This window comes from Amblyomma americanum, chromosome 6 (assembly GCF_052857255.1).
Source record: "Amblyomma americanum isolate KBUSLIRL-KWMA chromosome 6, ASM5285725v1, whole genome shotgun sequence".
NCBI classification, from domain to species: Eukaryota; Metazoa; Arthropoda; class Arachnida; order Ixodida; family Ixodidae; genus Amblyomma; species Amblyomma americanum.
In genome coordinates this window covers 15,888,095-15,960,016 of record NC_135502.1, presented here as the reverse complement: position 1 = coordinate 15,960,016, position 71,922 = coordinate 15,888,095, and the positions used below count along the sequence as shown (strand labels likewise).

Below are 71,922 nucleotides of genomic sequence, written 5' to 3'. Positions count from 1 at the left end.
GCGCCCTTTTCTTCTTTTTTGGTTGTCTTCGCTGCGGACGCCAGGACCAGCGATGGCTGCAGGATAAGAGGCGCCGGCACAGTGTTTCTTCCGCGCGGTGCGTCTAAAGAGCGTTGTCGCACAGGACGCTCGATGCCGACAGGCCATCCTCGCAGCCTCGTCTAATTTCCCCACGCGGCGCCTTTGAATGGACCTGCGGTGGGAGGCCCCGTCGTTTACAGAAGGAAAATGTGCGCGTCCAAGGGATTCGAGTCGCTGCCTGCCGCCAGCTTGTTCGCGCCTGTGTGTGTGGCCAAGAGCGGTCGAAACGGACTCATCACCGCCTCCTTTTTATTGGCGCAGTGGTTACTTCCACGATGACGATGCATGCGATACCACGTCCACAGAGCCTTGGCGAATTCTTCGGTTGTTCGTGTCGGGACCATATCGCATGCTTGCAGGTGGCTGTGCGACAACCGAGCAGGGCTTTCGATGTTCCATCGAGTTGAGCAGAAAAACATGCGTTATGCACTCGCCGGGCAAGTAGCAGTCGCTCCGTATTCGAATGGAATTGACCATCACATAAAGAAAAAAAAAAGGTTTATATTCGTGCGAATCATTGCTTGCTTTAAGGAGCTAAGGCACCCCTCGTTCTGAGACTGCGCGATGCATCGTGACGCGATTCAAAAGTAGTTTAGTTGCGGCCAGCAATTGCAGCTATAATTGGTGTCGTCGTAATTCCAATATATTTTTGCTCTCATATCGATCTTAGTGGCTAAAATATAAGTCGCTTGGCAAAAATATGCGACATTTCGCTGGGAGCCGATCACTGGCTTTATTTGTGCTTAGCTGACGCCGTAGAGAAAGCATTTTTGGAAGTGGTTAGACTACGGTTGGACGGAATGCCGATTAGTATATAGTTATGGTAAGAAAGTTGACTCTTGGCGCTTCTTGGGAGCCGTGAAGACATAAAAAATTAAAAAAAAACTATATAAAGTACTAGCGCGGAAATAAGTTGCGTCGGTATAAGTAAGAAAGCGCTTGCAGTTTTAAAATGTAGCTAGATAAAATTATGACACTTGTGCCAAAATGGCGTGGCCATCCACCATGGCCCATCAGCGGATGTCAGCGCTTCATAAATCTCGCGGCCTGTTCGCGGGCGGTGCATATATACAGTGGAGCAAATGGAGGCAAACCGGTAAACTCTGCCTTCAATTGCAAGGAGGCGCTGCAAATAGCGCCAACGTCGCGCAAGCAGTGCAGTATGGGCTGCACAGCAGCGCTTTGCACCAAAGTTGCGGCGGTGTTGGCCGTGGTGGCCGCGCGCGCTCTGTAATTACGCCAGTGTGAACCGCGGGCCGCTCAACGTGGATCCCACTTCCTGCGCTTCGCACGCTGAGTGGCCGAGGAGGACGCGACAGCCACGCCGCCCAGGCCGCCGCCGGAAAGTAGCACCGTTCCCTGGAAGCTACTGCCTTTTGTTTGCTTGTTTTCCCCCCGACCAGCTCTTTCCGCGCATCGTTAGAAGGAGTGCGCGGGTTTTCAAAACGCCGACTAGCGGCAGTTCCTTCTGGTCGGTTTGTGAGTCGCTTTGAGAGAATAGGAAACGCAGATCCATCTTCGTTTGATCTGCACCGACAGCAGCGTCTTGTGTGGCCGACCGGCCGATACACATGAGCATCGGTTTCGTGCGGCAAAGGCACATGCTGCAAAGAGCTATGTGGAAGCGTGTATTGGGAGCACGACACTGCCGCCTTCCCCTCGGTTCGCGACTGGAGGACGCGGACCGAATAAGGAGACGTCACTCCACGGCACATTAGTCTGGCGCTCCTTTGCGAGCGTCCGCGAGAGGCCGCTTGCGCAGAAGAGGTTAAAAGAAAGGGACAACGAAATGTGTTGTCGAGAAGAGTGAGCATTAGAGGGAAAAAATGAAAAGGAAGCCTGTAGCCCACAGAAGCCGGCCGCTTTCTTTTTTCTTTTTCCAACAGCTTTGAAATGCTTGGACATGCGTGTCACAACCAAAAATAGAAAGCAGCTGGGAGGAGGGGGCAGAAATTTGCGTAGTTGAGAAAAAGAACAAAGTGAGCCAAAGACAAACACTCGTGGTCGTATACCATTCAAGGAAACCTTATGAAAAAGGGCGAGCTAGGCCTACTTGAGCGGTACGCAAGCATGAGCGTATACGTACATACTTAATGCGCTTGAATCAGGTGCGTTCTGTGCACAACACTTGTCGCCACTTCTGGTCTTGCGTTGTCAGCGATGAACAGATTGGCTCAATTTTCAATTTCCTGCAGTGCTACTTCAGAGCGCGCTAAATGCTGCGTGCGCGTTGTACAAGATTTGCTTGGGGGTTTAAAAAACCACCGGAACATATTCTTGTGAATGTATGTTAATATATTTTTCTTTATTTGGACCATGCAAAATAAAAAGCAGATTATTCTCAAGGTCTCACTTTCAGCATGACATCAGCATCGGCATGCTACATAGAAACCTATATGGGAGCCTTGGACTACAATGAAATAAGAGCCAGGGGCAGAAATAAATAAACAGAAGGCCAGTTAAGCTTCGAAAGCAAATGCACACTTTGATATGCTGCATGGGAACAATCCCTTCCTCTGCATTCTTTCTCGATCTTTCTGCCCTTATTCCTTCACAATTTTCATGACCGGTGAAACGCGTCGTCTGCGCACGTCGCTCGCCACCTCGGCGGATCGTAGCGGGCTCCGGAGGAGCATACTGCGATTTGTTGCTCCGACTCGCGAATTGAGAGCCGTTTCACGACATCGTGCCTCCGTTAGCAATCCCTCAACGGGAGGACCGGCTGGCCGGCAGCTCAGCGTACAGGTGTACTATGTTGCGCAGGACCATCTCATCCATACCCTTCGACTGCGACTGCAGAGACGTGCTTTCATCTGCTGCCTCGAATTCTTTGCGCATTTCGCTACTGCAAGGAATGTCTAAATAGGGGGCAAGGAATCCTTTGTTCCTGGCTGCAATAGCGGCGGCGCGACCTGCCAGAAGCAGGTACTGCTCTTAGCGCCCCCAAAGCCGGAACTCAACTGGAAGCGTTTCGAAAGCCCACTCCGTACCGGTCGCGTTCTTGGGACTATGGCCGCGAAAATAATTTCGACTGTCGTACACGTCAGCCGAAGCAGTTTTCCGAAAACATGCAGCAAAGCCTGACGTGCGCAACCTCACCAGATGGAATTTTTGCCTCGCATTCATGCGCTGAGCACAAAGTGATTTTAAGAGTGCATCTTCTAAATTACTGCGTTACAATGAGGATGCGACAGTTCAGCAAACACACACAAAAAAAATATGTCAGCAGAAAGTCGCACAACCTGAGAAAGCTCGCGAAGCTGACAGCTGAGGCGTCATATGTGAAAGGCAATTTTTGTTCTAACAGCCGACCTTCAAATGATAGAATGAGAGCTCATCTCCCTACGTTTCTACGAGGCTTCAAGTTTCCAGCATCGCGTGGTAACGCGAAACCGAAGAGCTGCGGAGCAGGTTTGGGAAAACATACGTCACCAAGGCCGTGTGCTCGCCGATAGTTGACGCGCCAGGGAGTGCTCTGGTGAAGATTAACTCAGCGGATTATACACTCGTCCCTACGCAAGTGTAGCTTGTACTACCAGGGGCCGAAGTACCCAGGACGCCCCGTCGATTACTCAAATGCATCGCTGCGTCGCCAGAGTTGCCTGGTGGTCCAAGAATGGCGCTCCCATTCCGCGCGTCAAGGGGTGCTCCTCTGGAAGTGTCTGCTCTGCCTTCCGCGCGCTCGGTGCGAGATGCAGCCCACTCGATGAGCCGACAAGCTAGCGCGATGCCGCCACTTTGATAAGGAGCCAGAAAGCTACACTTCTTACTGGATTTTGCCAGCAGCTCTCTGTTTCGGGCTGCCGGAGCGTTGCTTCGCGTATCAAGCTGAAGGCATGCCGAAGGACTGGAACACCGTTACGTGGACATTCTGGGACGATCGCTTCTTGCAGCAGGAATAGACATGGCGATAAAAAATACATCGCCGCCAGCGACACGCTCTCTGCAAGCGCTTGCACTTCCTGGCACATGCGTCTCCGATAGTTCTTCATCCGCGGAAGTGGAATCACTATGCCGCCACGCCACAGAAGTCACATGAGTACTCGCCAAATACGGTAGAGGCGCACGCGATGGCTGCACCACAGCAGAATATTAACGCGACAGCATTAGAGCGGACGTTAGGTGGAAAAGCGGTGCGCGTAGTCACACTAATTCAGGACCGGTCGACAGGGTTTGACGTCACACGTGGAGCTCTGGAATGAAAACGATTAAGACAAGAGTTAAAGTGTGACAACGAAGACGTAGCATGACCCAGGTGTCATTAAAATGTAACTATGTGATACAAATTAATTACGCTCGTCGTGGGATGGGAATCGAACCCATATGACTCTTGGAAGAACACCCGCCCGGTCTCCAGGAATTTTGATGTGCGGGCACAGTGAGAACAGGATGCTGGGGTGACTGTATATGGCGGGTTGCTGATTGTGACCTCGTTAAGTCGGGCTTGAAGCCTGGGCCACTGAGGTACCATCGCCAGCACGCTTAACACGAACGCTCGTGCGCGTGTCTTCCACTGACTTTAGCGCCGCTGGGCGCCGGCCGCTGCGTCTGAGACATTAGAGAGTTATAGCATAGCGCGATCCGCGATCCGTTACCGTGTTTTTCTTCCGCGAGGCGCCACTACGCGTGTGCAGATTACCCTGGGGACGCCAGGTGGCGCCACGTGCCCGTCAGCTGCGTGCGCGCCATCCGCGTCGGGACCAATCGGCGTGTACCCAGCGGTGCCCCGCGGTAGCGGATCACGGTAGCGTATCGCGGACCGCGCTATGCTATAACTCTCTAATAGACACCTTTAGCATGAAGTCGAGAGTTCGACGAAAACTCGTCTGGTCGGGGACAAACATGTTGACGAAGAAGAAGGAGCGCCGACCAAAGAAAACAAAAAAACAAAAACAGACGTTTCTTCTTCTTCGTCAACCTTTAGCATACCGTGTTACCGTTAGCCTTACCGGAGTGCCGGAGTCCCGTCCACTGTCAGTGAGCACGCGCTGATTGATCCCGATGCGGGAGGCGTGCATGCAGCTGTCGGGTACGTGGCGCCATCTGGCGCCGCCGAGGCGATCTGCCTAAGCGGATAGGCGGTTGGCGCGCTCCCGTACTCCGGTAACGCTAACGGTAACACGGTACACGGTATGCTAAAGGTGTCTAATAGACACTTGAGCATACCGTGCATCATGTTACTGTTACCGGTACCGGAGCACCGGGAACCCACACGCAGCCAACGCGCATGCGCAAATCATCTTGACGGCTCCAGATGGGCCAGGTACCCGGAAGCTGCGTGCGCGCCTGCCGCATAGGGGACCAGTCGGAACCACCGGCGGTGGGCGGGATTACGGTACTCCGGTAACGGTAGCAAGGTACGCGGTATGCTAAATGTGTCTAACACCAAGGTGGAAGCAGGGCGCGAGCTTGCTCCAACCGCCGCAAACACACCGTGCGGCATGGTCTTAGACTCAGCGCCCAGCGCTCAGGGGCTGTAATATCAGCCCAGGACGCGCAATCGAGTGTTCGCGTTAAGCCTGCTGACGGCGGTACGTTCGTTCGCGTTGGTCAACGGGAGACTTTGTGTGTCTGACTCTTGTGATGTATCACGTGGTTTAGTATACCTTCTTATGCATGTTAATGAGTGCGTGTAATTAGAAAGAGGTACTGATTAAGGAAGAAAATAGCAAATAACCATTAACGCTGTAACGTCATACCCTTAACTCTTTCGTTAACACGCTAATAGGCCTCGACCATCGGTGACAAAAAAATTCAAACTTCTACGACAGCGCGACCGTGGCCGCTACAGACTTGCTGGGTCATCTGGTTTGTTGTTCACACACGGAACTTTCATTTCCTGTGTAATTTGTATTTTGTGCCGAATTTTTTAAGTGGGCTTGAAGTTAAGGGTGCAGCGTCGAACGCTCCGAGCAAGGCGTCAACATCGTGAACGGCGCGCGCTCGAAACAACCCCGTTTCACGCAATTATGCTGCGTGTGCAGCATAAGTTTTTGACGCAGCCAATAGCGCGGACTCCAACGACGATGATCCATCGTCAGATTTTGTTTACGAAGCTCAAACTCCGCATCCAGAGCACGGAACGTTCGCCTGTTATTTTATTTTATTGTTCCCGGTCGGTTTGTGCGAACCAAAGCGTTCCTTCGCAGCCACTACGGTGACTCCGCGCCATCTAGTTTGTTTTTGAGAAACTACAGTTCCGTTTTCTGCGCAGACAGCAATTTTTTATGCCCTTGAAGCGGAGGGTACGGCGTAGAGCGGTCCCAGCGCGGCGGCGGTGCGCGCTCGCAAAACCCCCGCTACGTGAGTCTACTGCATCGGCAGCAAATGTGTTCGATGCATCTTGCAGCAGGGTCTATCACGGCGATATTGCGCCGTCGGAGTTTGGTTAAGAGGCTCCAAACTGCGGAAACAGAGCTCGGAACTTTGGCCTTTTAGTTTCGTTTTCGGTTTCCGGTACTCTTACGCGAGCGGAGCGCTGCTGTGAAGTCTCTATGATGATGCGGTGCCATCTGGTTTGTTGTTGAGAAATTACTGTTTCATTTTTTTATGTAGATTACAATTTCCTCTCGAGGAGGGAATTTTTGCAACGCCATTAAAGCGGAGGTTACATCGTAGGCCGCTCCAAGCATGACTTCGAGCGCGAGGACAATGTGCGCTCGAACCCCCCCATGCGGCGGCAATTTCTCCTCTTCAAACACGGCCATCAGACACCTCGACCGCGGTCCAAAGCGAAGAATAACCTATTAGGTTATTGAATTAACACGAAGGGATTTATTATTCTTTCAGTCTGCTTGTATTAAGCTCAGGAGGACAGCTTTCTGTGTCTACGCAGTAGAAGCTAGGAGGACGAGGCGCAAAGCTTTCACAAGCGCGCTATTATAACGCACTCACGAGGGAAAGATGGGCGTTAAATTGCGGGCGTACGCTAGCTTCCACTGCATAGCCACCGAAAGCTGCCCCCGAGCATAGCCTCCTATATTTTCCATGCCTGGTCATCAGCTATAAAGCGGCCGTTCAAGCAAAATCAAGGCTACTAGCGCTCCTTTCGGGCGAAAAGTGAGGAGGTCAGGAGAGGGTTCACTACGCGCCAATGAGCGCGTGCTGCTGGTTCGCGCGCACTTCAATATCTGCCGCGAGTGTATGTATGTATGTATGTATGTATGTATGTATGTATGTATGTATGTATGTATGTATGTATGTATGTATGTATGTATGTATGTATGTATGTATGTATGTATGTATGTATGTATGTATGTATGTATGTATGTATGTATGTATGTATGTATAGATGGATGGATGGATGGATGGATGGATGGATGGATGGATGGATGGATGGATGGATGGATGGACGGATGGATGGATGGATGGATGGATGGATGGATGGATAAGGCTGAACCCTTTAAATCGGGCGGTGGCTCAAGCCACCTAGCCATGACTTACGAAATTTTACTTCTGTCTTGATTTTAGCCACCAATCAGATAACCTTCGCTTGGTTACTTCTACCCGCTTAAAATCCACTTTCCCTTCACTGTCCTTAAACCCCAATGCCTTATTGTCAGCGATGCGAGCGCCTCGTCAGGGCCAGTGGCAAAACTAAGCGCACAGCGATAAACCAGGCGATGAACGAAGTTTTATACCTTCTCCGATGCGAGCGCCTCATTCATCGCCGCACGCCTATACTTTTGCCGATCGCTGAGAAGCGGCGTTCGCAGCCTTGACAAAAAGTGCGACGGTCGGCATCCACTGAACTGGGCGCCGTTGACTGGGCATGGAAAATATAGGAGACTATGCTCCGAGTACAGCACGCGCATGCGTGGCGAAACTTGCGCTTCTAAAACAACGTCTCGGTATCACTTAATCTAGTCAGGTCAGAGGCAGACAACAAAAACAAAAAGAGAAAAGTATATCAGTAGATCAGGCGACATATGCAGCGGCATGACGAAAGGCACTGGCACTGTTCTCGGCCTCGGCACCCTGTCGGCGACAGTAGTGCTCGTGCGTAAGCTGGCGACTTTTGCTGGTCGAAAATGCGGGCATGCGCCAGTCAGTCTTTCCTGCTTGGGGCCAGCCACGAGGGCTTATTTTCGCCGAGTTAGCGACAGTGCTTCTGGACGTGATTGCCTGTTGCCCGTGTGTTGCCGTTGTCTTCGTCGTCCCCCGGAAGCGGCTATGGAAGCCGTTACGCTCACGACCGACGACTGCCGTGGAATATACTTTCCTCCGAGCCAGGCCCCCGGCATCGAAGGTGAGTGCGAGGCAAGGCCTCGCGGCGAGGGCGACATACGTCCGTGAAACCTGCAGTAGGATGTTGGAGCAAATCGAAGGTTCACTCGCGCTGCTTCTGCGAGCATTGGATCATAGTCAGCAAGCAACACGCAACATGCAGAGCAGAGGTTTCATGGACTGTTGCCATCGGGTTCCTTGTCCATGACGGAAGCGTGGTGAGCTCATTCGCGGTGCGTACAGCTTTATGGGGTTTAGATATGCGAGCCCGCTGCCGCTTGCGTCATGGAGAGAGACTCGTTCCGAACGGCGTTGCGGCCAAGCTACCATGTGCCACCGAGTGACATGTGGTTTGTGGCCGTAAACGGCGCTCGGAAATTCTCGCCAGCCTCGTCCAGCAACTCCGAAGAACGGACGCTGCCTGCGGTCTGCAGCACATCGCGTTTCCGCTGCAGCCAAGGTCGGTTCGCTTTTCTTACTTGTTTTCAGCCCCGCGGCTTGAGGCTTCGGTCGCGCTCATTCGGCTGCCACGGTGAGTATATGCAACTGCGATATGCGTTCGTGTACCTATCACCTTTTTTTTTCTTTGCAGATGTGCCAACTCCAGCTTGCTCATACTTGATTCAACGGCACTGGCGCATTCGGCCCGCGGTGACATCTGACCCGATGTGGCAGCTGCGGGTCGTGCAATGTTCCTTTCGTGCACCCGCTGTCTCCCGCCACAAACGCTGTACTGTCAGAAGCTTCCACTGTACTGCATCGCAGCGTCGTTTTCTGTGTTTTCGATAAAGAGGACGGGGTCTTATCGAAACGAGAAAACTGACATGGCTGCAGATGAAAGCGGTAGTATACCCCTGAGGTTACATCGACACCAGGCGCCGCTGAAGGGGGCGGAGGATGCAGCTCGGTCGAAAATCGCGTGGTTTACGCCACGCTAATTCCCTGACAGTACAGCCAGTGTACAGCGTTACCCTCGAATGCGTTTGGAAGGCTCACGACATGCATGGTTGCCTTTGGTGAAGGTCCCCTTTTTATCTTTGCAGACGTGCCGGCTTAGGGTCTTCCTTGGACACGGGCAGCAGGGAACCGCCTCAGCAAGTCCGAGCTCGGATCTTTGGTCCCGTTTCGGCGTCCATGCAACTCGCAGATGTTCCCTTCCTGGCTCAAGTATGCTGCTGTCTCCCGCCACAAACGCTGTACTGTCAGAAGCTTCCACTGTACTGCATCGCAGTGCCGTTTTCTGCGTTTTCGATAAAGAGGACGGGGACTTATCGAAACGAGAAAACTGACATGGCTGCAGATGAAAGCGGTAGTATACCCCTGAGGTTACATCGACACCAGGCACCGCTGAAGGGGGCGGAGGATGCAGCTCGGACGAAAATCGCGTGGTTTACGCCACTCTAATTCCCTGACAGTACAGCCAGTGTACAGCGTTACCCTCGGATGCGTTTGGAAGGCTCACGACATGCATGGTTGCCTTTGGTGAAGGTCCCCTTTTTATCTTTGCAGACATGCCGGCTTAGGGTCTCCCTTGGACACCGGCAGCAGGGAACCGCCTCAGCAAGTCCGAGCTCGGATCTTTGGTCCTGGTCCGGCATCCATGTACCTCGCAGATGTTCCCTTCCTGGCTCAATTATGCTGCTGTCTCCCGCCACAAACGCTGTACTGTCAGAAGCTTCCACTGTACTGCATCGCAGCGCCGTTTTCTGCGTTTTCGATAAAGAGGACGGGGACTTATCGAAACGAGAAAACTGACATGGCTGCAGATGAAAGCGGTAGTATACCCCTGAGGTTACATCGACACCAGGCGCCACTGAAGGGGGCGGAGGATGCAGCTCGGTCGAAAATCGCGTGGTTTACGCCACACTAATTCCCTGACAGTACAGCCAGTGTACAGCGTTACCCTTGGATGCGTTTGGAAGGCTCACGACATGCATGGTTGCCTTTGGTGAAGGTCCCCTTTTTATCTTTGCAGACATGCCGGCTTAGGGTCTCCCTTGGACACGAACAGCAGGAAACCGCCTCAGCAAGTCCGAGCTCGGATCTTTGGTCCTGGTCCGGCATCCATGTACCTCGCAGATGTTCCCTTCCTGGCTCAATTATGCTGCTGTCTTCCGCACGAACGGTGAACTACCCGAAGTTTTCTGCGGTTTCTGTAAGGCGGACCGCGACGGACTGAAGCGAAGAAAGTAACATGACTGCCGATAAGTCCCCCCCTCTCTTCCCCTATTTTTAGCATTGTTGGCTCAAGGAATGGAGCGGTAAGCACAATTGAGCCGAAGTTCGCGTGGCATGCGCCCCTTTTGCTCCCGTCAGTACCGGAAGTCCGCAGCGTGTCCGTCGGGCAGCAATATAACATGCGCACGCCATCCATGCTTTCCACTTTTCTTTGCAGATGTGCCGACATGGGTTCTCAGAGCCACCTCATCAAGTGCGAGCTCGGATCGCTGGCCCGGCCCGGCATCCACGCACCGCCCAAGATGTTCCCTTCCTGCCTCACGTATGATGCCTTCCACAAGAGCTTTATCTGCTTACAGTACAAGTCTGTGTTATGAGTTTACAACAGTTGATGGTCCACATAACATTCGGTCTGTTATACTTGTGGCATCAATATAAATTATTTTTCTCGCACATGTATGTCTTGCTTAGCCTTGTTGTTACCAGTCACCCAAGTTACACTAATTTCACCCAATCCAGCTGCAGCAAGTGCAATCCAGAGCTTATTTACACTTCGCCAAATTCGTACATGCCTTACATGCATTGCACCTACATAGATAACTAAAATATGGTCAGATAATTCAGACACTAAGCTTTTCATTTGCGTGTTTAATATTTCGATACCAGCACATAGCAACTTTCCTGAGAGCAAATCCCTCAACACCATTACAGGCTAAAAACGTTCCACTTTTTTATTTTCATACATTCCGCCTTTCAACGTTATTTTTACACATGTCGTCGAATTCCCAGACGTGCGGAATTACTTTGCAAACTGCCCAACAATTTCATCCAAACTGCTTATTCTGTCATTTGAAAATTACGCTTTACCTTTACCTGTGCAATTCAAAACGAAGCAAGCCTTCACATTAGCGGAGTGATTCCTAATCACCAGTATGTGCAAATTAGCGACATTTGCATACTTTCAAGGGGGCCTCTTGACCAGGAAAGGTAGACGCTAGTCTGGCTCCTCTGCGGTGTGCAAGGTTGCTTTATTCTTTAAAATTATCTCGAGTCTGTTTCTTTACTTCGCTTCTCTCCGCGCCTTTCTTGTTTTCTTACGTATTTCACCTGCATGCTTGTATCTGAGCCATTCAGTTTTTCTATTCGTGCATAAAGATGTCCATGTGCTTCATTCTGTTATGTGCACGAAGCTGGATGGAATAAGAGCAACAAAGGAGGCTTGTGGAACGGGCTGGAAAGATAAAGGCAAAGCAAGAATTTTAAAAGTAAAACCACGACGTGGCACAACGACGTGTGGCACATGTGCAGAACTGCATTCTAATCGCCAGCGGTGCAAAGCGGCAAGCGGGCTTCGTGGTCTCCTTCCCGATGCCTATCGACTGAGCATGGATATCAACGCTTTCCATGTTGCTGCTTCCCGTCAACGCCACGAGCGCCACCAGTCAGCACATCTGAAGACGTCGACGCTGTGACCTGCACGGCATACGCGACGAGCGGTTAGGCCTGGCGTAGTATTGCGTTCGCAATAAAAAAAAAATTCATGGGGGCACTTTGTTGACTTAAAGTGCAGTGAGGTGAAAGCCTTTAGCGCGGTGTTGATGCTTGTGTCACTGATGTGTGGTTAGGATGTTGATTAAAGACTACACAATTGTTTGTGAATCTTAAACGCTGGACACACTGAAGGGCGTTTGGGAGGCGTCCGTCTGATTCGACGCCTTTCCACAAACACCCTCCAGCGTCCTAGACAAGAACTACATATGCGTTGGCAGGAAGTAGCGTAGTCGTCAGCAAGCTCGGCTGCGGGACGGAAGGAAGATGGATCGAATCTCATCGTGGACAAAGATTTCTTTTCTTATCGAGCTGAAGAGCGCAACGGACGGACGGACGCGAGCACGAGCCATTAAAGGCTTTCGCCTTAAAATAACCAGTGTCTCCTAGCGCCACCTTTTTCACAAGAACTGCCAATAAACCCTTTGCACAGCATCCTCCTACGAGCTTCGTGTCGCCACTTGAGTGCTCGCCGGCGCCAGCCGGTTTGAGCGCGTAGTGGTTGACGCGACTATCACGTTTATAAATGCTTCCTGGTGCTGCAGCAAAACGAGAAAGATGCCCTCTCATCTTCTTAGCAAATCCATTCCACACTCCGGTTGTCCTGGAGATGGTTGTCCAAAAATAACTTTATTCTGAAAAGTGGACTCAGCCGCTTCCAAGTTCAGTGTTTCGCCCTCAATTGAGTTAAAACGAATGAGTTCCTTTCAGTTCAGTTTTTAATTCTCTATCACGACACTCGTCTTTCCATACAGTCCACATGTAGACCTCACCAAAGTACTTTTCGTTGTTTTTAAGAGGAAAATGTGGCTCGAAAAATAAACAATACCCCCCCCCCAAAAAAAAAAAAAACTACCAAAAAGATTCGCATCACATACAATTTAGTAACTTCTGCAAAAAATCGCATCGTCGTATCGAAACCTGCAATAAGCCTGTTGCATTTCATCCCATGCAGCATGTCAAACTTAGTATTTAGCAAGGAGGACACTCGCGTATTATTAAATGGAGCGTGCGGTGCCGCGATGAGAGAAAAGTTCTGTTCAAAAAACAACTGAGCCCATTCGCACTGCCTACAGCAAGTTCTTTGACCCCGTACGGGGATCAAGCGCTTAACTGTACCCGGCACAACACAGATCTCGCCGTGCAGAACAACCCGTAAGAATGAAATGTAATGGTAGTTCCTTTCTACCTACAAAGAGATAAAATAGGATGACCATCACCTAAATTTTTAGATCTTATCTCACAGCCTTGGGAGAAGTGGTGGCGAATCCATTTGAGGCCTACGCTGGTATAGCTTGGATGGAGTCTGGAAAGCCTCCTGAGGCGAATTAAGATGAGCTCCACTGCAATGCACGAAGGAACGACCGGAAAGCCAGAAGCGTGAACGATCCACTTCCGGGTACAGAGCTACGTTGTTTGCATAGTTTTGGAAAGATTGGGCAAGCGCCCAGCCCGCAGCTTAGTCTTCTCGCGAAAGTTCGCATACATGGAGTTTAAACTCCTGCGGGTTTGAAGTTAGCGCAAGCCGAACGGACTCCGCCAAGCTGTCGTCACACGCGATCAGAGATAGGCGCACGCACCTAGTTTCGACTGGAGAGCACGCCTCGCCACAAAGAAGGCCTCAGCGTTTGTGGAGCGGACTTCGGCACACGACCAAGTATCACAAGTTTCTCATATGTATGCATGGGAGTCAGGGGTGGGCATTTGACCTCAAAAATCTGGACCTCACCTCAACCTCAAAAAGAATTTGCCGACCTCACTCAACTTCAACCCCATCAGTTGAGGTTGAGGTCTCCTTAGACGCCCTCACCTCACTTTCCTGAGGCCACTGCTGACCTCACTCAACCTCATCGCAACCTCAAATTGTGAGGTTGAGGTCGGCTGCTAGACTTCACAAAACAAACTAAAAACAAAACAAAAAGAAGTTTTCAGTTAAAACAATTCTGAGAATCCTGTGAGACAGGAAAACCAAAATGATGATCGTATTATTTAATAAGGTGTGTACACACACTATTGATGTGCACGCAATAGGAGAAGCTTATAATCTGGAATGAACCCTCAGAGTGTATATGGCTTGCGGGCAGGGGTGTCCCATACGCGGTTTCCACAAGTATGTCGGTGAGTACTTTATATGTGTCAATATTTGGCAACCTGCTTCGTGTATAAAAGTTCGTGTTGGAAGCCTCTCGCTCATTCACGCACGAACCGGCAATTGACAAACACAGCCCTTCTACACCATCTACCAGAAATTGGGAGGAGGGGAGAGGTATTCACGATACTCTTTTCAGGCTTGAGAATAGTTACCGAATATAAAAAAACTGGTCGTCGATGTACTTTCCAATGCGACGGTTATGCAGACGCATAACAGAATATTTCGATTTTCTAGCTCTATCCGGCATAGCGAGAATGCTCTTTTCAGACCTCTGCTATGTTGCCTTCGAAAACACTTATCAAGCTGCGACTTTTGTACACCAACAGAGGCACGTTGTATTTTTGTCTGTGTAGGAGCGAGCGGTTTCTTTTATTAATGTGAAAACATTAGATGGCTCACTTTCAAGGTCATATCCGCAAAAATGTGTCCGCAAGAAACGGCGCCATGCGACGTCACGAGCCGACGAGTCACGCGACGAAGATGATGACGCCACGTGGTTAATCAATGCTAATTAATATAACTAGGTAACGCTAATACTAATTAGTATAATTAGTGATGGCATCATGTGAGTGTGACGTCATACCAGGTCACGTGGCAGCGATGTAATGTGCCATCAAACCTAGTCACGTGACGACGCTGTAATATGACATCACACTCACGTGACAACGATGTAATTTCTTGTCATACCAGGCCCCCATCCACCCCCATTTCAAGATACATAAGGATCCCACATTACTACACATGCGCGCATGACGCATTACAAAGAATGCCCACAACCCGGTACACATTAATGACATTCGGATTGTCCAGCAGGTAAACGCGCCAGTTCTCATGTAGGACATACTGAAAATATCCTGCAACGACACATGCCTTTGACTCTCGAGATGACGGCGATGATGAGGATGCTAACAGTGTATCCTTATGAGCCCGAGGAAGTCTGATATGCCGCTACTTAATTAAACGTTGCCAGAATATTGATTAAATATTTTACATTACCCAGCAACCGAAGACAATTATTTTGCGGGAAAATAGGAATGCGTGCAGCTGATAATTAAGCATGATGATGTTGATGTTCCTGGGAGGTCAGGATCCTCCCCCGTTTCCGCCACTTCCCTCCAGGTGGCGATGGTAATGGTTTCGAAATCCTGGGAATTCTCCGATGACTCGGTGAACCCGTGGCATTTTGAAAGAACGGGCTAGATTACGTCTTCGAACACTGTGACAACTATTAAAATCACACGGGTCAAAGCAACTGGCCTAGAGTGGGCAGCGGGAACCGCTCTCTCTATCAAGAGCACCATGGTTCTCCGCTCAAATTTCCCCGCAGCGAAATCTTTTTCCGAGCCCCCAACCCGGGAAAAAAAAAAAAAAAAACCCGCCTAAGAACTCATACGCCTAAACAGAATTCTGGGCGCCATTTCGTCAACCAGCGTGAGACAAGCTGCTTGAGGTCAGTCACTTGTTTTTCTTCAAAACTGAGCTGATCAATGGTACGCCAGCATCCTCGACGTTTTTTATCCACGATCACAGCATTCTGCGAAGCCGTTTAAGGTGAACGATGGGTCTCTGTAAAATAGTTAAAGGAAAGACAACGTGTAGTGCCTCGTCGCCTGCAAGGCATCTCCGCCAACCTAACTGATCCCATACGAGAAAAGAAAAAGAAAGAGAATGCGTAGAAACATACAAATAAAATGGCACACTAAAAACAGAAGCGCAACAGTGTGCTCCATTAAATGTCATATTAGAAGGTTTGAAAAAGCGACTAAGCAGCACAGCGCGAGCATGTAATCAGTTCCATTCCCACATCTTCATTAAAAAAAGGAAAAGGAATCAGCTACCACATCACCATACGTTCATCATAGTTTTGCATTTTTTCGCCGCTGCAACACCGCTATGCTGGTGCGTCCGCTTCGTGTTGCGTAGTTTCGGAATAATAATCGAATTTCTGAAAAGGAACAAGGAACCGGAGACAAACGAGAAGTTATTCGGAAGGATAAAAAAGTGAAATTATATTGCATCTGCTTGCATTAAGATACGGGAATACACAGAAGTAGCGTGAGATTTGAAACGGGAAGACGCCGATCAAAAGCTTCGACGGTGTTATACAGGTTTTTTCTGGCTTCGTTCTCTTTTTATTGAATCAGCATGTGTCCTTCTTAGGAACTACCTGAATCACATTCTCTCGCCTGTGCCGACTGCTTCAATTTCTGTTAAGTCACCGTGTAAAGTACAGCAGGATCCCCTTTATTCGACTGTAAGGCAAGAGCTATGAAGTCAGCGCCGACAACGAGCATGAACACGAAGTTGTCTTGCAAGGGGCCATCAGCGCTGCGACGAATTTATTGCGTGCTTGTTGGACTGAACCTATTTTTTTGCGGCATCAAAAAAAGCTACCGCGGGTCAACGTGAGTTAGGTGCTTTGCGCGCTCCCGGGAGTTTGAGCCGACCGGCAGGCAGCTGCTGGTGCTACGCCAGCGGGGCAAGGGGGAGGGAGAGTGGCGTGCTGTGACAGTAACACTCCTTCCGGGAAGACCAGAGGGGTGCGTCTTCCTGTAGGCTCGGACTGAACGGACATTACGGTGCAGCACCGGAAGCTAAGAGGGAACTGTGGCATCCGGTGGTCCAAACAGGGAAAACCGAACACGAAGCGTCATTGCATGAACACTGCGGTGATGGGCTGCAACTCCGCTTCGGAAGCGGCACTCGTCGGAGTAAGACGTGGCAACTGCAAAAAGTCTCGACCTCAAAATATCGACCTCACTAAATGTCGACCTCACTCAACCTCGAACTCACGCGTGAGGTTGAGGTCTAATATGCTGACCTCACTCACAAAATTTCGAGCCCGCGCCAACTTCACCTCAACCTCACCTCACGACGTCAGGTTGAGGTCATTTTGAGGTTGAGGTCGACCTCATGAAGTCGAAACCTCATGAGGTTGCCCACCTCTAATGGGAGTATACCACGAGTAATTTTGCAGTTCGCACGCTGCAGCCAGAGTTATGTGCGTTTTCAGGCAGCTCGTCCTCTCGTAGCGACTAAAAACACTGACATGCATGAAGAATCCGCGATAATAAATGCCCACGATTATGTTATGACGTAGTAAACACTCGCAGCGCTCTCAAAAATAGCATATAGATCGGCTTTATCACGCCCAGCTGTGCGCTGAGCAGCAGCAACGCCGGAAGCGTGCGTGAACCACTGCTGCTCCGCTGCCTCTCCGTCAAAGTTTGAGGCTTCACACATACCTCCTGTTTTTCAGCGTTGGTAGTACAGCAGTACCTTCGCGCTAAAAAGGTCCCAAGTACTAGTGACGCGCTTTGCGGCCGCGCGGTGCTTAAAAACATTGCCACCTCTATAAGATGCCTGTCGAGTCGGTCATAATCGCATTGCAGCGGCGCTGCCATCGCTTGCAAGGATCCGCAGACAGGTGGCGCTAGGTACTGCCCCAAGAGAGGAGCGAACTAGGCTTCAACCTTTCTTTTTTTCAAGCAACGGGAATGGATTAAACAGTTATTACCGGGACTAATATACGCGGATGATATAGTGCTAATGGCTGACAACAAGGAAGATTTGCAGAAGTTGACAGGCATATGGTACAGAGGGATATTAGGGTTCAAGTTTTGTGAGGAAAAATCTGCAGTCATGATATTTAATGATGAAGGCGGCGAGCATAGAATACAGGAGTTCACGCTATTAGTAGTGGATGATCGAGTACAAGTATCTTGGGGTGTGGATAAATAACGGTGCTGAGTATCTGACAGAGCATGAAAAATATGCAATGAATAGAACTAGTAGGAATGCAGCTGTCATGAAAAAAAGGGCACAGTGAAATTACAGTAGGTATTAAGTGGTAAGAGGGATCTGGAAAAAGGTGATGGTTCCTAGCCTGACTTTCGGTAATGCGGTCCTGTGCATGAGATCAGATATTCAAGCAAGGTTAGAAATCAAACAACGTGGAGTAGGGAGGCTAGCTTTGGGAGCACACGGCAATACACCAAATCAGGGGGTACACAGTGATATGGGATGGGCGTCGTTCGAGAGCAGAGAAGCTAACAGTAATATAGCATTAGCTAGCAGTAAGATAGCATTTGAGGAGCGATTGAGAAAAATGGGGGAAAATCAGTGGGATAGGAAAGTTTTCAGATACCTGTATATAAGGAATGTTGATATGTAATGGAGAAAGCGAACTAGAAAATTGACAAGAAAATATCTGGACAGCAGTAGGGGGCAAATCAGCAATTATCGGTTAAGAAAAAGGTTAAAGAAACAGAGGGATCTCTGTGGAAAACAGGGATGCTGACGAAATCGGCACTGGGAACATACAGGATCTTTAAGCAGTAAATTGCCACTGAAAACATCTATGATATTTGTAGGGCAAGCTCTTTGTAGAGATAACAATGGTGACGTAAATAGATCTGCGGTGGAAGTTACCAAAAAGTCATTTGAAGATTGGCGGCTCAAAAGCATGCAGAGAGGTGACATGAGGTTAGACGTGTAGGACTGAAAACGCATTTAAAACAATGGCGAATTTCAAGACCAATGTACAACAGAGTTAAACAAAAATAAATAAGAGCATGAATGTTGGCGCCATCATGCAACCGTATTCCAAGTATTTTAACTGCGCATATGCTTTAGCACACCAGTTCTGCTACGGCGTGTCGCTTTATTCCCAACTTTAAAATAGACAAATATCGCTTCAGATCAATGCTAATGACGGCTGTGAAATGTCACACATGCTCGCTGATTTAACTCTGGCGTTCCACTACCATGCAGTTCATTTCGCAACTCGTTCGCTCTTTTCGAATTGCCTGTACCCACCCATTCCTTTGAACTTGCATGCTGTAACTCCTATGCCACAGCATCAACCTAAAGGTGTTCAGCGCTGATTTGAAATTATGGTTTATGGTTTATGGGGGTTTAACGTCTCAAAGCGACTTAGGCTATATGAGGGACGCCTTAGTGAAGGGCTCCGGAAATTTCGACCACGTGGGGTTCTAACGTGCACTGACATCGTATAGTACACGGTCCTCTAGAATTTCGCCTCCATCGAAATCCGACCGCCGCGGCCGGAATCGAACCCACGTTTTTTGAAAATTTGGGCAAAGACAAATTTATTTATATTGTTTGAGATGAGCGCACAGAGAAAGCAAGTGCCGCAGTGGTTCAGATACGGCTCTACTTCAAGGGCTTGACCCGTTCACGTCTGCCAGGCCTCTCAGTGTTCACTCCTTTCACAAAAAAGTGAAGCCTGACTACGATGTAAAATTTTAAGATTAACTTGGAAAGAACTTCTGCGTGAAGATGGCAACCAACCTCTTTACACAGCCTTTCCGTGACCACATCCAGCACATCAAAGATGCTCTCTGAATGGAGTTGGCTTTGGCTGCAGCATTCTGTAAAAAGGTTCTCCAGCTTCAGCACAGAATCATAGAGCTGTGCGGAAGGGTAGATGAGTCGTATACCTTGTCGCAGTATTTTGCGTGTCTTGCAAGTTGAAAGCTGTCATCAGCGGCTGGCATAGTTAGGAGGGCAATGCCGCTTTCACACTTTGCTTTTACGACACATTTTCGTGCTACATAGCGTGCGATGTGAAAGTCTAGTCGTGAGTAACTCTTGACTACATGCGAACTATGATCACGACCCGCTTCAGCCTGATCAATCGACAACTTCACTATCATTTCTGCTGGCATGCCACGTTCAGATATCTCAGCAGCGTCGATCTGTATCTTCCGCATCAAGCAAGGAGGCCAAATCTTCACAGCCTCCCTAAAAAATGCATTTCCCCACGCCAAATATGAAAGGCAGTTTACTGGGACTAAAAACTGGTTTATGATTGTCAAACTATAATTGGAAACTCAGCACGCTGAAGAGGGCTACCTGCGGGCCATCTTTCCTGTAGGCATAGCTGGTATCGAAACCTTGCGCACAGCAATGGTTCTGCAGGCGACCCGGCATTTTTTTTTCTTCACGGAACAATATCTCAATATATTCAGGATGCTGCATCCTTGCATTGCCACCACCGCGGTGGCTTAGTGGTTATGGCGCTCGGCTGCTGACCCGAAAGACGCGGGTTCGATCCCGGCTGCGGCGGTCGAATTTCAATGGAGGCGAAGTTCTAGAGGCCCGTGTAGCACGTTGAAGAGCCCCAGGTGGTCAAAATTTCCGGAGCCCTTCTACGGCGTCCCTCATAGCCTGAGTCGCTTTGAGACGTTAAACCCCCATAAACCAAACCAAACCTTGCATCGCAGGTTCGTGAGAGACGAAATAATGTTCTAAGCACGGCACTGAATCCTACAAAGCAAGCACGAAGTGAGCACAACAAACAACAACGACCAAAAAAAAAAACGACTCCCAAGAGCATGACCACACCCACTTGTGCCGCGGCGACTACAAGATAGATGGATGGATGGATAAAGCTGAACCCTTTAAATCGGGCGGTGGCTCAAGCCACCTAGGCATGACTTATGAAATTTTACTCTTGTCTTGATTTTAGCCACCAATCAGATAACCTTCGCTTGGTTACTTCTACCCGCTTAAAATCTACTTTTCCTTCACTGTCCTTAAACCCCAATGCCTAGGATAAATCAGCCCCGCTGCTTTCCACTGGAGGGTGAAGCCCTTTACAGAAAAGTATCAAGTGTTCAGCTGTTTCCTCCTCCTCTCCGCACGCAACGCACAACGTGTCTATCTCGTGGTACCTGACTCCATATGACTTAGTCCGCAAAACTCCCGTCCTGGCCTCAAACAGCAAAGAGCTTCCCCTACAATTATCATAGATATTTTATTTGGCAATTTCCTGCTTAAAGATCTTGTATGTTTCCGGCGCCGATTTCGTCAGCATCGCTGTTTTCCACAGAGCTCTCTGTTTTTTTAACGTTTTTCTTGACCGATAATTGCCGATTTGCCCCCCAATGCTGTCCAGATATTTGCTTGTCAATTTTCTAGTTCGCCTTCTCCATTTCGTGCCAACATTCCTTACGTACAGGTATCTGAAAACTTTCCTAGCCCACTGCTTTTCCCCCATTTTTCTCGATCGCTCCTCAAATGCTATCTTACTGCTAGCTTCTCTGCTCTCGAACGACGCCCATCCCATATCACACTGTACCCCCTGATTTGGTGTATTGCCATGTGCTCCCAAAGCTAGCCTCCCTAAGCCGCGTTGTTTGATTTCTAACCTTGCTTGAACATCTGATCTCATGCACAGGATCACATTACCAAAAGTCAGGCTAGGAACCATCACTCCTTTCCAGATCCCTCTAACCACTTCATACCTATTGTAATTCCACAGTGCCCTATTTTTCATGACAGCTGCATTCCCACTAGCTTTATTCATTACATATTTTTCATGCTCTGTCAGATACTCAGCACCGTTATTTATCCACACCCCAAGATACTTGTACCCATCCACTACTAGCGTGAACTAGTGTTTGGAACGGCGGCGGCACGTAGCGGACAAGCGGGGAACTACATATGGTCGACACTGTCGGCTTCGCCTCGGCTATGGTGCCCATAACTCGGCCTTTGGAGACGCTGCGCAGTGAGCAAATATTCTAGTTCACTGTACCCTGAGGGCGGTTTAGGGTGCCTCGATGCCAGCGCCGCCGTTCAGGGTGGTGCCATCCTTTGACCGCATCCACGTTGCCTTTTCTCGCTGCGACGCCATTTTGAATCACAGCGTGCGGGCGCAGTTGCTCGGTGCAAGCAGCTGTGCTTGCGTTGTTTCAGACACAGTGGCTGCAGATTGCTCGCTGGTGGTTCTACTTGTTTGAGAGTGTTCGACCGCATGACCGACGAGCTTGTCAAGTCCACCGAGCCATCATGAGTTCATGACGGGCTGTTGTGTGCCAATGTGCTCCTGGCCATGGAACCCTTAAAGGCCTGCGTAGTTTTCGTTTCCCCCGGGACTCGGAGCAGTAATGAAGCTTAAGCAGTAATGAAGCTCAGTTTTTAGGTAGCAGTTATTTTTCCAAAAGCCTAACCCATCACCACCAAATATGTTGTGATTAAGGCCTGCAACTGTGCGTATAGGTGCCCAGCGAAGTTGAACTTAGACATGTTTTTCAGGGCTGCAGACCCATTATCCTGGTCGCGATTGGGCTTGAAATAATGTGCTGCTTTCTGTGCCTAGTGGTGTATGATACGCTTAAAGGAGTCTCGTGGCTAAATGACCCAACAACTACTACGACTGCTGACATCTCATGAACCGCTACTATACGTATATCTGTACACAGTCTTCAGACGACTGCTGAATGCAGCTGTCTGCGTGGCACAAGCTGGAGAGAGTTTTGATCGCAGTCGTTTGTTCAATATGGAAAATAGTGAAGCGCGTCAATTGGGCAACTCGGCCATTCGTACTTTTTCATCGCATTCCTTTGATGTCTTACGCTCAAAATGCAGAAATCTATGCACCTCGTCGGGCAGCATAGAGATTTTGTTCTCATCTCTGTCCATAATACCGAGACAAAAATACACGGGCCCTCTTGGGCACAGTGCATTTCCCCCTGTCGATTGTCCGGACAGCGAGTTTCCATATCAACGAGGCGGAAATACATTGAAAAAGTTTGGTCCCCAGAAAAACTGTACATAATTCAAGTCGTCCATATTAACGGAGGTCGTATTAACGAGGCGCGACTGTACTTTCTTTTCGGATTTAAAATTTAAAGGAAAGATTACTGCATATATTTAATGACCTCAAATTCACCCGTTTTGTGTAGTTTTATATGGAAGTTTTATAATGAGTACATATGGTCTTGAATAATATGAATACAATGAAAAAATATATGCAGAAGTGGGTTTTACAAACTGAGGAATCGCAGCAGAGCAACCGGTGCGCATGTTCATGGCGCAAGCGAAGTCTGCATATGAGCGCACGAGCACTAGCTCGGCGTTTGTGCGCCTGTCAGAAAAATGCAACGAGAGAAAAACTTGCAGTAATCCTTTGCCCTACCGCCAACGAGGGGCAATCAGTTTTCGTGGGCCTCGAGAAAGAAAACGCAGGCGAAGTGGCAACGTTAATTGGTAGAGGGTGGCATCGTTTTTATATACCAGCGCCCGCGTGTAAACAAATGTAATTGCACCCCTGAGCAATAAACAGGCGAGCAACTCGCAATTACACTTTGAAAGATTAAAAAGCAGACGTACACAGGCATCAGTCTTTGCGAGCACAACAAACGGAACCAGCCCGCAAGATGAAACTGAAACCAACCGCAGCGCGCGAGCGGCTGATGGCGCGCGGCTGTTATCAAAGTGCAGGACTTGAAAAACCAAAGCCACGTAGAAAAAGAAAGAAAACAATTTCTTCCACTCACACGGAGCGGAAGCACCTGCTGGGAAACGGAACTTTAAAATGATAGGCTGTTTTTCAAACCAACAGACGGCAGACTAATTGTTCAACCTCGACCACTCGGGGCCCGAAAATTAATTCATACAATTATGTCTTCGACCCTCGGATGTTAAAATGGCTATTATGATAAAAAGATGCGCAGTGCGATACTGATGAAAAAGTCTGTTAAAGTCAAAGCACTCTGAAGCGCGCCGAGGGAATGAACGGCATCGTAACGAACGCTAGCGCAGCTGATTCCGTATGGTTCAATATGGCGGCGCCGTTGAAAATGTCCACTCTGAACGGCGGCGCCAGCATTGAGATACCCCCAAGGAGGTTATAAATAGAATTGCAATTCTATTTATAACCTCCTTGGATACCCTAAAGGGCGGTTAGCCATGTGCTGCCATCTGTGGACCGTGGCGCCACTACAGAAAACTACGCCCAGGAGGTAATCACATGGTATTTCAAGCAAAGTCTAGTCGACATATTGTTCGTATCAATAGCGAAAATTATTGGAATCAAAGTCATGAGTGTCATGAGTTTTCCTGATGCCTCGTCTCGTAACAATTAGCGGGAGAGACATCGCAAGACAAAGCCTGAAGCAAGAAGCCAGCACGCAGCCAATACCAAGGCCAGCTGAAGGTGCGTTTGGTAGTCGTAGTTTCGATGTTTGTTGGACGTTGGCGTTCGTAGCGAAGCTCGGGAGATTCGCGGTTTGAGCGGTCTTTATCGCCGAAAGTGTGAGTTGGAGGTGCCTGCTAATACACTTGAATAGGCCAGTGTGTTCCCTTGCGTGGTCGTGCGAGTAGAGGTGATCCTTGGCACATTTTCACCGCCGGCTTCTGTCGTGGGCAACATGTCCGAATGAGACATGCTACCGAGAGCACGTGTGCTATCTGGCACCGAAGACGTCGTGTCAGAAGACGTAAGTGCGACTGGTATATTCCGAAGCTATCCACTTTCTTGCTCGGTCGGCTGAGTGTGTGGCGTTTAATTCTGAGTAGTGTTTAACTGCCCGCGTACAGTGCAGCCATGCGCGATGTCGCGGCTTGCGCCGGTGTTCATGTGTTCCATGGATGCATGACAGTTCCGTACCAAGTCATGGCTTAAATTCTGATACAGGCGGTGTTTCATTATGCTGCTTGCTGCCTGCAGCCATTATCTTTGGCCTCTAAAAGTGCATGGCTGACTTGGTATTACTCACGTCGTCAGCCTTTGCTATATTTGACACGGCGTGGGCCAAAAATACTTTTCTTTTTTTCAAACAGATGCGTTTCTAAACTGCCACTGAGTTGATCTTTGCGTATTGGTTTGGTTTTTCAGGACATATAAGGGTGTGCGGCCTACGTACGCCGAGAAATAGTCGACGCGGCATACTTGAAGAGAGTAGAACATTAACAACGCTTAGGGGCGTTGACATTATGTTGCTTTCGTTATCTTACGCAGCTGCACTTTGGAAAGAAAAAAAAATAGAGGATAGCAGCCATTCAATTGACTTCCCTCTTTCGGTACCAGAGTAAAAAAGGGCTATTGGGGTTGGTGGAAAATTGTGGCGAGGTTTAAATAGTCTAATAAGGCTCACTCCGAACCGGGGAAGGCTCTCATGAATGTCCAACGTTCAAAGCATTGCTGCATATTGTATCCACAATACGGACATGTGGGCATATCTTTGTTCATTGCTGCCGCACGGCGACCTGCTAACGGCCCTGTTTACTGGCGGCCTTATAAGGCAGCAATAGGTTTCAAAGCGTGTGACGTGGGCAAGTGTAATGATATTTTAGTGAAAGCGCTCGTTGGCTTAACTTTTAAAGGCCTTTGGTTTACTGCTGTGTAATACGATAGCTTTTATTCAGCATATATTAATATTTTTCAAGTAATTAATGTACAACCTTTGTCAAAATATAGATCCTAAGGGATTTGCTTCTGATCTGTGCTGTGTGGATCGTTATGCATCACCGGTGTCCTAGTTCTCCTCACCCCTGCAAAAGTTGAGGCTTTCATGGAGGCTACATTAGCCCTCTTGCATGGTTTAGAAGCAAACTGCTTGGTCTCTTTACTTTTGTGAAAGGCTGTATGTCTTTGCTGATCTAAAGAGGAAGAGTGCCCATGCCAATCGACATTTGTAAGATGTAAACAAGAATTTCTCTTCAGGTAGTGTCGTGAGCTTTATGTAATGGAATGCGGGAGCGCATGGCAGATAGTCTGCAACTGTACTTGTGGCGATATGTGGCAGCCATGTTTTGCAACATGATGGAAAGGGTTCTACTTCCTTGCCTGCTTCTGGCAATGGGGGATCACACCTCCATTCCACTTGATTTCTGAAAGCGGTTTCCGTGTATCGCCACAGGTAGGGCTATAGACTGTCTGCCACATGCTTGCGTGTTCCACTTCATAAAGCTGCCGAAAGTGCATAAACCTGTCAAGGCTCATGGATCTCATACTTCTGACCTGCTTTTTCATAAAGCTGCCGAAAGTGCATAAACCTGTCAAGGCTCATGGACCTCATACTTCTGACCTGCTTTTTACTATTGCTAGGGCCGTGGGAAGCTCATTTTCCACCAGTGAATCTCAATACTGTCACGTGAAAAATAGTTGAAAATAAAGAGGAAAGAAAATTCAGTAGTTTTAGGTGCTTAAGTGATGTTTTATACACATAGACTTTTCCATGCAGTTCCAATATTTTGGGTTTATTTTAACAGGTAGAGTGAATGAAAAAGCATGTAACAATTGTACTTGATAATTTTCATGCATTGCCAATTCGTAATGTGTTGGATATGGCCTTTTAACACGATAGCATTAAAGGGCCTCTGAAAAAACCTTTTGAGGAGAGCACATCAAATATCTCAATCACTGCATTGTGTTGTCACGAACACCTTAGCCTTATAATACGCTTCTACATGCAGCAGAACCCACAGTTGTGCACGAAAGTTGGCGAGCCCTTTCTGGTGACTTTTTCATGCTTGCACCCTTCTCCATCTCATGCTCGTGCATATACCAGTTCAGATGTGGCTATTGGTTAGATTCTTGCAGATATCAGGCAGCTACCGTGGCCGCGGCCATTAAGCCGCGTCTCTCCAGCTGGTCAGGAAGCTCTGCCCCCGGGGAACTCCTGAGCACGTCGGTGGCCGTTCGCCGACCTTACAGCGTACAAAAAGTGACAAGAGGAGAGGGAAAGGCGCGGAGACGCTGATGATTTTGACTACAGCTAACTCAGCTTCTACAAAGCGAATTAAAAAAATTCTTGGTGAAGGATATTTGTGCAGCAGCATCTTTTAATGTCTCAGGCATACCGTAACTTTATTAGAGCCCCTTTAAGAGTCTTGTTCAGCGGGCAACCTGACAGCGGTGTAGACGGCAGCATGAGCAAAATATCGCCAGAGAAGCCACCTAGGTGGGCCACCTAGGTCCTGTGACCTAACGACATCATCACAATGATCCCACCAGATTATGAGAAAATTGCCCACCATCTCAAGTGGCAGTAATTTTAAATTCATGATTGGTCGCGAAAGGCGGCTCAGGAAAAGCAACCTGGTTCTCGCATGCCCCTCTTACATCTGCTCTCAATGCTTAGATCTGCTCGATGGTGTAATAAGCCAGTTCGGTTACACTCCACTTGCAGTGCAGAAGCCATAGCTCTAGTTGTAGGACTACCTGGTTAACAAGAGGGTAACACTTTTGTTCAGGGAAAGGAAGGTATCGGTGTCTGGGACATTGGCGCTGATGTCTAGATCTTTCCCGAAGCCTCTTTGGTTTCTGTGGAAAAGAAAGTGAATTTCTTGGCCTAACGGATGAATCAGGTGGCCCACTCCCATTTTGAAGCATTTATTTTTGTTCTCTCGAGTACAGTGACGTGGCGGGATGCTTCAGATTCATTGACTTGTTTCACCATTGAACTGCACTGTGTAGGCACACTGCTGCTCCTTTCCACTTTAGCACTTTTGGTGAAATGAGATGGTTTTGCTGCAAAGGCCTTTGCAGAGCTTCATGTGACGAGGGTGCAAGAGAGGTGTGAGAGTTTTATGTGGTGTACATTTAATGGTAGCATATCACTTCTTGTAAATGTCTATAAAGTGCACGACTTCAGATATAACTGTGCACTGTTACGATGAGCCACTTGTAACTAGTATACAGTCGTTTTCCCTTTTGTGTCTTTACTCTTATTTTCATGCATGGGCCTTTGGCACTATCATAGTTTTTCCTCGCAGTCTTCTATGAGTGGCCAGTGTCTGGAAAGTTTCATGTCCAGAAAATAAATCATGATGTGAGGGATTTTGTGGCCATTCTATGTTTAAAAGAATACCTTGGTGGTTGTCTTGGGTCCAGGAAACAGCTTCCAAAAGAGAATTGCTTTTTCCTTGCATCAGGCAGGTGAGGAAGTTATGCCATTACAGTGAAAAGGACAGCATCCGCACACCATTGTTGTGTGTTGAGCAGGAGGTTGTGGGATCGAATCCCAGGTATGGTGGCCGTTTTTCATTGGAGATAAAATACGAAAGTGCCCATGTGCTGTGTAGTGTCAGTGCATTTTAAGGAATCCCAGGCAGTTGAAATTAATCCAGCACCTTCCCTACACTCCTCCTTTCTTTCCCTTTCCTCGTCACCACCCAACACTGCTCAACACTGAAAACATTGCAGTTTTCACTGGGTTGTGCACTAATGTGCTTGGGTGGCAATGTCTATGTTGAGAGCTCACCTTTCACCCCTGCGTAAAACCAAGTGCTTTTAGTAATATGCAGTGTTGTTACCGAAAAAAAGTAACTAAATACGTTACTCGTTACGCTAACAAAAAAAAGGAACGCGTTACTGCCCTACGTTACCTACAAAAAAGGCAATGCGTTGTCGTTACCATTACCGAAAAAAAGTACCGCAAGTTACTTTGCCGTTACTTCATAGCCATTAATTTTAATTAGTCTTTGAATTAAGAACTTACGATAACAGTTTTATAAAGCTCACATTTCACATAAAATTTCTAGCCCAAAAAACGGTTTTACGCGAAATCCTGATTTAACGAGAATACCTTGAACAAATGTGCAGGAGCTTAGCAATGTTAAAGCGCCATCTACAAACGGCGCCCAAAAAACACGAAAGAGATGTTATAGTGGCCTAAAGGTCCCTGCATAGATACATGTGGCTTCTGATTCTATGGCACATGGTAAGTGAGTGGTTTTTATTAAAATAATAATTAAAAGGAAGGAAAAGATTTTTGCTGGCCCCGGCCTCTGCCATCCATACTGAAGCACCTGAGCTGGAGTAGCGGAAATAAAGGATAGCAGGCAAAATGGAGATATGAAAGCAAAGAGGTGAGGGGACAAGAAGAGAGGATAGGGGGAGAGGTAATATACACAAACTTTTGACACAATAAGAAATGTGTCCAGGTTGTGCGTGTGATTAGTTCATGATGGAGCAAAAAAACGCGCACAGCACAGCACTATGTTGACTACAACTGGAGTGGGGCGTCCAGTTGTTAATCTTCCAAGGTAGAACTCGCGGAGCGTTCGGTCACTGCGTGTAACCACCTGTCGGAGAACAGACGGGACGGGACGTCAAGCCCGTCTGTTCGAGGAACGCGCAGAGGCTCACCAAGGTCCGCTCGCGGGTGCGCGCACTGCACTGTGGCCACAATAGCGTCATGAGGGAGTCTGGTAGTATGCCCAGCGCCCTGTAGGCCGCAAGCATATCGTGACGAGCATTGGCTTACGCGGCACAGTGAAGGAGCAGGTGCTCTAGTGTTTCCAACGCACTATGGCACATGGTGAAGCCATTTTCTGGAAGTGACATTAAACACAACATGACATTTCATCATCAATTCTAACATCACAAAGAAATATTGCGGAACTCTCAACAAATTTAAGGTAATTCTGAAAAATGGGATTTTCCAAAATGCTCCGAATGCTTCCACTCTTTAGAGGGTTGTGTGTATGAGTGGTTTGGGAAGGGGAAGTAGGTGAAGGCAGGTGTGGGAATGCGTGTTCGTGCACGTGTTTCGTGCTTTATGGGTATTCTGTTTTTCTTTTTTTTAGCTGGTTGCGTCGTCAAGGGCAGGTGTTTTCGTCGTCGAGAGCACCTGTACATTTTGTTTATTTACAACATCACTTTGGGCACTTTGCGTTTTTTTTTTCTAGAAAAGGGGGTCAGAGTGGGTTACAATTGGAACAAAAAGTAACTAGTAACGTGACACCTCACGTTACCGAGAACGTTAACAAAAGTGCGTTACCTGTTACAGTTCCGAAATGGTAACGACTACATTACTAACTTACCCAAAAAAGTAACGCCGTTACTTGTAACGCGTTACCGCCAACACTGGTAATATGAAGCCCTCCTTTGGGCTAGTTACAAGATTTGTGCACTCTAGCAAGAGCTGCATAGTGGACTGAATTTTTGTTTATGTGCTTACTCTCATTTCGTGGTGCCATCTACTGCAAGGCAGGTGTGGCGAGCCTTTATGTTGCACTTGTCAGTGGACTGAAGACTGCGTTATTGCAGGATGAGGCGTCCCTGGTGCAAGAGCGTGACCGGACACTGCGTTCTGCTTTGGACCAGATCCAGCAGCGCCGCCGCACACCACCTGTTCGCCAGGCCGCCTCTTCCCCTGCCTTAGAGCCACAGCCCAAGGACACTGACAATGCCCACCCATTGGCAACCCCGCCACCCCCGGTAAGGCAGATGGCCGTATAGTGTCACACAGTACCAGTGGAGGCACATGCAGTAATTGCATTTGATAGTGAGGAATGCAGTGTTGCTGTTGGGTTCATTTTTAATACTTTGTGCAAGGTTAAAAATGGTAAATAAAATGCCCTAGTTATAGCCTATAGCATCAGATGTTTATTGATGCCTGTAATGAGTAGAGTTAAATTGATGTGACATTTGCTGTATCCTTCTTGTAAGGACCCTAGGGGTGGGGGGGGGGGGGGGGGGGATTTGGCTGCATGCAAAAAGAAATGGATGTTTCTTAACAAGGGCATAAACCTTGTCTCCCCTCCGCCCCCCCATGTCACAGCATGCAGCTGGCTCTGAGCTGCTTAGATCATCTGTGACGCTGTCGTGCTGTGCAGGAGGGAGGTTTACCCTTGGCGCTTTCATCCTTGTGCTGTGCGAACGTGGTGCTGCCGCATTGTTGGGCCTGAAACTGGCAGCACTCGGTGTCAATGGATACAGATGTGTCTGAAATTCCAGTGTCATTTGGGACCTTGAGAAGAATGGACAGGAATGTGGCTTGCATTTTCACTGTTGCCTCTGCAACTCCATGTGTCCTAAAAAATGGTGAAGCATAGCAATTTCTGCCTACACCACTAATGCGAGTATCTCTCACTGAGGATTGGGGATTCACAATTGACACACGGGTTTGTTGAACAGAATGGGGATCAGCCCACGTGCGAAAAGTGGGGGTGTCGTCTTTCTTACACATAATAATTTTGTGTCCATCTCCTGATTCAAAACATGACTACATCTAACGAAACAGTGCGTAAAAAAACGGGACAGCACAACTGTTTCATTTTTTTGCGAACTGTCTTGCTATAATCATGCGCCAACTGGCCTGGCTACTTTCCATAATGCAATTACTACTAACAAACAATACATCCCATTTCACCCGCATTTTTAATGAGCCACTTGTTCCGTATGGGCAAGCTTTGAAATTTCTTGAGGATGTTTTTTTAAAATAGTCCAGTTATATTTCGAATAATTTTTTAATGCAGCTTTCTAGCTTATCACAACCCTAAAACTAACGTTTAAGCTTGCAAAGTTTGGTCCTCAACATTTGCCCTTATCTAACTGCAGTAAATACCGTATTTACTTGTGTGTAGACTTTTCCAATAAGCACTCCCTGGTCATTGCCATATTGCTCACGCGTCTGTCTGTGCGTATCTGACGTCAGCATAGTGTAAGCAGCATTGGAACTGATTAGCTACAGCCCAGGAAGGAGGCGGTTCGGCATTCCTCTCGCCTGATGGAAACGTCTATTGGTTGACCCCTTTTTTTACAAAATCGTGCTTTCTGAATTCATGGGTGGACGAATACACAAATTACAGCCAGGGTAAGGTATAAACTCAACTGCAAGTACAGAAATGGAAAGGAGAGAATCTAGCCAATGACATTACTGCAGAAAGCCCTGCATTCTGGCCTCCTCCACGAACTACAGCAGTTGCTGCCCCTGTTTTTATGCAAAGGTTTTATGTGCCCCTTCTTTTTCAAGATTGGCTGTACGAAATGGCTGTCAGATAAGGACAGTATGAAGGTAGGATGCCCCTCTGTGCCAGCACCATGCCAACTGCACACTTTAGGGTCCTAGTCATAAAAGCTAAACTTACTCGCAGCTGCTAAGCTGTGCAGTTTATCATGTCTTTCAAATGGGATGACAGTCTTTGGCAGCATTAAGCAATTGGCATTTAAATGCATGAAAGCAGAAAAAAACAAAGCTGAGCGACAGCACACAAGTTCGATGTCCTGAAAAGTGCATCACATACTGGGGAAACACCCGCCGGGGTAGCTCAGTGGTTAGGGCGCTTGGCTACTGATCCGGAGTTCCCGGGTTCGAACCCGACCATGGCGGCTGCGTTTTTGTAGAGGCAAAACGCTAAGGCGCTCGTGTGCTATGCGAGTTAAAGATCCCCAGGTGGTCGAAATTATTCCGGAGCCCTCCACTACGGCACTTATTTCTTCCTTTCTTCTTTCACTCTCTCCTTATCCCTTCCCTTATGACATGGTTCAGGTGTCCAACGATATATGAGACAGATACTGCATCATTTTCTTTCCCCAAAACCAATTAAAAAAGAAAAAACTGGGGAAAGCACCGGATGAGAGGTTCTGTTGCTCAATCTATCGTCATCATCTGCCTGACTATGCCCACTGCAGGACGAAGGCCTCTCCCACATCTCTCCCATTAACCCTGTCCTGTGCCACCTCCAGCCACCCTGTCCCTGAAAATTTCTTAATCTCATCTGCCCACCTAACTTTCTGTTGCCTCCTGCTATGCTTGCCCTCTCTTGGAATCCGTTCTGTCGCCTATTCTTGATCCTTTCTCGATCTATGTGAGGTTTCAGCTTGTAAAATTTTTTCCATTTCCATTTTCCATTTTTTCCATTTTCCACGGTGTTGGCCAACACGATGTATTATCCGATATGCAAGTAAATGCGATAATTACCTTATGTTTGGCACATGATGAAAAATAGCATGAAGATAAGACGAAAGACTGACAAGACGATGCAGACAAGTGCTGCGATATATATATATATCTTGGCTAGATAGGGCTTGTCTGCGTCGTCCTGTCCATCGTTTGTCTTCCTTTCACTCAGTTTCTTCATCATGACCTTGAACCACCTCCACCAACTTTTGATGCTGTGTTTGGCATATTGTGACCATGGTTTTCACTGCACAATTAAGCCCCAAGGCACTATACTACAACATTTCAATTCCAAACAATAACTTTGGACAAAGGGGCAACATTCTTGCTCCTCCGTACAGTGGAACTGCAAGTGCCTGATATTTCGAGGAATTGAGTGCAGTATGGAATAGTAATGTTTGCATCAAGTTTTCGTTGCGGCTTGCAATGCTGTTAACAAGCAGTGTATGTATGGTGGCCACAATGGGCAACTATGCAGGCACCTTGTGCACAGCAGAATCCGCTGGAGGCGCTGCGGCAACGCGAGTGGCTGCTGAACCTGCAGGAACAGCAGGAGCTGCAGCGCCTGAAGGCTGCCACACCCCCACTTCCTCTGCACAAGGTACCGTTCTATGCTGTAAACCTGTCTCCCCCTACCTTTTGTGATTATCATCATGCAAGGAACTGCTCCCAGTTTAAGGGTGGAAGAGGGTCTTAGAAATAAATTTTTATAAATCAAGTCATAATTATGAAATCTTTAGTGAATGTGTATTTTTGCATGCTGATTCCAAATATGTAATTTAATTTTATGTCCAACAAGTCCTTGTGCACTTGTGCAATATGTTATGTAACATTTTGCCGAGAGTTTGAAAGAAATTCTGCTGCATGCTATTGATTTCTCTTGACATCATGCAATCCAATAAGGTTAAAATTATCACCCTACCTGTTGTAGAAGGTGAGTTATAGGATTTTGAAAGCATAACAAATCCAAGTTTTGCTTCCAGTTTGTGAAGTGGCTAATTCAAAACCCTGCAACTCAGCTTCTATGATAGGCAGGATAATAATTTTGGCCTTATCGCATAGCTTGATGTCAAGACAAGCCAATTTTCAAGCAAGACAAGCAAGTTTTCTGTAGCAAAATTTATTGAAAGCTCTTGGCAAAATGTTGCATAACATTATTCTTTAGTGCACAAGGGCTTGTTTTACATAAAATTGAATCACATATTTGGAATCAGCACGCAAAAATACATGTTTCTTGAAGATTTCGTTATTGTCACTTTATTACGAAACATTTTTTTTTCTAGCTTCCCCTCTTAACTTCACAATTGTTCTAGGCTGTCTAACCTCCTTTGCACTTGTTCACGTTGTTTTAGTCACAGAGGCACTTTGTGTGTCTGCCATGTCACGGAAGTGCCAATTGTACTGTGCAGTGCTGTCACTGGGTGGCCACGGACCACAGGGTTGATGCAGGGGGCATTGCTAGGCTTGCATACTATATTACGTGGACTGTGTAACATTCTTGTACACAGATTCGTTGCCGTCTTTACATCCGTGTTGCTTGAGGACAGATTGTATGCAGCTGTAAAAATAAAGCACCGCGAGTGGCCAGTTTTCTTGGGTAAAAATAGAGGAGGGCAGGTTTGTGCATTTATTACAAGAAAAAAAATGGCAGTGGCTTAGCTCGGCTATGCCAGGATATATGTAGGGAAAGAAAGTGGGAAACTTTCCGGTTGGCCTTGTTCACATATTTCACAACGTAGGAAGCACAGGCATAAACGTCCAGTATGACTTGTAGGTCCATGTTTGATTTCAGCACCGAGGCTTTCCAAGGATTGAAGGGGTCGCGTCACTCTTACGCCTATTCTCTAGGCTAACGGTACGTTGTTCTTCGGTTTCTTGAGCCCGCCGCTGAAGTCTTTTGGCCGCATTCCATCGTTCATCACGGTCCGTCTTCAGTGAAGCAGGACTCGGGTCTCTCCTCCGGCTGCTGTCGCTGCTGCTAGCGATCGAGACACCGCACGTTAAATGTGCCTGTCTCGCGGCGGCATATTCACGGCGGCGTTTAGCCAGTCGTTTGGCGCATTGTTCATCTGTTTCCTGGGCGATTCGTTTCCTCTTCATCTCGTTCCGCTGTCGATTCCAGGCCTCCTCCAGGTTATCAGAATTGTCGCCGTCCATACTGTCGCGTCAACTGTTTTTGCGGTGCACGCCAGCTCTCCTTTTCAATCCTGTGACATCTTATCACGCATGCGACGGAGCTGTCGAAGCGAGCGGAGGCGAGCACAACGATGAGGAATGCGGTGTCATGTCCTACCAAACGGCAGCGGCGGCGAGCGGCGCGGTGTGACGTCATGCCAGATGGCACGGCGAGCGCGCGAAGCACAGTAACCTTCCGTGGCGAGGCCCGCGTTATGACGTCACGTGCCTCGGTAGAGTACCGCCACGGCGAAATCGCGAGTTTGCGGCCAATAAAGCTTTCGCTTTACAAATACAAATGAGTTGTATGACCTGCTGCGGTTGTATTTCCATGGAGGGGAAACCCTAGGGTGCCCACTAAGGAGCCAGTGTGCTGTGCCATGTCAGGGCATGTAAAGATCCCCAGGTGGTGGAAATTATTCGGGAGCCTTCCAGGGCACCTCTCTCTTCATTTCTTCTTTCACTCCCTCCCTTATCGCTTCCCTTACAGGGGGTTTCAGGTGTTCACCCAGATATGTGAGACAGATACTGCACCATTTCCTTTCCTTAAAAACAAACCAACCAACCAACCAACCAACCAACCAAATGAGTTGTATGCTTGTGCAATGTGAGGAGTTCTGTATATTCTGTGACAAAGGATATGTTTCAGCACTCATATATAAGAAAAATTATAATTGCTGCATGGCATCGTGTTATGTGCTGCATATACATATGAGCGCAAACTGGAAAAATGTGCAAAAAGTACCTGGGCTGTTGCGAGCATGCTAAATGTCTTTGGCAACATTTCCCGCTTTAGGCGAATGGTATGTCGCTACATGAAGATATGGTTTGTGAAACACTAAATACACATTGGGGAGATTTGAAAGAAGTTGTATTAGAAAAGATGCGAGGAAATGAAAAGCTGTAAATTTTAACAGAAAAAGTGTTTGTAGTGCATGTCGAAGGATGTAGTGCATGTCGAAGGAGCAGTCATAATGCACTACCTTGAAGCATTTCTAAAGTGTAAAGAACAGTGTAGAAAGAATGAAAAAAGTGTGAAAAAAGTGGAAAAAAAGATTTACAGAGAATGTTTGCTGCATTCGAATCTGTGCGAAAGCACGGATTTGTACTACGTATAAGGCGATGATGAACAGGCAGTGCCAAGGGACGGAGCATTCGCACCGCAGATGGAAGTTGATGAAGGGGATGCACAAACATTGTCAAGAGACGATTTTTCTAGGCTCTGAACATCCAAATTAGTGCTTTGCACTAAAAGTGTTAATCTACTGCATGTGAAAATAAAAAAGGAAAAGAGTGCTTGCATCCCTCTGTATCCTTTAGTGTTTTTAGTGGGAAAGCATTTCTAGAGGCCACACTCCCAGGGTTTCAGCAGTCTGTGTCTGTGTGTGCAAAGCCTCTCAGTAGCAATTGTAACTGGCCCACTGGGTCAGTGGACACCTCAGTCGCGTTGCTAGTAGGTGGTGGTGTCCACCTGCAAATTGAGGCAGTTATGCTCCTTTCCTTTTCCCAAAACCAGGGCAAGGTTTAGGCTGGTTTTGAAGAAAGTAAAGGCGCATAACTGACTCCCTGGGTCAGTGGACACCTCAGTCGCACTTTGAGGTGTGTGGGGAGGGAAAGAACTGTGCTTTTGCACAATATTTTGCGCTTAGCAGTGGTAAGCCACCAGCCTTTTTTTTTGTTCTGCTCTTTTTAAAACCTTTTTAGCCTTTAAAAATCTTTTTTTGGCTGGGAGTAGCTGCTTTTGTTCTTCGAGCCACGCTTTTCTGACTGAGCAGCCAGTGCTGCCTATACTGCGTTTCATACATGGCAGGCAACGCGGAGGCTGCGGATGTAGTCTGTCCGCAACGCCATATTACTCCACCACGTATCACTTCTTCTGGAATCCTCAGTGAGTGTTTGGATGAAAACAAAGAACGGTATAAAACGAAATGCTAGCACAGAAAATCACTGTCACAACTGCGAGGCGCTCGGTGTTCGGGCCCTCTGACTATAATGTTCACCGAGTGTGTACTAGACTTTAGGTGCAGATGAAGTAGGAGCGATTCACCCTACGAGCCACATATCATACCGCCACATGTCATTCTTACTTCTAGAAGTCTTGATGAATCACAGGACGAAAACATGGCAAAAGGTAAAACAAAGTGCATGAGGTTGCCGTTCACGGTACTTGAGATTTGGCGCAACGAAATATGTTAGTGGTCACTGTGGTTTAAGGGTGAACTACTTTTTGGTCGCGGAGTTAGCCTGCGTGAAATGACGCATTTGCTTTGGCAGCGTTGCCTGCTATGTATGAAATGGAGTATAGTAGTGGGCGGCACTTGATCTATGCTAATAATCACGACTGGTAAGGCATTTGTTTGTTTCTTTATGGTGGGATTTATTAATAAGAATCAAAAATAAAGTGCCCCGGCTCTCGTGAGTTTCGTATAGAAGTAATAAAGTAGAATGATAACTGAAAGGAACATTAATGACAAAAGGAGAGTAAGGACAAGAGAGGGCATAGTCAGCAGAAGATTTTGCAGGTTGTCTCGCTACTGTGACATGGGAGTTGGCGGACTGACTGCCGATGCTGTCTTGCGAGTGAGAACCCGCCAACACCGACGGTCAGCCCACTTTTCACGTCGGCACAGTGACATAGACACAAACATAATGACGACATGGTACTGGCAGACCAAATCGGCGTCACGTTGCGCTAGTATGACAGCCCCTTTACATAGAAGACTAGGATGTCCCAATTCGTGTTGCACTCAGACATTTAAGAAGGAAATTTAAACATTGCAAGAATTAAGAAAACTACTTTAAAACTGTTTGCCTATGGCTAGTGACATTAAATTCAACTGCCAATGCAATTGAGTCAGCTTACGATTTCATATGCTGTTCGTTAATTATATCCTGATGTTTGCAGTAAGTACATAGGATTGCGCTTTCATAGGGTGAAATTTTCCAGTGTGCTTTTTACATAGGTAATATGTTTCAGTTACCATTGCTTCTACGGAGTTTTGCCATTGGTCGGCATGTTTGCGCATCGCTGCCCATCTGTGCCTCAGCTAGAAAGCAAAGCAAGCAGCGTGCACATCTCGATTAACATGTCAGTTGTCATCCAAACTTGTGCATTTAGGCCTAGTGCATATCAGTGGTCACTTTTGATTATGGTGCATATGTCTGCCACTTGCGAAATTTATACCTGCAAAAATGGTGTTGATTTCTGGGTCTATGTAAGTTACTTTTTGTTAGGGTACCATATTTGCTGGGCCGTGAGTGCTAGCAACCTTTTAGTGAAGACTTCGCCGACACCGCATGCAGATGCGACAATGGCATTGAGTTTCAAAGCACATTCAATACCGTCCATGCTTAGTTTGGGAAGAACCAAACCTTGGGCAAGATAAACTTAGGAGGTAGCTAACACACCTTAAGAGCGGAATGCAATAGCATTAGAGATCCCCATTGTTGCTACTTTAGTGTTTCTGTGTCGCATTTTAAGCATTTAGGCGTTGCTCCTGAGACACTTGTCAGCACCCAACCGGTCCACTTCTGTCAGCTGAATTAACAGATGATTGGATTGGTCAAGTGCTGACTCACCACATACAGTGTTTTCTCGAAGCATCATATCTCACAACTTGGTGCTTGCTCACAGCCCTGTGGAGGGGGGGGCACATGTTGTCTCTCGCTCTGCTGTGCCAGCTGCCAGCTGCCACAGTGGGCAGGTTGGGATGATATCACAAGGTTACGTGACCTCTCTCAACCAGATCAGTGAATTCATGACACATGCCACCATTTTTGTGGAATGTTGACTCTAATGCTCTCGCCTAAATAATACCCCTGTCACATGGGCAGTTTCATGCCCATTGAGTCGCTGGACATCAAACTCAATGGGGATCGGCCAGTGCCACATGGCGGTTTTCAATGATTGAACTCAATAGTCATCAACTAATTGGCTTGCTCGCGAATGGCCATTGGAATCTCAAGGGCCATTGAGAACAGCCTCACACTCACTATGCGTCAAAGTAACAAGACATAAAATCTAATTACAAATTAAAATATGGTTTTAATCTAATTACAAAATTTTAGGTTATAATAACCAGTTCATAAATTAATTTTTATTTGGCACCCAGAATGAAAACTCCGCAGACTGTATGGTGGTCAGATGTAACAAACCAGCCCAGTTCATGTTGAGCGGTGGGCCGCTGTGTTTTGCTCATTTTCACCTCTAGGATGCTTTTTGACTGTCTGGTGGTCAGATGTAAACAAACCAGCCCAGTTCATGTTGAGTGGTGGGCCGCTGTGTTTTGCTCATTTTCATCTCTAGGATGCTTTTTGACTGTCTTGTGGTCAGATGTAAACAAACCAGCCCAGTTCATGTTGAGCAGTGGGCCGCTGTGTTTTGCTCATTTTCACCTCTAGGATGCTTTTTGACTGTCTGGTGGTCAGATGTAAACAAACCAGCCCAGTTCATGTTGAGTGGTGGGCCGCTGTGTTTCGCTCATTTTCATCTCTAGGATGCTTTTTGACTGTCTGGTGGTCAGATGTAAACAAACCAGCCCAGTTCATGTTGAGCAGTGGGCCGCTGTGTTTTGCTCATTTTCACCTCTAGGATGCTTTTTGACTGTCTGGTGGTCAGATGTAAACAAACCAGCCCAGTTCATGTTGAGTGGTGGGCCGCTGTGTTTTGCTCATTTTCATCTCTAGGATGCTTTTTGACTGTCTGGTGGTCAGATGTAAACAAACCAGCCCAGTTCATGTTGAGCAGTGGGCCGCTGTGTTTTGCTCATTTTCACCTCTAGGATGCTTTGTAGTGGTTGAGACCAGGAAGGGCCCCACAAGTGCTAAAACGATGGTATCTGCGAACACGATAAAGACGGTCACAATCTGTGGCACATTTGCCGGCGAAAAATGGGTTCTTCTGAAACGAAGGTTGCATCGTTACCCATCATCGCCCCACCATCGCTGTCTTTGCTTGTGCTGAAGTGCAAAGTATTTGAATAGCTTTTTTCGAACAAACTTTCAATTAAAAGTAGTACTACTCCAATATTCTTCTTTTTATTCTGCTTTACTTCGTTTGTTTGCTCAGTGCTGCTATCTCTAGTTCCAATATCTCCGATCGCATGCTCCTACTTAATGATAATTGAAATTCACTGTGGCAGCGGTGCATCTGGATGGCCATCGAAAATTCCGATGGCTATTGACTCAATGGGCATTGAGATTGCCCACGTGACAGGGGTGTTAAAGACATGGATAGTCCAAGTTTAACACAGATGCAGTGGAAGAGAAAGTGCCCTTGTGGGCAGCAGCTGTCGCCGTGGTGGATTGTAAAGGCAATTTGCTGCACCATGTAACTGACCATTTTGCAAACATGCAGACTTGGCAAAGTAGGTGCACGTGCTTTTCTGGCTTGTAATGTTTAATCTGTCTTCTAAGGAGTCGGTTACCAGCGCATATAGCAATGCTGATAACTGGCACAATTGCAGAACATGCTCTAGTGCAGAATAAGATAGCATTGCTTCCTGGCCATTGTTTGGTTCAGGCATAATAAGATCTTGTTCTTGGCTGCCGTAAAAATGTCTTGGGGCCCCATACTTGAAGGGGAGGACAGGTGGCGTTGACAACCCATGAATGTACCGTTCCTCTTCCCAGCCAAGGGATCATTTTCTAAATGGGTAATTCTTGCAATTGCCTTAAGGGGGGAGCCTGGTCTTGAAAAAAAAAATTTGTATTAATGAAGTCACAGTTAAGAAATCTTCAGGGAACATGTATTTTTGTGTGCCAATTCTAAATGTCGTTTAATTCCACGTAAAACAATTCCTTGAGCACTTATGTAATTTTTATGCATGTATTTTGTGAAGAGCTATGAAAAAATTTGCTGCGGGAAACTTGCTGATATGTATGCCATTGGGTTCTCTTGATAACAAGGGATGCAATACGGGTAAAATTGTCTTCCTGCCTATCATAGAACTTAAGTTATAGGGTATTGAAGTTGTTGCGTCAGAAATGTGAAGAAAAGTGTTAATTCCTGCTTCTGAAGTGGCAGCTTCACTACCCTATAAATCAAGTTCTGTGATAGCCAGGATGATAATTTTACCCTTATTGCATTCCTTGGTATCAAGAAAACCCAATGGCATACATTTCAACGAGTTTTCCACAGCAAATTTTCTTCAAAGCTCTTCGCAAAATACTTGCATAAAAATTACATAAGAGCTCAAGAAATTGTTTTACATGAAATTAAATGACACATTTACAATCAGCGTGCAAAAATACATGTTCCCTGAAGATTTCATAGCTGTGACTAATTTATTTACTCGAATGTAACACGACCACGATTGTAATGCGAGGGTCGACTTTTCGAGTGTAAAAAGGGGAAAAAAGAAAACTACGATTATAACGCTAGGGTAGACTTCGGGCGTGCGACAGAACAACCGAAAGAACCCGAATGTGACGTGAGGAACCGACATCGCACAGTTTTGAGGGTCAAAGACAACTTTATTGAAATACAAGCCAAACAGGCATTCCTATACACCCTCATCCTCACGGCAGTTGTCGCCGTCACTGTCATCATCACAGCTTGACTCTTCTTTGTCACTAGCTGCCTCCCACAGCAGGTCGTCTTTGCTTCCGTCTAGAGCATTTGAAATTGAGCATTTCTTAAATGCGCGGTAGCCCAAATCATGAGGCAGCTTGTACCAGGCTGCTGAAACCCAGTGGGCAACGGTAGACGCGCTTGGGCATTTCAGCCTACCTGCAGGTGTTGTTGTTGATCCGCTTTCAATCCACTCCCAGTATAATCGTCGCAAGCGATCCTTGAAGGGCTTGTTCATGCAAACGTCCAGAGGCTGGAGAATGGAGGTCATGCCACCCGGTATAACAACGAGATGCGTTCGGTCACGCTGTAGCTTTTGTTTGACGCCGGGTGTCGGGTGACCTCAGGAAAGAGCCCAGAACCAATATTGCTTCCGGATGGAGCAATGCACCTGGCCTTCGGGCCCACACGCTTTGAATCCAACCTATAACAAGATTCGAGTCCATCCAACCTTTTTCGTGACAGCGCACGATAACGTCTTTCGGGAAAGTTTCTTTCGGGATCGTCTTCCGGCGAAAAATGATGAATGGAGGGAGCTTGCGGCCGTCAGCCAAACATGCCAGCATAACGGTAATCCGATTTTTTTCGTTGCCTGTGCTTCTAAGGCGAACTTCATGCTCACCAGACTTGTGCACTGTTCTGGACATAGGCATGTCCAGATACACAGGGGTCTGGTTGGCATTGCCGATATGTCCAAGTGGCATGTTGGTAGAGCGACGAAGATCGATGACGTAGCGCTGGAACTCTCTAAGTTTTGATTCGAAGTCCCCGGGCAGCTTCTGGCAAATAGAAGTCGTGCGTCGAAGGGAGAACCCGGCCCTTCGCATAAACTTCTGCACCCAGCCTCGTGATGCCTTAAACTGGTTTTGGGTCAAACCTGTGTCCCGCGCAAGCTCCTGTGCTTTGCACTGAAGAATTTCAATGCTTATTCCAAGTAGTCGGGAACGTTGCTCGCTAATGAACTCTGCAAGGCGACGCTCCAACTCCGGGAAACGGCCTTTCTTGGGCCCCCGAAAGCCTTTTCGCAGGCTGTTGCAGTTAAATGATTCCTTGCGATGTTTCCTCCATCCCCTGATCATCGATTCGTTGACGTCCAGACGTCTTGCAGCCGCTGAATTTCCCACTTTCTCAGCAAGCAGAATAGTCGCGCTTGAAGCCAGCTGTATACTGAGCGTGTGAGCACGCCATTCCGCTTGTAGACAACTCGACCGTTTGATGGGGATAGGCCTAAGACTCGAAGCACGGAACGCACAACTACACGCACTGGCACCAAACACGAGAAATAGCGAACAAAGCACGCTGCTCTATGCCCTGCTGCCTCTTAGTCACGTGGCCACGTTTTTGCATCAGTTGCAAGGATTAACTGACAGATGGCAGTGGGATCGCTCGCTTCTCTGCTGGCGTCTTGGCGGCAATTGCGAGCGCTCGGTGCCTCCGAGATGGCTGTTTAGTTTTGCAGTCATGGAGGCCACACAACCTCGCTACAGGTTGCGAGCATTCGTCAAGAGGTGGCGCCCTTTCATCGCGCCAGTGTCTCTAGCTGTCGTCGACTCTTATTGGCTTGTTCTCACTGGCGGCGTCTTTTTTTTTTTTGCATTTGCGATTAGGTTGCCGCTTTGTCCTAGTATTTGTGACCTGTGGTTCGCGTACTGGTTGACCGGCGAGTTGGAGTGCGTGATTTCGAATGACCAGTACGATTAACGCACACGTTTAACACATGAAATGATTTTAATAGTGTGTGTTTGGTGCTCTTCATATCGTTTTTAAACCTAGTATTCGATTGTAACACGAGGGTGACATTTCCTTTCTACTTTTGGTAAAAAAACTCGCGTTACATTCGAGTAAATACGGTACATTAATGAAATTTTGTTTTCAAGACCAGGCCCCCCTCCCTAATGCGTGCGAAAGCCATGATGTTGTGCTCGCATAGAAGACTTTTTTTTTTTTCTGTCTTCTCTTTGCACTTGTGTAACCTGAGAATTTCTCGCAGTTTTTGTGTGAAAATCAAAAGCCCTCAAGGTTTCGGATGCTTATGTGCACATCTCTGGTGAAGGCTGTGGCTGTGCAACATGTCCTCACGCACAAGTCTGTGGCACCTAGATGTGCACTGTAACTAGGTCTGGTGTTTTCAGATGTTTGTTCTATATCTGAGGCTTGGTGCCATAGCCCTAATGGTCATCATGACTGTCATGTTGTCTTCTCTGCTACTAAGTGGTCATTTCTTATAAGTGCGCTCGACTATACTTTGTTGTAGGATGCAGTGGAGAAGGAGGATCAGCTTCTGTTCAACGGAGAGGTCGCCTCGACCTCCCCAGCATGCTGCCTGGCCACCACCACAGTAACCTCGACGTGCACCATGACCGCATCGACGTGTTCGGTTACCTCAACATGCTCCACAAGCCCCAAGCATTCCGCAGCCTCGACGCGCAGCAACACGATGTTGACTGTGTGTTCTGCAGTTTCCAATACACCTTCAGATTTTACGCGTCCCATGACGAATAGGGGGGGCTCCTTACTGAGGGGCAGAGGGAGTAATCGCTCCCGTGCACTCCTGCATCATAACCACAGGGGTGGAGGCAGTAGCAGCAGACCTTTTCCACGGCGGGATCATTCCCAGCAGCAGCAGCAGCAGCATGGTGAGTCAGAAATTAGCGACCATGGCTGTTTGCAACTGTGATTGTCAGAAGAGCTACTATTGGGACTAGTTGGTATTTCATCACAAAGTTCTGGTAAGTGCTAACTGGCACGGGAAAACACGTGCACGCACACACACATGCAGCGCCCACTGAGAAATGCGCGTGCGTGCATGTGCACACACATGCACACACCACACATTCTCTCTCTGTTGTGTGTGTGTGCGTGTGCACGTGTGTGCCAGTTAATGCTTTCCAGAACTTTATGAAGAAGTCTGTGATTGTCAACTTAGAATGCGCATAAATTTTCTAGAATTTCTTAGTAAAAGGCCCTGGAGCTTGTTTTTAGCCAGCGGGCCTCTTTGGTTTATGAGTCCCTGACTGTCCACTGACAAGCCGCAACTTCAGCTCTGACAGGAAGCGTCGTCATGGTCAAGACCTGCTTGCTGATTCATCACTGGAAGCCAAGAGCTCCCATTATTTTCGCTGTAGTCTATTTTTGGCTGTGGAATGTATCGTGTATCGTGGGATACATGCATGCTCCACGCATGTATACCACGAGTGCCACAGTGTAGGGAATATGAGATGTCGGCCAGGCTATATGTGCAGTCTATCAAGCCACTGGTTGCCACCAAAGAAGTAATAATATAACCTTCTGTGTTACCACATCACAGGAGTGAAAGCTCTGTGACACAGTGCATGTGTTTGCTTCCTGATGTCCATGTGCAGTCATCCACACACTTGTCTAGAGCGCTTGAGCAGTGCACCGGGGAGTACACTTGCATCATTTATGAGTAGCCTAGGGCTCGAAACAGGGCCCTATCGTGCGTGCACATTATAGTAGACCGTGTCTAACTCCTCATGTCTTTTAAAACTATGAGATTCGCCAGGTAGCGGCGACATGCATAATACGCAACAGAGCGCGTCTTTCGAGCTCTCTAGACAGGTGTGTGGACGACTGTACTACGGATGTTAAAAGATTGACAGCAGAGGTGCGATTGATTTGCTTCTTTTCGAGAACGGACTGCAACACGCCCAAATGTTAAGCATTTGACAACACGAGTACGCTTCTGGTTGGAGCGCACTAGCAGCTTCTCTTTGCTTAGATGATAAATTTTTCTCATCATGTGACAAAAGCGCACAGACATGAAATTAAAGGAGCAATTGCTAGAACGTTGTGCATATGAAGTTCTTGCACATGACAGCACATCATGAGTTCCATATTTGAAAAGTACATATGTCGGCAGTTTATCAACATTATGACTTGTGAAAGCGTATACTATGCAAATCTTTGCTCTCCTATTCAGCAGATTGGGACCAGCATGGCTGCCGAGCGTATTTTTGATAGGAAGACCATACTACAGAAAACTCAAAACACACAAAAGTAATTGCAAAAATGTCCACAGCATGCGCTAGCTGCTCCAGTGCATACAGAGGTCGCTAACCTTTCCAAAAGGGCGGTGAAAAGTATGCAGAATTTCATGCAGCCTAACTCATTATGGCTGCTCATTTAGGTCGTCACTTTCCATGACAGCGGGTATCTGCTAGGTAGCTGCCAAAGCTGGAACTTCCTTACAGTCCCAAGTAGTCAGTGGAGTGCTAGATGATAAAAAAAACAACTCATTTTTGACAGCTTTCAGACTGGCGGGTGGATAAGATGGGATACAGTAAAGCAGTCCTGGGTAGTCAGTAAATAGTCCGGTACTGAAAGTTGACAACCAATGCAAAATTGGAATTCCACTCCACTTCCTCAAGGTTAACACAATAACTTGCTCAAACATTTTGAAGCGTGCTTAGACAAAATGTGGTGCTCGTATGTATCTCAAATATGTGTGGCAGTTTTACTTTGTTTGACCGCTTGGTGTTTACTTCTCTGTGTGAGGTGGTCGTTGGGGACAGGAACGCAAGCCGCATGGCCGGGATGGTCCAGGGCACCATCAGGCAAACGACCGGGATGGTCCAGGCCACCATCCTACCCATGACCGAGGTAGGCACAGGTGAAGATGTTGGGTGCTCATGTTAGACGCTGATAATTCTGACGGCGTATCCTTCAAGATGAAAGGGGTTGGGACATCAAATTTTGTGGCTATAGTAAGTTTGTTGTGGGCTTCCTCTGTATGTAAGGTCACCCACAGCGAAGTATTGGACGCAAGAAGCGCTTAAAATATATTTTAATTGAGCTCCAAAGAGTCCCTAAGTGCTCTTTCTCATGATGGAGGCCTATCGCTAGCACTATACGTGGTGACGTAGAGCCCTGGGAATGATATCAGTGAATATCAGTGACATCACAACACATTAACGGGGCATACTATGAACGGCAACGCACGACATCAGCGAGGCTTCGGCGACTCGGCTGTCGGTGTGCTGATCGGCATATATGCCGTTGCTGACGTACCAGCCGACACATTATATCGGCGGCCGAGCGAAACCTTCACGTTGATGAGACGATGACTCTCTTGTTTGCACCTTCGCCGCAATACGAATAAGCGAAACGAGCGACTACATTTCATATGTTCACCCTTCGGCTCACCTGCAATACGAATAGGCCTAGCGAGTCCGCCGGGGTCGTATGTGCAATTTCGGCGATTGTGGAGAGTGAGTTCACAAGTTTTAGCGGATACATATGGTCATCGAGCGTAGTTTTGACAACAGTGACCTTAAATCTAGGATTGTTTGCATCTTAGGACGCAAATACATCAAGCGGGAAGCACTGCTGCTAGGCGGTGTGACCCAGTCTGTCGGTCAATGCTGCAAGCGCCCGCGGCGGCAGCTACAGTCGTCGGCGTCGCTTAGGGGCAACAAGTTAAGAGACTTTGTTTATGGCGCTGCCGCGGTGGCTGAGTGGTTATGGCGCTCGGCTGCTGGCCCGAAAGACGCAGGTTCGATCCCGGCCGCGGCGGTCGAATTTCGATGGAGGCGAAATTCTAGAGGCCCGTGTACTGTGCGATGTCAGTGCACGTTAAAGAACCCCAGTGGTTGAAATTCCCGGAGCCCTTCACTACGGCTTCTCTCATAGCCTGAGTCGCTTTGGGACGTTAAACCCCCATAAATCATAAACCAGACTGTTTATCTCAAGTGGGGGCCGAACATACCTCTAGATAAACCAATTTAAATTCAAGTACTGGACACATCGGAAAAAGCAGTTACGAGTCAGAAATGCCGGTCCTACGCATTGTCAACAACCTGGCTATGAAGCATTCCCCAGGCTGGCGCTGGCATTCTTCGGTGATTCTTGCAAAGTTATCGCACTGCGCAAATAAGTAAACCCGCAACCGGCGAAAAAAAGATGACCTTGCTTAACCTAAGTGGAACGCAGCTTGCAGTTCATGCCGAACTAACGCGCAATTGGTGCCTGTATACAGATGCAGATATGTAAACAAAAGTAGCACCGAGATGCAGTCGTCGTCATGGGCGCATTCTTGGAGGAGTTACGTACCCGTGCGGTTAATCCTGAACCCTGTACAATTGTCTGGAAGCACTCATTTAGCGTATGCATGGACTGTTTGCTACACTAGCAACAGGTATCGTAATCAGGAGCCACGGGACCCTCAGTCTCGCAGCGCGGCTGCGCAGGTGGCGCGAAGTGAAGACAGAGTTGGGTATTGGTCGGTAGGAAAAGTGAGGCATCGGGTCGCTGTAATGTGGCCAGGGTCAGCTACGGGCCACCGACACAGACGTCCGCCAAGCATCGGCGTCGCCGTGGCAAAGCGAAATACAACGCAGAAACCGCGTTGCCATACACGTTATGGTGACTGAGATAGGCCGAAGCGAGCCGCTTGGTTTCAGGACTCAGTGTCATTCCTCGCTTGCTTGGCTTTTCTCAGTACATCGCAGCACTGACCAAGTTTGTCGGCGTATGATTTCGGAAGGCGCTGCTGTGCACAGCATATGTACGAGAGCAGACGACGCAGCGATATGTGCGTCACAACTTTTGGGGCCCATGTGACCAGGGTTGCTGCTCTTCCCTGATCGTGACGTCACAGCACACCCAACACTTCCTATACTTGTCAAGGCCTGCGCCCAAAATTCTGACATCACAACCCGCCGGCTGAGTAAACAGCGCAGCTCCAGCGGCAGCGACATCACACCCTTTGCTTTCTCCGCGGTCACTTCGCTTGGCTTTTAGGGTTCGCCGCTGCCGCGGAAAACGTGGTCTCTTTCTTGTGTGCTGTGCCGCGTCGGGAGCGTCTACCTTGGATATTTCTTCGCATCGCCGTGCCTTTGACGGCACGCACGATGCCGAACAAGTGTTGTTTGCCGGGATGCACCGGTAATTTCGATACCGGGAAAAAAGTGCAAGTCTTTTCTTTCCCCAAAGATGAGGACACGCGAATGAAGTGGATACGTGCCATTCCCCGAAAGGAGTTCACACCAACGGCATACACTAAGGTAAAACGTTTATGTCATTAGTATTAGTGTGCTGCTATTTTTCCTCAACATGCATTCTTGTTTGCAGAAGAATGTCATTTGTGTTCGTGCGGTTTGCAAACGATAGGAAGTGTTGCGAATTTATCGCATTGCTAGCATCGCGGATTTTATTATCGCCATTTTTATGTGTGCAAGCAAATTCTTTTATGAAACCCATAATTTTATCTGTGTAGGTGTACGCTGATCATTTCGAACCGAAATGCATCGAGAAAACGACGGCATACACCGACTCAAGAACGGGGAAGGTAATTGAAGTACCATTGCCCGTGGCGCGTTTGCGCCCTGGTTCGGTGCCTACTATATTTCCCGGCTGTCCTTCATACCTTTCGAAGGTACAACAGACATCAAGAGAGGCGCCCGATGTCAAAAGGAGTCGGAAAGAAGCCTTTCAGCTCTCTCGTGCCCTTGAGGATTCTCTTACCTCGTACGCAGAAGAAAAGAAAAAGAATTGTTTTTCAACATTTCAAGAGATGAAGGCATGTCTTCAAGCAGTCTCAGTGCCAGAACCTTGGACAGTCATCTATGAGAACAAGTGTGTAATGTTCCTGAACATTGTGAACCAAAGTGAACTGTGCCTGAAAGCCTCTGTGACTTTGTTTGAAGACCTCCATTTTAGTGCATGCTTTGAAGGTGCTTCAGTCTAGAGGCTTGGGAGCAGTGTTGTGCCCAAAAGCGTTAATGACATGAGTTCATTGCTGTTAATTTTAGAAAACCTGTGCAAGCTTTCTAATGAAAACCAAAGCTGCGAGCACTTGTTGACTGTCATAAGTGCACTTCTCGAGAAGGTTGAAAGTACTATAGCACACCACAAAAAAGAGACTAAAATTTTTGAGAGACCAATTGCTGCTGCTCAGTTCAAATCGCATTCAGTGTAGTGCACAGCTGATGGTGTATGTGTGCATTTTGTACACAATATCAGCTCATGCCTACAGGTTCTTGAGGGGCATGAGCAAACTGACCTTGCCTCATCAAAGCACTGTAAGGAAGGTATGCTCCCCCTTCCAAATGTCGCCTGAAGCTGAGTCCTCGGAGAGTACTTTTCTGCAGCATGTGTCCCACAGATTCAAGCAGCTGAAACCCCATGAATACCATGTGATCCTGATGCTGCACGAGATACACATAATGCCTTGGCTTGAATATAAAGGCGGCAACATTTGTGGCGCTGCGGTCAATTCTAGTGAAGCTGCAACATCAGCTCATGTATTCATGTCACAGAGTCTCCTTAGTTGCTTTAAAGAAGTGGCACATATCCTTCCTGTAAAAACGCAGAATGCTGACCAGCTTCATGACATCCTAAAGAAAGTAATCCTGCGCTTGGAAGATATAGCCTACAAGGTTGTGGCAGTTGTCTCCGACAACAATTTCCTTAACAGAAAAACCATGATGTTTTCACAACCGCGTAAATTAAGAATTCTTTACCCACATCCAGCAGATCCTTCACGACCACTTTTTTATGTGGTGGATGCTGTGCACCTCTTGAAGAGCATACGAAACAACTGGATTATCAGACTGTGCGCATAGCGGGGTAGATGCGACATTGTTAATATAGAAGGGACGCCGCGGTGGAGCAATTGCCGGCAGATAAAGCAAGGCTAACCCCACCTGTAGCATTCAACACCTCAACTCAGCTCAACTAATCAGAAAAATCCAGGCACATGCTTCTTTTACCCCTATTTAGATCTTTCGAACAACAGCGTACATCCTGATTGTATCGATTGGGCATCATTCAAAGATGTGAGAGAGCTGTACAAGCAAGAAGGAGCAGAACTTTTGAAGTGTGGATATGGATTAACCTCTAGGGCACTCAATCCAAGCAGTTTGGAGCGCCAAAATGTGAAGTTGGCGTTACAGATTTTCAATCCATTTGTAGCGGAAGCCCTGAGAGCTAATAAAAGTGAACCAGCTTTATATCATGCAGAATCCACAGCAGATTCATTATAATCATTGTTTGGTGGTGGAGCATTGTTAATGTAAATACACCTTTGAAGAGTATCCACCACCGTAACATCTTTGAGGAACCAGTTTCACAAACTGAAAATGATCCTAGACTTCTTTTTCTTAATGTTATGATAACGTGGCTGGATGTTTGGGAATTCCTGAAGCATGACGCTGGAGTCCTTACGAATGAAACACTCAGTGCACTGAAGCTGTCTGTGTACTCACTTTCAGAGTTCGCAAAATACTGCTTGCAGGAACTTGGCCACAGGTATGTCTTGCTCAGTAAAATTCGGACCGACTGCCTGGAGAGCCGCTTCGGCCAATATAGGCAACTGGCAGGCAGCCAGTACCATATATCTGTGCTGCAGCTATATGAGAGTGAGGGGCGAATCAGTCTTCAGAACACTCCCCCTATAATAACTGCCGAGGACTTGCAGAACATTGAAATCAACACCTCGAGCAGCACGCAGAACACTTTCTCGATTTCCGTCACCGAGAGTGACCTGAATGCTTTAAGCCCCCGCATGGCTGTCATTGCCTATGTTGGTGGATACTGTGCGCATGCAGCACTGAAAAAGCTCAAATGCGACACTTGCAGGGAAAACTTAGTCACTGCTAGAGAGCAGGCTCAAACGGATGATGATGATGATGATAGTAATTCATTAATCAGGCACTTGGATCGAGGCGCTTTGAAATTTCCCTCACCATATGTTGTCACCATCGTAATGCATGCAGAAGTGATAGTGAAAAAGCTTGCTGAGAAAGGAAACTGTACAGAGTTCCTGAATGGTGCCGACCAGAAAAAGCTTGTCGGGAAACTCATTGTTGAATCTGTGCCAGAGTGTGATGAAATAACAGCCTGCATCAAAGGGCACACTTATGAGCTGTTAGCCAGTTTGCTAGCAAACTGTGCAGCAAACCTACTTTTAAGCAGCCTCTGCAAGCAGAGAAAGGACCTTGCACGTGTTGCTAAAGAAGAGAGCGCAAAGAAAACGAAAGCTCGTATCTTTACTGAGAAATGAATATGGGTAATCACTGTCTTGCAAGGCTGATTTGCATATTTCATACATCATCATCATCAACCTGACTACGCCCACTGCAGGACAAAGGCCTTTCCCATATCTCTCTAATTAACCGGGTCCTGTGCCATCTGCGGCCACCTTAACCCCGCAAACTTCCTAATCTCATCCGCCCACCTAACTCTCTGCCGACCCTGCTACGCTTGCCTTCTCTTGGAATCCAGTCCGTTACCCTTAACGACCACCGGTTATCTTGCCTTCGCATTACATCCCCTGCCCATGCCCATTTTTTCTTGATTTCGACTAGGATGTCATTGACTCGCGTTTGTTCCCTGACTCACTCCGCTCTTTTCCTGTCTCTTAACGTTACACCTATCATTTTCCTTTCCATAGCTCGCTGTGTTGTCCTCAGTTTAAGTTGAATCCTTTCTGTTAGCCTCCAAGTTTCTGCTCCGGTAAGATACAGCTGTTATAGACTTTCCTCTTGAGGGATACTGGTAAATTGCCATTAATGATCTGAGAATACCTGCCAAATGGGCTCCACCACATCCTTATTCTTCTAATTACTTCAGTTTCATGGTTCGGATCTGCAGTCAATACCTACCCTAAGTAAGTGTATTCCTTTACCATTTCTAGTTCCTCGCTACCTATTGTAAACTGCTGTTGCCTTCCGAGACTGTTGAAGATTAGTTTTCTGCATATTAATTCTTAGACCAACCACTCTGCTTTACCTATCTATGTCGATCATGCTTTGCAGTGAAAAAGAATTCTGAATTTGGCGTACTTACTGCTTTTTTCTGACTTGTTTGATTGTGCCGTGTGTATTGTGTGCTCCTGATGGCAACTAAAAGCTGTGCTTCTTGTGTACAGTACAGTGCCCTCGTATTTTGACTGTGTGACTGTGTATAAACTGTTTTTCTTTTCTGCTTTCGGAATTTACGCATATAGTGTGAACACTGCAATGCTGGAGTAGTGTTTAAAGATTGAATGTATTTGAATGTTACTCTGACATACTGATAACTGAACATCTTGCATTAAAGAATCACTGTGTATTTAATTTATGTTGTGTATACCTGTGAATGTTTTTTAAATGTTTAGACCTTCACTTCCTATCAGAATAGCCTTGTATGTATGGCTTATACAATCCAATAATTTGAATTTCTCCTGATATAGAGCGGTATTACATTACAGGGCACTCATTCTTTTGGGCTCAATTTGCAAATTGTGCCCTTTTAAATACTTTTGTTGCACTGGGTTGACGTTATTGTCACGAAAGCATTGTGAATAACTTAAATAAATGCTCCTCTATCCCGGCCGTGGCTCGAGCAAGAGCGTGTCAGCCGGCGCGGCGTGACGTAGCTGACGTCACGTCACGTGAGGCGCAGGCCTTGTCAAGTATAGGAGGTGTTGGCACACCCCGACGCTCAGAAACCGAAACCGAAATCTCTTAGTATAAATAATGCAATAATAAATTATTTGCCGCACTTACATGAATTGCGTGCCTGGGGAAATACACAATGTTTGAAACGAAGAACACGGCAACCAAAAATTTGGTGTCTCCACCCCTTTAAGGTAATGCCTGTGGGGTGGAAACTTTGAGGTGAACGAAGAGGCTGAAAATTTAAATCAAAGTTCAGAGATACATGTCTTCAGAAGAGAGTCCACATGTTCCTGCATTAGGAGCTGGCCTTTTAAAGCAGCAACATTCCCTAGCAGCCCTAAAAGTCCTAAGAGGGAGGGAGGCCTGACTTGCTGATAAGAGAGTATTCGTAAAATTTCCACCTATGCACATGTTCAAACCCTCGTCCCCACTGGCGGCCACACTTCAGTTAGGCGGCAAGCTTGCTGCTAAGAAGGATGGCGTTGCTTCCTTGGCATGTGCTTGATTCCAGGCTGATATATGTACCACACCTGTCTAGCGTGCTGTGTCGCATGACCCGTACATGGCATTTGATGCAACTCTGATGCATGTTCTGGTATGGCGCTGTTGCCAGGTGAGCTCACTCTGTCATCTGTCAGTTGCAGTTATGCTCATAAATAAGAGCACAGGTAGCCTGTATAGGGTGGCTGCAGCTGTAGCCTCCAGGCAGGAAAGCTTGCCCTTAGGTTTGCTGCCATCTACATGAGGGTGCATGACGCAAAGGTGTGTTCACCCAGCTCAACAGTCCACGGGCATTCATCTGGAGCTCATGCTCTAGATAGAATTGGGGGAGGGGGTGGTCGGCTTAGGTTCAGAGTTGACTTATATATGGCAATATACAGTAATTGATTATTGAATTTTTTCTTTTGCTGTTTCTGTTTCAACAACCAAGCAGTGGTTATAACATCTCAGTTGACTTCAGACCACATGAGAATTTGTATTAAAAATAACAGTGTTTAAAATGCTTGATTTGTTGTCATTCATGCTCTTTGTGCTGGCTGACATGTTAGCTGTTGGAAATTAAAATGGAAAAGCTTTATTGTTTTCGCAGTTTCTTGTGCAGTTTCTTAGCTTGATCTCGGCCGCGGTGGTCACATTTAATGGAGGCTAAATACCAGAGGCCCGTGTACTATGCAATGTCTATGCATGTTAAAGAACCCCAGGGGGTCGAAATTATCCAGAGCCCTCTGCTGTGGTGTCCGTCATAGGCTGAGTAGCTTTGGGATGTAAAACCCCGTAAACCAAACCAAACAAGGTTTCTTAGCTTGACCTGAACTTTGACATCATACCCCGTTTGGTTGTTGAAACTGAAGTAGCATGAGAGAAAAAATTCAATGATACATTATTTACTTGCATAGGTAAATTCTATTTGGCTATTACATATACAGTGTACTCTCATTACAACTGAACTAGTTTTAATAGATATTTGATTATAAAGTACCAGTCTACAACGTTTGATTGCTTTTCATCTCTCTTCCATTGACTAGCCTTCGCTTACTGCGCATTCGGCTACAGTGGACATTTCGATACAATGGACTAAATGACGATAATTTGGGAGTTTGCGCTTCATTACAGTGGACTTTTTGGCTGTAAAATAGGGTTTACTTTCAAATGATCCTCGGTGCACGTTCGCAGCGCAAGGCAACAACGGCAGCAACGATAGTGGTTGCCAGTTTATCAATGTATGTAGCAGCCACGTATGAATAAACTCTGAATGTAAGTCTATCGATGCTGAACTCATGCCCATGGCTTGCTGAAAAAGAAATAGGTATAGACTTTACACATAAATCAACAACCCCTCCTCCACTTGCAGTCCGAGCTGGTCGAGAAAAGATGTTTGGTGTGTGCTCCTCGGTACGCTGTCCTTCGCAAACCCATGTTCGCTCACCTCTCACACATGGGCTCAGTCGCTAATATTTTTCGGAGCACTTTTGTAACATACATACATACTTCTTGGGGGATGTTCGCATCGTGGCACGTGCATGGGTATGAGTGTCTAGCAGGGCCAACTGTTGGAAGGATATTGAAGACAATGAAACAGCATACCTGCAGCACTCGCGTCAGCACACGCGTGCTCTGCTGCCCTGAATGACTGCCCAGTGAGCAGTAAAATGAACCAATGCCTCCCGGATCGACCAAAACAAGCAAACCATTAAAGGCCCTGCGATGTTGGAATTCAGTGTGATGCATACTCCGGAAATTACTGTCCTGAAGATCGCATTTATACCACATGTTGGGCAGTGGTGCTGTGTAGTTTGGAATACGGGTGGTGGAGCCGATTTTCATGCAACTAAAACGAATTTCTTGCACATAAACTTTGCTCTCCGGACGCACCATGGTGATTAGTTTAAACCACCACCTTGGTTTTTTTTAAGCAAGCGGCCCATAAATGCCATCAGCAGTTTTGGTTTTATATTTACGCTTCTTCAGCTAGGTTTTTGTCATTGTTTAGCCTGACCTGCTTGCGTTTGTGTGGTAGCGTGTGTGGATGCGATGGAGCAATGGATGTGGACAGTTCAGCAAATGCAATGCCTTCTAATTCATTGCATAAGACATTGCATCTGAGGTCCTATTCACCCACTGAAGGCAAGGTAACACACTCGCCTTGTGCAGCGCTTGCTCTGTGAGATGCAGCACAAAAGGGAATTGGCAATAGGCTTGAAATTTGCCATACCGGTTGTTTTGGCATTGTAGGAGTAGCTTGAGGCAAATATTACCAAGAATTGATTCCACAAAGCTAGATTTGTCTCTAGCCTCTCTGACAGAGGATCAAGTCCAGCCAGATCCAGGACTGTGGGCACCTGTTGAAGAAGCTTCTGGTAAACAAGAATTTGCAGAGTACGTAGATGTTGATGCTGCACTGGTCAACATGGAGGAGCTGACAGAGAGATTGTTGTACAAGTAAGGAAAGTGCCTGCCACTGACCAAGAGCAGGACAATAAATAGGATGAAGGTGGCACTGTCACTCCAAAGGTGACCTCTACCCAGGCACTCTAGCATATTCAAGGCCTGGAAGTCTTATTTTGAACAAAATGCTGCACCTAAAGAAGTCAGTTAACCGCAGCGGTGGCCTAGTGGTTTGAGCATCCACCTTGCATGCAGGAGGTGCAGGGTTTGATTCACAGTGCCGCCGGGTCACCACCGGTGGTAGAATGGGTACAAGCTTTCCCCTGGTCTGGTGCTCGGCTTCTTTAGGGTGAAGTGCTTGGGAAATGGGTCTTTGACCCCACCTTGTACAATGAAAACTACGTTGTGCCATTGCGCTCTTTGGCCAAAGCTGCCCTTGCGCCATAAAAATTCATCGTCGTCAAAACAAGTCAGTAGCCTTGTGCTAATGGAGGCACAAGTGTCGAAAGCTGTTAGTTGCTCGTTTCATTCAAAGCTAACTAACTTCTGTCAGAAGTGTTAAATATTCAATAAAGCAGTTCTTGTCTGCTAGCGTGTATGGCTTGTAGTTCACTTTGTTTCTAATAGACCCAAGTGTGATTGTGCATCAAAGTCTTGTGTAACAGTATTCTGCAGACTTTTCCTACAGCAGACCAAAATCTTGGGCACTACTGAGGTCTGTTATAATCAGATTATTCTCTGTGGGCTGATGTCCTATGCACAGTTGCAAAGAAAACACGCAGCCAAATATTTGGTGATCACACTTTGTTAACTTGCATTTGTAGTTGGAAAGAAATCTAGTTGAACTCTAAAGTTTCTTCACCATGCAGGGCGCCCACATGGCCCAAAGAATGAGGAGCCCCTGCCAGCGGTGTGGCAAGGACCAGCGGTGCCCCAGTCGCCGCAGGATGAGGCCTCGATGCTGGCACGAGCGCTTGAACTTAGTCGCCTTGAAGACGATGCCAGGTGATCTGCCTCTTGTGTCACTACGCCACTGAGGATGGACATATTGGTAGCATTGGTCTTCACCATAACGGGCCTCTTCGATAATCCCCCTCTGGCTCCCACGGGTTGCCAGAGCCAGGAGCCAGATGTTAGATTTTTTTCAGTTTGCTCTGTCCGCTTTCAATGACTGCCTAGAACGTGTTCGTTTTTCTCTGACTGGGTGGTTTTGGGCCACCTGTTTGCAGCCAGACTCTCTAGGATGATTTTGTGCTGGCTGAGTTTGGGTAGCTCTCTGGCAGCTAGCATATGGTGGACTTTAGCGCTTTTCATTTGGTTGTTTGCTCTCTGTGGCGAAGCGTTAACACATGGATGTCGTATGCAGCTAAATTTGTGTTAACGGTACACTTGCTTCCATGACAAAAGCATTCAAACAGCTGATGCAGGCTTCCTGCCAGTAGCTATAGTTGCCAACCAACATACTATATTTGGGTGGTACGTATCCTGATTCTTTTCTGTTCTCAACCCACAGGAAAGAATTCACAACCATAGAAATTGCAACAACCACAGCAGGATCGCTCATGGGGGACATCTGCGATCATACTGTGCTGGTAGCCAGCAAAAATGGGAAAATTCGAAAGCATAGCATGTTGGTTGATGAGCGGTGTGCGTGTAGTTTTCCACTCAGATGTGATGTCGAATGAAAGGCGTTAGACTGCGACTGATGGTTGCATGCTTGTCGCATGTGTGCTTCATGTTAGCACACAATGCATTTAAGGTCACATGTTTGCGTTGTTGTTACCATTGTATATTGTATTTCCTCTAATCTAGGCTGGCCTCGATTCTAAGCCGATGCCCAGCCGCTGCGGTGGCTGAGTGGTTATGGTGCTTGGCTGCTGGCAGGAAAGACTCAGGTTCGATCCCGGCCATGGCGGTCGAATTTCGATGGAAGCGAAATTCCAGAGGACTGTTTGCTGTGCGATGTCAGTGCACGCTAAAGAACCCCGGGCGGTCGAAATTTCCGGAGCCCTTCACCGTGGCGTGTCTCATAGCCTGAGTCGCATTGGGACGTAAAACCCCCCACAACCCACAAACCAAAAAATCTAAGCTGACGCCCGAAAATTTAAGACCAAATAGAAAAGAAAACTTCTCTCGAATGTAAGCTGGCCGTAGAAGCAATTGAAGACTACAGCAGGGGCAGCACACAAACGGCATTTATTTCTATGAGCCTGCTCCCGCTTACTTGTCCTCATTATTGCGGACCTTCTTATCACTCTCCTCTCCGTACAGTGCATAATGTTTTGTGATATCAAGTGCATTGCAAATGCTACCCATTCGGAATGAGCATGCAACAAAGCTTTCCGGGTGCCGTCCCTGACTGCAGTAGTCCAGCTAGCTGCATAATGCCACATAACTCCAAATCGTTTTTTTCGCACCCAGGAGCCTATTTTTACCATATGCACCTACTGCAACGAGATGCAACCGTGCATGCTGCAGCGCAGAGCTTCTGCTTTCATGGGTGACAGAGACGGCCTGCAATCCTTGTACATTGCCGCTGCGAGGGCTGACTTGGCCGGTGGGCTGGTTCCAGTTGTTGCCAGCCCATGTGACTGTGGTGCGACTTCCTGTCAGAAGCGTATCTGCTGGCAGCCAGTGGACTGCCCAAGCTTAATATAGTCGCCGGCTGATTTTTGGACTCGAAGGGACCCGAAAAATGGTCCGAATACTCGAACAGTCCGAAAAATTCATGAAGTACAAAAAAATCACTTTATTGAGATGAAATCGGCTCAGAAATGTCAATGATTTTACCTTGCGGAAAATTTCTCTTGCTGGCGACGATTTGCGCCTGTATTTGCGCCAAAGTTGTGCTTTCACTACACACTAGACAGCAAGGTCACGGCATTCAGTTGAATACTTCCCACGCCTCTTTGACGGACCCGGCGGCACTGGTGGGGCCATGTTGTTCACAACCCGAGTGTTCACCACACCGGTGCAAAGACAAGGCACTTTTCGTTAAAAGCGGTGGAACCGCCGGACGCAGTCACAAAACGACGAACAGATGTAACTTCGTGAAGACTGAGCGCCACTCGGTCGATGCGGTCAGAGAAACCCAAGTGACGAAACGGCGAATGACGAACATATGAGACCCGCCGCGGTGGCTCAGCGGTTAGGGTGTTCAGGTGGTTGAAATAATTCCGGAGCCCTCCACTACGGTACCTCTTTCTTCCTTTCTTCTCTCAGTCCCTCCTTCATCTCTTCCCTTAATTTGCGGCTCAGGTGTCCGCCGAGATGTGAGATAGCTACTGCACAATTTCCTTCCCCTAGCAACCAATTTTCAACGTATGGGACAAGCGCTAACTGCCCGCCTGGCCGCGACTACATCGGCGACAAAAGGAAGTTGACGGCGATGACAATCCGACTGCCACCTCGAAGTGGCAGAGATCGCAGGGACCTCTACTGGCAAAAATGAGGTACCGGAAGTATGTCAAGCCAATCCAACTGCAGAGTAAATCCACCTCAGTCCAAGATGGCGGCTTTTGCACCGACGAAAAAGCCGATAAGATGGCCGATTTTGGCCCGCAGGCGACTGAAATTAGTCAGAAAAATTGAACTTTTGGACTTCCATAGTCCGAAATATCCGTCGCGAATATGTATGCGCTTCTATGGGGTGACTGACAGTGCCTCATCGAGGTCCGAAATATCCTACAAGTTCGATTGATTGGAGGCCGAATTACCCGTCGGCTACTGTAAATATGAGAGGCCTAGTATTAATGTAGAAATGGATTTTTGGGCTACATTCTGCACCTTTGCGTATGGAAAAAGTCTCACTTTTCGCTGTGGTTGGTCACACATCTTCACAGGAGCGCAGTATATTTTATATGAGAAATTTGCCATTACTCTCATTCTGAGTTTAAGTGTTATGTTATTTAAAGCAGAACTGTATTCTTTGCCACCACCTAGCACTTCCAGAGTTGAAAAAATTGGCTGGTTATTGTGTTCTTCGCCTCTAGGGTTCTGTGCCTTGTGTTGGGAATGCACCTACTTGATAGTTTAAAATATGCTCAACAAATGGCAGTGCTGTGGTCATTCGTGCAGTCATATGTTTACATGCGACCTATGGCGTAACGTTTGTTTCAATTATGGAATGCAGAAGTGAGCTTTATGGAGACGTTTCATTTGTGCTGAAACCTTCCCATTTATCAGCTTGACATTTTTCGGAGCGCTAAAACAACACGGACGGAGAAAGAACAGAGAGGGAAGAGCGCTTGGTCCGTGTTGTTTTACCACTTTGAAAAACGCCATACTTGCACCAACTAGCCTGATCCGCCACACTTGTGAATTTGTCAGCAATGTCGCCTATAGGACAAAAATAAATGGAGGGGGATGTTGGTTGGACAACTATGTTGTCATAGATATTCACTGTCTTTAGGGCAAATAAGCCTTGGGGGTGCCAGCCGCAAAGTCGGGAACACTTCGAGTCTCTGCCCGATTTTTCAGACTGCGGAACCCGAAGAGTGGTCGAAGTAATTCAGCAGTCCGAAAAATTCGTGAACTTCTAAGAATCACTTTACTGAGATAAACTGGCTTGAAAAGATAGCGAATTTTGCCCTTTGCTATATTCCACCCACAAGTGATAATATTAACTTGTATCTGAGCCAGAGTCATGCCTATGTCATATCTGGGCTGCACGTGTCTGTGGCACACCGCATGCCGCCGGTACTGCTTGCAGTCCCGCAGGTCATGCCTTTTTGCCATGCCATCAACAGGCCAGGAAGCTGCACTGTTACGCCACGGGGCCCTCCTATTGCTGTTGCGCTGCCTGTACAGTATGATTTTTTTAACCTTTACAGATTCTTTTATTAAAACTTGTGAGAGAGACATCACTGTGATCTCTGCAGCATGGAATTCAGGTTTGCAGTAGGGCTATTTCGATGATCTCTTGCTGCCCGGTCATACCTGGACGTGGCCTTTCTTCGAGAGCCTGCTTGAATTAACCGGTGTGAGACCAGTAGTGTCCGAATTAGCGAGCGTTCGATGCCACAGGCTTACATAGGTGTTGGCTGGGACTGTGCCGGCAGTTATCCGGATTTCTGAAATTATGGGAGTCATGTTAACGAGCTTTTACTGTACTACATAATAGGCAAAACTCTGGCGAACCTCAAGTTAATATATCCTAATTGAAATCAAGAAGAATAAATGGGCATTGGCAGGGCATGTAATGTGAAAGCAAGTTAACTAATTGCCCCTTAGGGTAATGGAATAGATTCCAAAAGAATGTGAGCGCAGCAAGGGGTGGCAGAAAGTCAGATAGGCAGATCAGGCTAGTAAGTTTGTGGGTGTGTGGTAACCACAGCAGGTGCAGGACATGGTTAAATGGAGGTCGGCAGGAGAGGCCTTCATTGCTGCATCAAAATCTCTTCATGGTGGGCTATAAAGAAGGAGATCTTATCACGCCTGAATGGAACCGCAGCCACGGTTGGGAAATGATGTAATCTCAGCCTGCACTGGATCATGTTCATTGGTCACACCTCTGGTTCAGTGGCTGTACCGCATGCATTGGTTACTGATTTCTTCGAATCCAGATCAGACATTATGTGAGCTGTATAAAACGCACATTTTCTCTTTGACTGCGTCCTTGCTAAACTTGCCGAGTGCCCGTGCCTTGTATTTGGGCCAAATCATTGCACTTTCTAATACTAAGCAATAAGCATGATTGATGATAAAGCATGTTTTATGTCATGAAATATAGGTCGTGAAAATGTACACATCCCTGTGATGTGTGTGAAAGTTCCTGAGCGAGGTTTGAAATATCACGCAAGTCCGAATTATTGGAGTCCGAAAAATCAGTCAGCTACTGTAGTTGGCTCCTGGTGTCTGTGCGGTTGTGCTGGTGGTTGTGCTTTCTGTTGTACTTTCAATGCTGTGAAGCTCTGGAGATTGAGGACGGGTTCATGCAAAGCCCATAATACAGCTCGTCGCACACTTGTGTGACGGACTGTGACCATTTTGCATATAGAGAAAGGTTTGTGAGCCTTCTGCGAATGAAGGTTGTCGCAAAGCTGTCGGTGTTATTGCATTTTTACTGAAGTGTTCCTAACTGTCATGTGTCAGCAGCAGCGCCGAAGAGGAGCAACTGCGCCAGGTCTTGGAGCAGTCACGACGGGAGGCGCGAGGAGGCAGCGGGAACCGCCGGGGAGCGGTGTCACGCTTTCCACGCCAAGGCTGGGGTTCTGCGAGGGGCCGAGGTGTTGAGCACCACTCAGGGATGGTTGGTGAGGCCCCATCCGTGCCATTGATGCACAATGGTATGACCATTGTAGGCAGCATAGACGCCAGACACCTGACTTCTGGGGGTGTGCCGCCACCACCGCCACTGCTAGCGCCACCTTCGGCACCACCACCACCACTGCCGCCACCACCACCAACATCGGTTGCGGAGCCCACTGTCAGCTTTGACCAATGGCTCTCACTGTGCAGTCGATACATGCCTCTGCTCGCGCAGAGTATGGTGGAACTTCAGAGGACATGCGCAGCGGTTCGCTCGGCTGCACCCTCGCTTGATGGCTCACCCTTGCTGCTTCCACCACCACCACCGCTTTGGCCACCATTTACATCCACGTCAGTTGGGTCGCCAATGGCGCCACCTGTTGTGGCCCCACCTGCAGTAACCTCAATCAGTGTGCCCCCTCCCCATGTTATTCCACCCATGGCTCCGCCTTCTCGTGTTGCATCCAGTGAAGGCAGTGACTTTAGTGCCAGCAATTCTGTCTTCCAGTGCCAGCACCCACCACACGGGCGTCCGCCAAGGCCGCCGAAATCAGTAAGTTGCTGTACCCTGTGTGCGCTGAAATCGCAGCACAGTCTAGCAGAAATTCTCAGACAGGACTACTTCCTGACTTAGAAGACAGCACAGTGTCTGGTTATGGGCTGTGCGGTCAGCAATGGATAAATGCTGGCTCAAGAGGGTGAATCGGTCTCTAGCTCACTAACAAGTTGTGCAAAATTAATCGGCAAATTGTTTGGCTTCTGAAGTCTCAATATCTGTCACTGTCTTTCATGAGCAGTGGTTCCTTCAAATTATTGAGTAATGGAAGGGGTGTCAATCACTGCTTATCTTTTTCTTAATTGTTGAAAAAAGAAAAGTGTGCTATCCGTGGGCCAGTTGCACTAGACTACAGTACACCTAACAAGATTTGTGGTGCCATAGTGATAAAAATCTGGTATATTGCACCAAACTGGTACGAATCTGTGACTTTGAAATAGGACAGCTTCATACGCCGGCTGTGACAGAAGGACATAACTTAGTTTGTGGCCCTGTTTGAGAATGAAAAGGCCCGTTTGAAGCCCATTCATGAACACTGCTGTCATAAAGTATTTTTTCGGTTGTATTTCAAAGTTTCTAGTAAATATGGATTCACACGACGGGCCAATTCGCGATGTGCCCTCGAGGTTGGGCATGACTCTACCCTACATCACTGATTTCTCTTGCTCCGCTTCGGTCCATGAGCTGCAATTCGCGATATGGCCAGGAGACCTTTCACAGCTCGGATCTTTCACAAATGTCTCTTTTTTTAATTATTCCTCTCGCCGAAAGTTCTCCATCCATTCTCCTGGTACCCAAGCATGCACAGTGCAACGTAATATCACACTAAATCTTTGGAGGAAAGCAACAAACAGTTTTAAGGGACTGGCTTGCATGACCACGAAGTGCACACGAATGAGCGTCGCACTGTTCTATGTCCCAATCATTTTAGTGCGATGTTTGTATTACGAGCAGCAATATGTCTCACTCAGAGTCGCATTAAAAAGATTGCAGGAGCTCTTTAATATTGTGCGACAGCCGTTTCTATTTTGCAGCAGCACTAGTTCTTTTTGTCACTTTCAGGCAGTTTTTTTGTCCACTGTGGTTTTGCTTACAAATTACCGTGACAGCCTGTCACAGCTATGCGACACCTGATGCATTAGCTTTGCGGCTGCACAAGTCAGTCACTTGAAGGTATTTTTCGCTTTTGTCTGGTGTTTTAGAGTGCTTACATGTTACGCTGTGTAAGCTTTGTCTTACCAGGAGCATGAAGGCAGCAGTCCACGTGTTTGCCTTCCAAGGTTTGAATGTAGCTTGTTTATGTAGTTGTCATTGCAGTAAGCACGATTGCTTGCACTGCAGAGAACCGCTAACATCTTCGTTTTATGTCGCTATGAGCACGACAGCTAGCATGGCAATACTTTGGCAAAACAGTGCAGCATTACCAGAAGTGCACAGCTGCCACGCCTCAGGCCGGCATCCATATTGACAGCTGCCCTGGACAACAGTATGCCCACGCGCGGCTCTTTGCTTGTGCAAGGGCTCTAGGACCAAGGGTTAGTCTGCGCTGTTGTCTGCTATTTTGTTCTGTTGTGTGAATGCTTGTTGCGAACAGGCGGACCGCGTCACATGAGTCATCGGTCTGCGATCCGGTCTGTCGTGTGGATCCACCTTAAATGGGTTAGTCATAAAATAAGAATCTGGTACGGGAGCTTTCGGAGCATTATTCGTACCAACTTGACATTGCAGATTTCTAGATCTAAGAACTAAAATGCTGCATTACGTTTTTGTTGTTAGTTGACTGTGCGATCATTATCATCAAGGAGCGTGTTATTGAGGATGCTGCAAAATATTTGAGTGAGTTGACTTCATGCAAGTGTATGAAACAGTGTGGATGGATGCTTGGGGAAATTTATATGTGGGCCTATTATGTTGCAATGATTGTTGTTTCATGGTCATGAAAGTGCACTTAGGTTTCAAGTAATTTCTCGTTCGCATACCTTGCTATGTTAAGTTTGGGCCAGCAGAGAAATGTTCCATTGTCTTGTTTCCGTCAAGAGCCAAGTAGCTGCTGCCAGCAGCTTCAAGTGAGCACCAAAAAATTCATAATGAGCTCTTCTAGCCATAGCCTGGTGTGCACCCTGCCCTGTAGGGCACATTCTTTTACAAATGAAGGCAACGTCCAAAGGGTTTACGTTGCTGTACAACAGAAAGCACAAAGCCTTCATCTTCTCTTGTCCCATACAATTTGGTTTAGGCTTCCGGAGCTTAGGTTTGGTTTGTGTCTTCCAGCTCGTGTGCTAAATATGGGCAAGCTGCGTTGTAACATTTCTGGTAAGGGAGCACCATGCACAATTTACTTGGCTTCTTGATTGGTCCTACTTTCGTTTGCAACCACCTAGTTTGTTGGTAGAAAAAGTAGGCACAATGGAAGAAGGGTTAGGGAAGGTGCAGCACAAGTGATTTTTTGCGAGCAGGATGCTGTTTTTACCGCGTTCGCAATTTCTTATGGTGTCTTCTCTTTCTTCAATGTGATTGCATGCAGGTTCGTGGCGGTGGTGGACATGGTTCTGGTGATGTGGGGCATCGCCCACACCAAAAGGCTGGCCAGCAACAACAGCACACTACATCCAGTACTGGCAGAAAGCAGCATCAGCAACACCAGCAGCAGAATCAGCATCAATCAGAACCCCTGCAGAATCAGCAGCAGAACCAGCATCAGCCGCATCACCAACAGAATCATCATCAGCCACATAAGCCATTCCATCAGCACCAGCAACACCAACAGGAGCCACTGCATCAACCACCACATCAGCCACCACATCAGCCATTGCATCAGCCATTGCGTCAGCCACAGCAGCAGCCATTGCATCAGTCACAGCAGCAGCCACAGCAGCAGCCGCAGCAGCAGCAGACGCAGCAGCAGCCGCCACAGCAGCCGCCACAGCAGCCGCCACAGCAGCCGCCACAGCAACCGCCACAGCAGCAGCCGCAGCAGCAGCCACCACAGCAGCAGCCGCAGCAGCAGCCGCAGCAGCAGCAGCCACAGCAGCAGCAGCGGCAACAGCAGCGGCAGCACTCTGGCGAACAAGTAAGTGAGCGGTAGCTTCTTTGGGTGGTGTTTTGATGGGAGCGAGGTGCGAAAATGCCCGTGTGATGTCGGCTGCGTTAATAATCTCAGGTTGTTGAAAAAATTCTGGTGCCCTTCACCTTATCTTCCCTTATAGTCCTATGTGTAGCTTTAGGAAGTTAACCCAATACACACTAGAGACCTGCACCATGTTTACAAGCAAAACGGGTGCTCATGGCAGCCAGACTCTACTGGGGGTAAAAAGTAGGTGTAGTGCACATAGGAATACATGGAAATGAATGTCTACAAAGCAGTTTTCTGATTTCACACTTCGCTTGTGATGTCTCCTCATGAAGAGCAACCATGAACATCCTAGAACAGATTGTGAAAGTATGAAACGTTATTTCAAAGACTTATTTTTAAACCACGGCGAAACACGTACATGGGAATGGCCTGCTGCTGGTGGTGCGAGGCAGTAGCGCGGCCCATAGAACCAAATGTAAATTCAAATGCTGCATCGGCGTGGTTTGGAACTGTGATCTTGGGTGCTCCAGCTTTTAGTAGCCATTTGTAGGGCACATGATATAATTTGAACCTGCGTTTGTGAGAATTTGAAAGGAAACAGGTTCGAAAAGTGAGCTGGCCTTTTTTTTTTTTTTGTTGCCAGCAAGAATTGGGGTGGGCGCTCTCGTGTGAAAGGTAGACCCTGGATGTTTTCAGCTACGGGCCCCGCCTTCCCGGCGAGGTGGGGCTCGTTTGAAGAAGAGGAGGAAGGGAGACAAGCCATCTGGCTCCTCTTAGCTGCTGCGTTGTGTACACGCATTGGTGAGTTCTCCCGGTGCACTCGATACACCCTGCTTGCTCTGCTTGTGGCTCCTCACTTCTCCTCCACGCGTGCCTTCAGTCTCGTCTTCAACCTTGCCCGTGCTGCTCATCTCAGTTGGCGGTCGTTACACGGAGTTGCTTGCATTTGTAGCTTCTCTGTGCATAATCTCCCATGCTTTGCACATGTTGGTGATGGTGGTTACCGTGGTTCTGTCATGGAAAGGTGAGGTTTATGAATTTCATGTGATTGGTTTAAGCTTGCTGCTAGTGTTCTGCCCTTATAATTACTGCTTGCTCATGCTATGATACTGTCACCAATGCTGCCTTGGTTGTCGCAACCCTACTTCGGTTTTAGTTATCTGCCATTCACTATCTCTGATTTTTCTAGGGACTACAGGATACAGTTTTAACGGAGCAGTAGCATAGTCATTCCTTGATGGTGATTTCCAGTTTTCACCTCTTGTAGCTTCATTGATTTGGTTGTTTGTTTATACATTAACTTCTTGTAATGCCTTGACACTTTGTCATTTTTACAGCAGTGCTGGAAGATATTTGTGAAGCAGCATCCTTTAGCATCCCAGGGATACCACACCTTTATTGAGAGCCCCTTCAGAGCCCATTTAAAATGCAGGGTCTTGTTGAAAAGCTGGAAAAGCTGTAGGCACTCGTTTAAATTGAAATCTTTACTTTCGAGAGCTGTACTGGATTCACTCCAGAGCTAGAAACTGCAGTTATAAATTTGGCCATGTCCAAAAGATTTCGTACAATGTAGTTTAATTGTAGCAGAGCCTCTTTAATTCAAAGCCCTCTAATTAAATGTGGGGAATAGTTTGAATTAGTGAATTGGTGGCTTTTGAAATTGCCTGAATTTGGGCTACTAGTTCAGAAGAAGTGGGTAAAATATTCTGCAATGGCACACAGAAAACTGGAGTTGCTATCATTAGAGCCTCTTTCTTTTTGCAGCAGAAAATTAAACTTCTGCAGGGTCAGATGACTGTACAAAATTCCTCACGAAAACATGCACACAATAATTATGAAAGGTTTTTTTTGAAGCATGCCTTGCATACCCCAAATGTTCCTTCAGTAAATAAAAGGTGACTATGGTAATTCAGCATCGCTTAATGATTGCTGTCCTGTCTGACTAATGGTGCTCTTTTGATGCAATGCCCGCTATTGACAATGTTCACCATTCCCAATGTGATGTGGTGACTGTGCCAGCAGGTGGGCGGCAGCTCTCCAAAAGTCTGATCACTAGCTAGCTGCTCACTTTCTTTCCTGGAGGATATAGTATTGAAAGAAATGAAAGCTTGCAGAACAGATACTTCTCCTTACTAGAGCTTTCTAGGGTGTTAGACATATTAGAGCACAGCTTTTAGGCGCCTGTTCCTGGGTTGAGTGGCATGCCTTCAGTTTAACCGAGCATGGAGTGCAGCGGAGGATGAAAGACTATGATATTGAAGACTGCGTGAGGAGGAAACTGGAGGAGGAAGTACTGTGGTAGCATGAAGGCAGGTTGTGCGGCGTCAACTTATGGATTTAGACCACCGATGACGTCATCAGTAAGGTATGCATTGCTCACAAGAGCAATGCACAAGAGCCAAAGTGGCGCACGCTGTAAGCACACTGGTCGTTCTTCTAAGGCGAGGTGCTGCTCATCGGTGACAGAACACTGTGCTCATTGCCCAAGTCGAAACACAAAGCCGCTTCCATTCGGCACTGGGTGTCTCATATGCCTATGGCTCGAGTACCACAGCAGTTGCACACAAAAATCATTGATCATTTCTCATTCGTGTGCTATGGGAGCTGCGTGGAGCACCGCTATGCAGATTGTTTCTCATGTGCCGCTAGGGATTTGCATGTGCAGATCAGTCGTCCGAAAGGTCGATTTCCTATACCTTATTTGCGCGGCATACGGTCACCTGACCGCACTGCGCATACGTGATTGCACGGTCCTGCTAGGTGTTGTGGAGGACTTAAATTTGGCTCAGCAACTTTAGTTAGTTAGATTGCACAGAGCACATACACTTGCCACATGCACTCAAATGCTACGTGCATCTCCGATGTGAAGCGAGTGTACTGACCGGGCATGGGCAATCCACCAAGATGTCTTGCATTACACAAAATTCAAAACATGTCAGTGAAGAAACTGCACACGTGTCAGAAGCGGCATGCAGCACGCAGGCTGACGAGCACTTGTCTCCGGCGTTTTGTTAGTTCTGGCTTTATGCATTCTTTCTCATCTTTGTCTTTCTGGTTCGGGCTCTCTGTGAGGCCTGCGCAGAGCAGTTCCCGCTGCGATGCATTTGGTTTTGCATCTGGGCTTCACCCTATCACGTACCTTCGTCAGTGACATCCGCAACAGTGCAGCTGTCAGAAGGCCGAGTTGGCTGATGCGGTCACCGTGCTGTTATCAGTGTACATGACGCGCACCAAAATGAAACTAATGGTGTGGTCGCATGGCAGTGTTGCAGTGACCATTGACTACTTCCAGCAGCTTATTAATTTGGAGTTTCTTAGCTGAAGCTGAGTTTTCGAACGTTTGAGCGATTCCCGTAATGTCCGAATAATCAATCATGGACTGTATTTGAGGGTTGATTACTTTCTTTGTCCAGATTAAAGGCACATTTTCCCACATTCACACTTCAAAATACTTTTCCCACATTCACACTTCAAAATACTTTGCAAATATTTGAGATTTCCAAATACTGCTATTTGCTTCAAAGCCCAAGTCAAGTACCGCATTACTCGCCCCACTATATGTAAAAGTAGACCATTATCTATCTTTCATGAACATTCCTATTGCTAAATGATCCCATTCCTATTGTTCTTTCGTTCATGGTTCATGTTGATACTGGTACAAGGTGGCAAGCCAAGGAGCAAAACTACATGATGACAGATGAAATGATTTAATGGCAGTGGGCCTAGTGCGAGCGCTTCATCCCGCGCCACTGCCCTCTTCTTCGGCTTCGTAACATGACCCGGGTCCTCCGAGCGATCGTCCCGATCGATTGCTTGAAGTCTGAATGCTGAGGTGACTATGAGCCTGATCAGAAAGGATAGAAGAAGATGAAAGGCTTGCCACCAAGATGAACGAAATGATAGGATGAGCGGTTGCCCTTCAGGTCCAGCGGTCAGGACCAGCGGTCCAGCTTCAAGTGGCAAGCCAAGGTGGCAAGCCTTCAGATGGCAAGCCAAGGAGCGGGACGACGTGATGACAGATGATATGATTTAATGGCTGCGGGCCTAGCGCGAGTGCTCCGTCCCGCGCCACTTCCCTCTTCTTTGTCTTCATAACTATACCTTCAGGAACAGTAACAAATTGGGGCTGCTAACACACAATTCCATAAAAAATGCTAAATTCCTATATTTTTGGTGATTGCAGAAAGCTGCGGGGCTTTGGTTGTATTTTTGTTGAGTACTTTAGTTTTAATGTAGCCTAAAGAGGGCATGGCCTTGCAGGGTCTGCAGTTCTTGCGACTCCACTGTTTCACATAAGGAGATTGTTGAACTTTTTGCTCCTTGTAACTGTGTTAGTTATAGAGCATGTCAAACTTTTGCTTGCAACTTGGGGGGAGGGGGGCGGGGCTGAAAATACCGCTTGCACAAATAAAGATTATTATTCACTGATGTCCACCTGAGTGTAGCCATAGGGCTACAAATATTGTTCATTTAATTATCTGCCTGCGTATGGACTGAAGGCAGCACCAAACGCCTCTACCCATTCACTCGTCTCTCCTCCTTTGCTTTATTTGCACCTGTTTTTTTTTGCACCTGTGTGAATGCGCACTTCTATGTTTGGCTTGCCATGTATCAGGCCAGGCATGGTTTCTTTGGGGAATTAATTTCTGCCTTTCATTTTGCTAATTTCTGTGAACAGTGCTATTTGGCTTGCTTTGTAGCTACTGTGATAAGGAAAAAACAGGAGCACTAAAAAAAATTAAGACAAAAAGTGCACTGTAGTTGAGCAGATTCAGTCTCACTGAACTTGCTTGTGTCATGCTGGCATTTGTACCCTATGAATCCTTTCAAGGAGTTTATTTTCTGGTAGCTTGGCATTGTCATTTGTAAATGGAGGGACAATGTTGTACTTGCTTTACATTACAAAGGCAGTATTATTTTGTTTCTGTTGATTAGCATCGTAAAACCAAAGTAGCTGTTGGAAATTTTTACTTTTTATTGCAGCAGTGAAGAACGCACTTTTGACACCAGAGTGATTCAAGATAAGGACATTGTGGTGCTTGTTCGTGAACTCCTGCACCCGAAGCATGGTCGTTAAACGTGCACCTGTAAATCATTCCTGTATGTGTCAGCATCGTCGTTATTTGCCTGTGTATCCTTGTGCATGTGTGTGTGATTTTTCTTGGAAAGTTTGCTGTGCTATTCAACTGTTTTGCTGGTTACAGAGCTACAACCAAACCGTTTTTTGCTGGCAGCTTGCTATTAGTTACCAAGGGCAGCGTTATTGCAGTTCGGTCATTGTGCACCACTGTTGAATTTAGAGGCTGAGTGTCTATACCCTCATGAGTCTTCTGCATAGGTTTAATACTAACGTTTATGGCTCCAAGCATTGCTGGGTAATATAAGAACCTGATGTCATTTTCAGATATGTAATGTATGGTTTTGTTTTCGAACTGTTTTCTGTTCTGGTGCTGTTAAAAAATGTGGAAGTGTGCATCTACTTGTTTGCAGAACAAATTCCTTCTGTGAAGTCTACATGCAATCATGGAATGCCAGTTGGCTGCCCCCCTGGTCTTCTGTTGCAAAGTATTTGATTGTGGTCTGTGTGGAACTGAACTGCAGTGTATAATTTGTGTTTGATTGGGGTGAGACACCCTGCAAATTTGTAAAAATGAACAAAGGTCTACATGCAGTTATGGAATGCCAGCGGGCTGCGCTCCTGGCCTGCTACAAAGGTCTTGATGCAGGTCTTTGTGGGATTGAACCACAGTGTATAATTTTTGTTTGATTGCAGTGAGACACCCTGTAACTTTGTGAAAATAAATGAACAAGTCTGCATGCAGTTATGGAATGACAGCGGGCTGCACTCCTGGCCTGCTACAAAGATCTTGATTCAGGTCTTTGTGGGACTGAACCACAGTGTATAATGTGTATTTTCTTGGGGTAAGACACCCTGTAACTTTGTGAAAATGAAATAAACAACTATTTTTCGTAATTCACTGGTCAGGGTTGAGTGTGCCTCAAAAATTTGCATGCAGCAGTGAAGTTAGCTTACCTTTATCCGAGTTCATCAACTTGATTGTTTGCCTGCTTGCCTTTGAGTTTATTTCTCTGCTACAGTAATGAATTTCACCCATGAATGGTATACTTAACAAAACGCGTTGTGGGGTTAGTTGGTGAAGCATAGTTTCTCGAAGTTCTTTATAGCGCTACAAAAAAACAAGGACACAGGAAGAAGTACACAGGACGAATGGTATACCTAGGGATTTTAGAAGAGGGGAAAATAAATATTCTTTAATGGACAGCATCAATGGTGATGGAAAAACCAAGGAAAAAGGTGAAGTGCTGCTTCAGTTGTTTCATTGGAATAAAGCTGCATAAATCGTACCCTGATAGAAACAATGCT

The 71,922-nt window shown here is 47.1% G+C and overlaps 1 protein-coding gene across 6 annotated transcripts; it reads left to right on the top strand.

Annotated features, from left to right (window-relative positions):
- The first annotated feature begins 24,121 nt into the window (after nucleotides 1-24,121).
- Nucleotides 24,122-71,358, top strand: LOC144136360 (uncharacterized). Of its 6 annotated transcripts, none has more exons than XM_077668625.1 (10): nucleotides 24,122-24,435; nucleotides 29,994-30,164; nucleotides 33,107-33,229; nucleotides 43,629-44,010; nucleotides 45,890-45,994; nucleotides 56,529-56,664; nucleotides 61,756-62,461; nucleotides 64,989-65,534; nucleotides 66,234-66,338; nucleotides 71,028-71,358. In XM_077668625.1, exons 1-9 carry the CDS (start codon nucleotides 24,382-24,384, stop codon nucleotides 66,312-66,314), a joined length of 2,304 nt encoding a protein of 767 aa, XP_077524751.1. In that variant the 5' UTR covers nucleotides 24,122-24,381; the 3' UTR covers nucleotides 66,315-66,338; nucleotides 71,028-71,358. The 6 variants fall into 6 exon arrangements, with proteins under 6 accessions (XP_077524751.1, XP_077524750.1, XP_077524749.1 ...); XM_077668624.1 differs by having other exon boundaries at nucleotides 70,521-71,358; XM_077668623.1 differs by having other exon boundaries at nucleotides 61,753-62,461; nucleotides 71,028-71,164.
- The last annotated feature ends 564 nt before the right edge of the window (nucleotides 71,359-71,922 follow it).

What these genes read in the sequence shown, in the direction of transcription:
- LOC144136360 (XM_077668623.1), top strand. Translation starts at nt 24,382, where the DNA reads ATGCTACCGAGAGCACGTGTGCTATCTGGCACCGAAGACGTCGTGTCA. An exon ending in TGGCAACCCCGCCACCCCCG is followed by an intron (nt 30,165 to 33,106) that starts GTAAGGCAGATG and finishes GCAACTATGCAG; the next exon opens with GCACCTTGTGCACAGCAGAA. An exon ending in CGCCTTGAAGACGATGCCAG is followed by an intron (nt 56,665 to 61,752) that starts GTGATCTGCCTC and finishes GTCATGTGTCAG; the next exon opens with CAGCAGCGCCGAAGAGGAGC.